At 37.0% G+C, this 72089-nt stretch overlaps 1 non-coding gene across 1 annotated transcript; it reads left to right on the top strand.

Moving 5' to 3' along the window:
* Positions 1–43234: 43234 nt before the first annotated feature.
* TRNAC-ACA (transfer RNA cysteine (anticodon ACA)) lies at positions 43235–43306 on the top strand. Its single transcript has one exon. It is a non-coding gene; the product is annotated as a tRNA-Cys (tRNA).
* Positions 43307–72089: the final 28783 nt, after the last annotated feature.

Here is a 72089-nt window from a genome sequence, read left to right as displayed (position 1 = left end):
ATTAATTTCAAAAAATTTAAAGTATGACATAGGATATCATGTTCCAAGTAGCACAATTATGTTACTTATGATGTTGGATGGCATCACCGACTCAATGGGCATGAATTTGAGTAAACTCTGGGAGTTGGTGATGGACAGGGAGGCCTGGCATTCTGCAGTCCATGGGGTCGCAAAGAGTCAGACACGAGAGAGTGACTGAATTGAACTGATAAAAATGATCAGAACCCAATTATAAGAACTCAAGATATCTAATATCCAATAAAAGTTCCCAGTGGTTAAAAAAGAAAAAAATTTAGCTCATCATGAGAAGAATGTCAGTCAGTCAAAATGGATTCAGAAATGGCATCAGTGATAAAACTAATGGTAATTGCAACTACATTCCATAAATTCAAGAAATGAAAAATATTTAAAATGATAAGGAAAAATATAGAATTTAATTTTTAAATGTAAAACATATTTCTAAGGAAAACCTTCAATGTCTAAAAAGAAACATGAACTTCGTGGGGTAAATGCTTGAAAAGACATAAGAAAAGATGTTTGAACATAAAAGCACAGCAATAGAAACTGTCCAAAATGGGCAGCATATAAGAAAAAAATGAAAAACAGAACAGAGCATATTAAGCTAAAGAAAATTTCGAGTGGTAAAATGTAATTTTGCAATTTATAGTCACAAAGGACACGCTATGCAGAAATGCAGAAGAATGCAGAAAGCGTTTTGAGGAAGTAATGGCCAACATTTCTTCCGTGTGTGTGTGTGTGTGTTCAGTCTCTAAGTCATTTCTGACTCTGCATCCCTATGGACTGAAGCACACCAGGTTCCTCTGTCCATGGGATTTTCCAGGCGAGAATACGAGAGTGGGTTGCCATTTTCTCCTCCAGGGGATCTTTCTGACCCAAGGATCAAACCCCTGAATTGCAGGCAGATTCTTTACCACTGAGCCACCAGGGAAGCTCATATTTTTTCCATGTCTAATAATAAACATCCAAGAAACAAAGATCATGGCATCTTGTCACATCACTTTATGACAAATAGATGGGGAAAGAACGGAAACAGTAGGGAGCTCCAAAATCACTGCAGATGGTGACTACAGCCACGAAATTAAAAGACACTTGCTCCATGGAAGAAAAGCTATGGCAAACTTAGACAGCATATTAAAAAGCAGAGACATGACTGTGCCAACAAAGGTCCATATAGTCAAAGTTACGGTTTTTCAGTTGTCATGCATGGATGTGAGAGCTGGACCATAAAGAAGGCTGAGCATCAAAGAATTGAACTTTTAAACTGTGATGTTGAGAAGACTCTTGAGAGTCCCTTGGACTGCAAGGAGATCCAAGCAGTCAATCCTAAAGGAGATCAGTCCTGAATATTCGCTGAAAGGACTGATGCTGAAGCAAAAGCTTCAGTATTTTGACCACCTGATGTGAAGAACTGACTTATTAGAAAAGATCCTGATGCTGGGAAAGTTTGAGGCAGAAGGAGAAGGGGACAACAGAGGGCCAAATGGTTGGATGGCATTATGACTCAGTGGACATGAGTTTGGGCATCCTTTGGGACATGGTGAAGGACATGGCAGCCTGGCGTGCTGCAGTCCATGGAGTCACAAACAGTTGGACACAAATGAATGACTGAACTACAACAATAGTAAATATAGACCTGCTTATGTAAGAATCTCCACAAACTCCACATGCAAGAATTATGAAAAAACTAAATTCATATTAATCAGCTTGCTTAAGACCAGTGATACAGAGAAAGACAAAGAAGCCAGAGGAATAAAGGCACATGTTATACACTGAAAAACAGGTAAACATGTTAACAGAATTGACATCAGAAACAATGCAAATCAGAATACTTGGGAATAATTTCTTTAAAGTATTGAAAGAAGCAAAACAGTCAACTTAGAAATTTTTACCAGCAAAAGTTGCTTTTCTATGAGAAAACTGAAAATTTTTTAAATGCTCATAAAAGCCAAAATATGTATCAAGGAAATCTTTCAAGTATAAATAGAATTATACCAGATGTAATGCTAGATATAAATTCATAAAGAGCATATATGAGTAATTAAAGAACTTTTCACTTTTTATTTAACTTCTTCAGAGAACAATCAACTAAGTTGCACTCATTTCACTTGCTAGCAAGATAATGCTCAAAATCCTTCAAGATAGGCACTATGTGAACCAAAAACTTCTACATGAACAAATAGGATTTAGAAAAGGCAGAGGAATCAGAGATCAAATTGCCAACATCCATTGGATCATAGAAAAAGCAAGACAATTAAAAAAAAAATATCCACTTCTGCTTCATTGACTACAGTAAAGTCTTTGATTGTGTGGATCACAACAAACTGTGGAAAATTCTTCAAGAGACGGGAATACCAGACCACCTGACCTGCCTCCTGAGAAACCTGTATGCAGGTCAGGAAGCAACAGAACTGGTTCAAAACTGGGAAAGGAATATGTCAAGGATGTATATTGTCACCTTGCTTATTTAACTTATATACAAAGTACATCATGTGAAATGCTGGTCAGGATGAAGCAGAAGTCAATGTTTTTCTGGAATCCCCTTGCTTTATCTATGACCCAATAGACACTGGCAATTTGATCTCTGGTTCCTCTGCCTTTTCTAAATCCAGCTTGTACATCTGGAAGTTCTCTGTTCACATTCTATTGAAGCCTAGCTTTAAGGATTTTGAGCATTACCTTGCTAGCATGTGAAAAGAGAGCAATTGTGCATTGGTTTGGACATTCTTTGGCATTGTCCTTCTTTGGGATGGGATGAAAACTGACCTTTTCCAATCCTGTGGTAACTGCTGAGTTTTCTAAATTTGCTGGCATATTGATTGATTGCAATACTTTAATAGTATTATCTCTTAGTATTTCACATACCTCAAATGAAATTCCATCACCTGTACTAGCTTTGCTCATACTAATGCTTCCTAAGGCCCACTTGACTTCATGCTCCAAGATGTCTGGCTATAGGTGAGTGACACACCATCAGGGTTATCCAGGTCATTAAGATCTTTTTTTGTATAGCTTTTCTGTGTCTTCTTGCCACCTCTACTTAATACTATCTGCTTCTGTTAGGTCCATACCATTTCTGTCCTGTATTGTGCTCATCTTCGCATGAACTGTTCCCTTGGTATCTCTAATTTTCTTGAAGAGACAAACCTAGAGAGCATATTAAAAAGCAGAGACATCACCTTCCATACAAAGGTTGGTGTAGTCAAAACTATGGTTTTTCCAGTAGTCATATGCAGATGTGAAAGTGGGACCATAAAGAAGGCTGAGCATCAAAGAACTGATGTTTTCAAATTTTGATGTTGGAGAAGACTCTTGAAATTCCCTTGAACAACAAGGAGATCAAACCAGCCAAAACAAGGAAATCAATCCTGAATATTATTGGACAGTCTGATGCTGAAGTTGAAGCTCTAATAGTTTGGCCACCTGATGCAATGAACTGACTGATTGGAAAAGACCCTGATGCTGCAAAAGATTGAGGGCAAAAGGAGAAGAGGGTAACAGAGGAAGAAATGGTTCCATGGCATCATCACCTCAATTCACAGGTGCCTGAACAAACTCCAGGAGATAGTGAAGGACAGGGAGCCTGGCTTGCTGCAGTCCATGGAGTTACAAATGGTCAGATACAACTTAGCAACTGAGCAACAAGAATGTATTTGGGAATTCATAATATTGATGAAATAAAACTTATAACAAAAATAGCACAAAGGCCTAGAAATAAATAATGTAATCATTCTCTATTTTCTGAAAGGTTGTATTAAGACCTGCATTAGTACAATAATATATATATATTTTTTTTTTGTAAAAGTGAAAACCCTCTTTGAATTTCTTTATATTAGTGAAAATAGGTACTAATGTAGGTCTCGACATTTAGAAAGCAGGGAGATATTCTATGTTACTTTGGTTTATGCCATTTTGCTTTATGTACATTTTTCATAGGATTGCTCTAATTTTCAATAATGAGGGAAACTCGTGTACTGCTCTAAGGTACTTTAATATGAGACAAATATGTGTGAAGTAATATATTACTTGTGAGTAGAATATGTTCAGTTAAATAATTTTATTATAACTGTAAAGCAACTATTTAAATAACACCACTACGGAGAACAATGTGGAGATTCCTTAAAAAACTGGAAATAGAACTGCCATATCACCCAGCAATTGCACTCCTGGGCATACACACCGAGGAAACCAGAACTGAAAGAGACACATGTTCTCCAATGTTCATCTCAACACTATTTATAATAGCCAGGACATGGAAGCAACCTAGACGTCCATCTGCAGATGAATGGATAAGAAAGCTGTGGTACTTATACACAATGGAATATTACTAAGCAATTAAAAAGAATATATTTGAATCAGTTCTAATGAGGTGGGTGAAACTGGAGCCTATTATACAGAGTGAAGTCAGCCAGAAAGAAAAACACCAATACAGTATACTAACACATATATAATGAATTTAGAAAGATGATAACGATAACCCTGTATCAGTTCTGTTCAGTTCAGTCACTCAGTCGTGTCCGACTCTTTGCGACCCCATGAATCACAGAACGCCAGGCCTCCCTGTCCATCACCAACAACCGGAGTTCACTCAAACTCAAGTCCATCAGGGCGGTGATGCCATCCAGCCATCTCATTTTCTGTCATCCCCTACTCCTCCTGCCCCCAACCCTTCCCAGCATCAGAGTCTTTTCCAGTGAGTCAACTCGTTGCATGAGGTGGCCAAAGTATTGGAGTTTCAGCTTTAGCATCAGTCCTTCCAATGAACACCCAGGATCGATCTCCTCTAGAATGGACTGGTTGGATCTCCTTGCAGTCCAAGGGACTCTCAAGAGTCTTCTCCAGTACCACAGTTCAAGAGCAACAATTTTTCACTGATCAGCATTCTTCACAGTTCAACTCTCACATCCATACATGACCACTGGAAAAACCATAGCCTTGACTAGACGGACCTTGGTTGGCAAAGTAATGTCTCTGCTTTTCAATATACTATCTAGGTTGGTCATAACTTTCCTTCCAAGGAGTAAGCGTCTTTTAATTTCATGGCTGCCATCAGCATCTGCAGTGATTTTGGAGCCCAAAAACATAAAGTCTGACACTGTTTCCACTGTTTTTCCATCTATTTCCCATGAAGTGATGGGACCAGATGCCATGATCTTTGTTTTCTGAATGTTGAGCTTCAAGCCAACCTTTTCACTCTCCTCTTTCACTTTCATCAAGAGGCTTTTGAGTTCCTCTTCACTTTCTGCCATAAGGGTAGTGTCATCTGCATATCTGAGGTTATTGATATTTCTACTGGCAATCTTGATTCCAGCTTGTGCTTCTTCCAGCCCAGCGTTCCTCATGATGTACTCTGCATATAAGTTAAATAAGCAGGGTGACAATATACAACCTTGACGTACTCCTTTTCCTATTTGGAACCAGTCTGTTGTTCCATGGCCAGTTCTAACTGTTGCTTCCTGACCTGCATAGAGGTTTCTCAAGAGGCAGGTCAGGTGGTCTGGGATTCCCATCTCTTTCAGAATTTTCCACAGTTTATTGTGATCCACACAGTCAAAGGCTTTGGCATAGTCAATGAAGCAGAAATAGATGTTTTTCTGGAACTCTCTTGCTTTCTCCATGATCCAGCGGATGTTGGCAATTTGATCTCTGGTGCCTCTGCCTTTTCTAAAACCTGCTTGAACATCTGGGAGTTCACGGTTCACATATTGCTGAAGGCTGGCTTGGAGAATTTTGACTATGAATTTACTAGCATGTGAGATGAGTGCAATTGTGCGGTAGTTTGAGCATTCTTTGGCATTGCCTTTCTTTGGGATTGGAATGAAGACTGATCTTTTCCAGTCCTGTGGCCACTGCTGAGTTTTCCAAATTTGCTGGCATACTGAGTGCAGCACTTTCACAGCATCATCTTTCAGGATTTGAAGTAGCTCCACTGGAATTCCATCACCTCCACTAGCTTTGTTCGTAGTGATGCTTTCTAAGGCCAACTTGACTTCACACTCCAAGATATCTGGCTCTAGGTTAGTGATCATGCCATCCTGATTATCTTGCTCATGAAGATAATTTTTGTACAGTTTTTCTGTGTATTCTTGCCACCTCTTCTTAATATTTTCTGCTTCTGTTAGGTCCACACCATTTCTGTCCTTTATTGAGCCCATCTTTGCATGAAATATTCCCTTGATATCTCTAATTTTCTTGCAGAAATCTCTTGTTTTTCCCATTCTGTTGTTTTCCTCTATTTCTTTGCATTGATCTCTGAGGAAGGCTTTCTTATCTCTCCTTGCTATTTTTTGCAACTCTGCATTCAGATGCTTATATCTTTTCTTTTCTCCTTTGCTTTTCGCTTCTTTAGTTTTCATGGCTATTTGTAAAGCCTCTTCAGACAGCCATTTTGCTTTTTTGTATTTCTTTTCCATGGGGATGATCTTGGACCCTGTCTCCTGTACAATGTCACAAACCTCCGTCCATATTTCATCAGGCACTCTATCAGACCTAGTTCCTTCAATCTATTTCTCACTTCCACTGTATTATTACAAGGGATTTGATTTAGGTCATATCTGATAGGTCTAGTGGTTTGGTCTTGCTTTTGCTAACTGCATAGAGCTTTTCCATCTTTGGCTGCAAAGAATATAATCAATCTGATTTTGGTGTTGACCATCTGGTGATGTTCATGTGTAGAGTCTTCTCTTGTGTTGTTGGAAGAGGGTGTTTGCTATGACCAGTGCGTTCTCTTGGCAAAACTCTATTAGCCTTTGCCCTGCTTCATTCCGTGCTCCAAGGCCAAATTTGCCTGTTACTCCAGGTGTTTCTTGACTTCCTACTTTTGCATTCCAGTCCCCCATGATGAAAAGGACATCTTTTTTGGGTGTTAGTTCTAAAAGGTCTTGTAGGTCTTCATAGAACCATTCAACTTCGGCTTCTTCAGCGTTACTGGTTGGGGCATAGGCTTGGAATACTGTAATATTGAATGGTTTGCCTTGGAAACGAACAGAAATCATTCTGTCATTTTTAAGATTGCATCCAAGTACTGCATTTCAGACTCTTTTGTTGACCATGATGGCTACTCCATTTCTTCTAAGGGATTCCTGCCCATAGAAGTAGATATAATGGTCATCTGAGTTAAATTCACCCATTCCAGTCCCTTTTAGTTCACTGATTCCTAATATGTCTATGTTCACTCTTGCCATCTCCTGTTTGACCACTTCCAATTTTCCTTGATTCATGGACCTAACATTCCAGGTTCCTATGCAATATTGCTCTTTACAGCATCGGACCTTGCTTCTATCACCAGTCACATCCACAGCTGGGTATTTGTTTTGCTTTGGCTCCATTCCTTCATTCTTTCTGGAGTTATTTCTCCACTGAGCTCCAGTAGCATTCTGGGCACCTATCAACCTGGGGAATTCCTCATTCAGTATGCTATCATTTTGCCCTTTGATACTGTTCATGGGGTTCTCAAGGCAAGTATACTGAAATGGTTTGCCATTCCCTTCTCCAGTGGACCACATTCTGTCAGACCTCTCCACCATGACCCACCCGTCTTGGGTGGCCCCACACGGCATGGCTTAGTTTCATTGAGTTAGACAGGGCTGTGGTCCGTGTGATCAGATCGACTAGTTTTCTGTGATTATGATTTCAGTGTGTCTGCCCTCTGATGCCCCCTTGCAATACCTACTGTCTTATTTGGGTTTCTCTTACCTTGGTTGTGGGGTATCTCTTCACGTCTGCTCCACAGGAGCCAGCGTCTCTCGCAACACAGATGTATAGAACAGTCTTTTGGACTCTGGGAGAGGGTGAGGGTGGGATGATTTGGGAGAATGGCATTGAAACATGTATATTATCATATGTGAAACGAATCCCCAGTCCAGGTTCGATGCATGATACAGGATGCTCGGGGCTGGTGAACTGGGATGAACCAGAAGGATGGGATGGGGAGGGAGGTGGAAGGGGGGTTCAAGATGGGGAACATATGTACACCCAGGGCAGATTCATGTCAGTGTATGGGAAAACCAATACAATAATGTAAAGTAATTAGCCTCCAATTAAAATAAATAAATTTAAAAATAAATAAATAAATAAATGGAGCAGTGTATATAGGCAATAAAATATAAAATAACAGAATGATTTTATCTAATAACCCCACAAGACAAATATGTGTAATAAAAAAAAATGCACCATCCAACGGGAATCAGAAAAAGAGGGAAAAGGAAACAAACAAACAAAAATAGATCAAAAAATATAAAACAAATTACAAGATTATATATTTAACTTAGCTTTTTTTTCATAATGCACATTAGCTGTAAATGGTGTGAGCAAATCAGTTAAAACAGCAAGATGACAAATTAGATAAAAAGTTTGGGCCTGTAGTCCTGAAGTCTGTGGTGATTTGGGGAACCAATGAGACTTTTACACATCTGACAGTGTCCTCAAATCTCCAGGTTTTGGCTGTTCTTTCATCTGGATCACATCTTAGGATTGCTTGTGTAGATGGCCATCCTGCAAAGGGAAATACTACAGTATGAGTCTTGTACTACACCTATCTTCCTCTAGATGTAAATCAAGTGTGCTGGCCTCATAGAATGAGTTTGGGAGGATTCCTTCCTCTGCCTTTTTTTTGGGGGGGTGAGGATAGTTTCAGAAAGATATATGTTCACTCTTCTCTAAATGTTTGATGGAATTCACCTGTGAAGACATTTGTTTATTGGGAGGTTTTTAATCACAATTTCAATTTCAGTACTTGCCATTAGTCTGTTCTTATTTTCTATTTCTCTGGATCAGTCTTGTGAGAGTGCTCATTTCTAAGAATTTGGTCATTTCTTCCAGGTGTGTTTTTGACATGCAATTGCTCATAGTAGTCTCTTATGATCCTCTGTATTTCTGTGGAGTCAGGCAGTCACCTTGACTTTAGCCTATGGACTACATCTTAGACTACTGACCTTTAAAACTCTTAAGATGGTAAATTTGCATTTTTCTATTCTAATGTATTTGTGGCAATTTGTTATGGCAGAATAGGAAACTAATACAGCTGTCATTCTGGCATTTTACCCAAACTCTCTTGAAATGTCTGCACTATCAACCTTTGCAGGAAAATTCAATCATGTCTCAACTTTTTCAATTCTTATGAGAAAGACTTACCGCAAATAGCAGTGCTAATCTCTCTAATGTCTCTCTTTAATTCTATGTAATTATCTTCCTCACTGCTTCTCTCTCTTTTTCTTTCTTATACACAAAAATAAAATTTACTTATTTTTGTCCATTGAGTCTTTTTAATTCAACCATCATAGCATATATATTACTTGCATTATTCATTTCTATAAACATATGCTAATGGATTTTCCATTGTTTCTACCTATGTGTTTGTCTCTTATATTTCAACATGTAGAGACATTAGAATTGTCTGTTATATAAGTACAATTCTGTTTGCCATTTATCTTTTCAATTTATTTTCCTGGATACATTTTGTTTTTGCAATTCCATTTTAATCTGAGATATTTTATTTTAAGATCTTTTAACAGCAACTATAAAAAGTATTATGCTATATCTTTTACCTGTAATGGAAAACTCGAATAAAAATAGGACATTTCATGCCCGTAGACAAGAAAGGCGAAAGGGTGACCGGGAAAACTATAAGCATAATTTAAGGTACCCAGTTGTAGTTTGGTCTTATAACTACAAACTGTTATAACCTGAATTTACCAGAGGCACAAAGCAAAGGGCACTTCTTTTTCAGGTACTTGGAGACTGCAAAGAGTTCTTATTAAGCCTTGTTGGACATAGCAAAAAACATAAGAATGTTAAAGCTTGATCTTCTAGCTATAGCTTAGAAGACTGAAGGATGGAACTTTGATAACTTTTGCAAAGACTTCAAAATTGTCAGTCTGCTAGTTTTATGTGAAAAGAGAAAACTGTATCAAACAGTTTCTTATGGATAATCTAGATTGATACATAGATCAATCACTCTATCTATCCACCTAAATCAAGTTGAGTTTACCTTGAGAAAGTTTATCACTATATATTAACTGCATTCATGAAAAGATAAGTTTTAAAATATAATTATTATTGTATTTTGGGAAAGGACCTCTGATAATAGAGAAACACAATTATGCCAGAGGAAACAGTTAAGTAAGGTCCTTATCAGGCTAAACACCAATTTCAGGACAGGTGAGTCTTTGTACATTCTTGGTTGTTTATTATCATTAAATAGGTATTGTTCAGGGATCCAGTTTCTTGGTTCATTTATCATCATCATCTCAAGTAGATTATGGCTAATGATGGGTAAATATGCAGTGGTGATTTGGATTTGTGAGGATGTTTATTTGTCTGTTGAACATGAAATTTTGTTAATACAGTCATTTTTCAACCTCCCCCAAGTTGCAGTGATTTATAATCATGTAGATTTTTTTAAGTGGAAATTAATTTCATGCCATCAATTTACTTTTCCACTGAGTAATTCAGGATAGAAAATATTACATTAAATTTTAAGAAGAAAATGAACTCCCAGCAAAATAATTTAGCCATTTACTTGGACTTAATTTTTCCATTAAAGACAACCTTTGAGTGTACCTCAATTCTCAATTTTGCATTAATAATAAGATAAACATTCAAATATTGCATTTCTTTCCATCCCACATACATCTTTAATTAAGAAATGTGTACAATTTTGCCTATTTTATAACTCATATCATTTGATATTCTTTTAGAGATGACTTTTGATATCAAATACATTTATAGAACCCTAAACCATTTATCAGAGATCTTTTTTTTTAGTTTTAAAAGTTATTGATTCAAAATAATAGAATTCTGCTTTTATTATGATGCTTACTTTTGCTATACAGAGATGCACAAATGAACTTTGAGATCCATTTCATTCACTGAATTAACAGCAGAAGTATATCATAAAACAGAATATCAACTGGCTATTTAGCCTTTCTCTATTCATAACATAGATTTTATCTAAAAACTTATTTAAATTAATATATTTCTCATTTAATTATGCACTATTTTATATACATGCATGTGTGTTCAATCCCTCAATGGTGTCTGACCCTTCGTGATCCCAAGGACTGTAACCCACCAGGCTAATCTGTCCATGGAATTTAACAGGTGAGAATACTGGAGTGGGTTGCCATTTCCTGTTCCAGGGGATCTTCCCAATCTAGGAACTGAATCTGCATCAGTCCCTTTTTATCCGACTTACCCAATTATAGAAGAAACTTAGTAGAACATATCTATTAAAGCAAAAATTATGTATCATACCCATGGAGAAGACAGAAGCATAATTATATATCCTCCTCTGTAAAGATGCTGTATATTATCATTTTTAGTTTTCCAGTGAATCATCTGACGTCCATGGAAAGTGAGAAAATTATCAAGGATTAATTAAACGGATGTCAAAACAAATGCAGTGCTTCTCAGATCATGCTAGAGCCTCTACAAGTGTTTATTGCCATAATTGCTTATCTCAAACACATAAACTACCATTAGTCCTTAATGTTTTATGCTTATATTAGAGGCTTAACATGCATCTCTCTTAGAAAAACCATGTATATACTGCCCACAAAAATGGAGGTTTCAAAAAAGAAAATGGTTTCAGAAAAAAGAAACTGCTTTCCTGTTATAGATAACAGACTCAAGACTTTGAAGAAATCTGGGAGTTAATCTTTCACAGTCTTAACATGAATTTGAGCAAGTCACAACTCTATGCCCTTTCAGCCACTTGATGAGGATTTTTAGTGATGGGGAGACCCACTTTCACATGAGGTATCCTCAATACCGTTAGGTTGCACATTAATGCTTATTTCTAGTAGTCTCAAGTCCATTACCATTCTGGTTTCTATTCTCAGGTTGAATTCTAAATAGTTATAAGATATTGCTTAGAAAGTAGTTATGTGCAATACATATCTCTATTATCTTAGTTCTGGACACTAAGAATTTATTAATATAACCAGAAAGTTTATCACCTCTTTTTTCTAAAATCATATTATAATCTGTTAATAATTATATATCTTCTTGAACCATCAATCTGTCATCAACTATATTCTCTATTCCTGTTACATTGTTGCTATTAAACTGCTCATTCATGTCTGATTCTTTGTGACCCCATGGTGCAGCACTCCAGTTTTCCCTGTCCTTTACTATCTCCCAGAGTTTGTTCAGACTTATGACCTTTGAGTTGACGATTCCTATTATATAATTTCATACAATTTTCATATTACATTTCCCTACATTCAACATATATAGAATGTTACCCTTCATTGCAAGTCTATAAGTTTATAAAAAAGTAAATGGCATTCTATACACTCATCCCTGTCAGAAGCACCTCCGACCATTGGAAGAAATTCTAAGATGTGGTGAATGAAAGAACTGACTATTGCCATGTTCAGAGGAAGGAACTTGGCAAAGCATAAGATAGAAGGTGAATCTCAGGAAGTCTTGTTTTGGAGTTGAGCAGATTAATCTGGGGAGATGAGATATCCCTTGGAAATTTAGTGAAGATGGAAAAATAGAAAATATCTCAAAAAGAAGCTATCAAAAATAAATTAATAACAGTAAATCAGAAGACTGACTCTTCCCTCAACATAGGGTATGATTTATGAAAACTGAGCTTTAATGTGGCAAACAATGAAAAGAATCTTGAACCAAGAAATGAAATAATTCTCTCTTACTTTTTCTCCCCAAGTGATTGCTTTATATTGTGGATCTGTGAAAATCATGAAATATACTTGAATATATTTTTAAAAAAGAAAATAGAAAAAGTAAAACCCAAAAACAAAACCAAATTTCATAGCTATTAAAAATTACTGAAATAAACTAGAACATAAGAATTAAAATTTTTCAGTTGATAAAATACTTTGAAACAGTTTCAACATAGAAGAAAACTCTAATACAACAATTCAGCATGAATAAAGTAAAATGGTACAGTCTACTGAGAATGTGGGTAGGGGTGACCAAAAATTCAAAAAACTAAGAATAAAAGAGACAAACTACAACAAGTGTGTAAAGGAGATATGGACGACCATATTATTATATGCAGAGACTTGGGTGGGTATGAGGGACAGAGGCTGCTGCTGCTGCTGCTGCTAAGTCACTTCAGTCGTGTCCGACTCTGTGTGACCCCATAGACGGAAGCCCACCAGGCTCTCCCGTCCCTGGGATTCTCCAGGCAAGAATACTGGAGTGGGTTACCATTTCCTTCTCCAGGGACAGAGGCTATAGTTCCCAAATTCAAAGACATCAGGCTTGGACTTATGATTTGGTCTGCAAAATAATTATGAGCAAAATCTATATCACCATCTTAAAGAAGTATTAAGAGCTAAAATCTAGGCCTCTGTTCTCTATTTTCCCCTATGCCATAATAATGAATAGTGTCAACTCAAGATTGTCCAGACATTTTCAGCTTTTAGTGGAAGCGAAATACACAGGGTCAAAGACAAATGGGTCTATATAGGCACAAAGAAACTGCTCAGTATGCTTTTTAATTGTTTTGCTATCTCTTTCTCCATGCATATCTATGAACTCTTGTGGCATTGTTTCCTCAACCAGTTAAGGGAGAGAAAAGGACAAGCCCATTTTACCAAAGGATCTGACTGTGAGTGCAAATTTGCTTCACTTAGATGAGGCTGTGAAAGATAATGATGGTGAAAACTTTCCCCATTGGGAAGGACTCCATATGATAAAACTACACACACATGCACACACACACTCACACATAGATGCAGTTTCCCCTTTCCAGAGATACATGAAAGTCAGATGATAAGATGCTGCTCCATGAACACCACCACTCTCAAGGAACTGGTTCTGGGTGAAAAGTGAAGGTGAAAAGTGAAAGTGAAAATTGTTAGATGCTCAGTTGTGTCTGAATCTTTGCCACTGCATGGATTGTAGCCCACCAGGCTCCTCTGTCCATGGAATTCCCCAGACAAGAATACTGGAGTGGGTTTTCATTCCTTTCTCCAGGAGATCTCAACCCAGGGATCAAACCCAGGTCTCCTGTATTGCAAGCAGATTCTTTACCACATGAGTCACCAGCGAATCCCCAAAAAATGAATGCACATTGCATTTTTGTCACTCATTTTTCTCTTCACACCATGTTCATTTTTTTCTTTAGGGCTTTATCATTACCCTCACATTTTTATAACCATTTGTTCTCATTTTCCTATGAGTGCAAGTATCATGCATGGTGGTGGCGGTGGTTCAGTTGTTAAGTTGTTTCTGACTCTTGTGACCCCATGGACTATAGCCCTCCAGGTTCCTCTGTCCATGGGATTCCACAGGCAAGAATACTGGAGTGGGTTGCCATTTACTTCTCCAGTGATCATGCATATCTTCCTTGAATTCTTATTTGCTTTGAGGAAATTTGACTGAATATTTCTTAACCCTCCATAATTTTATCCAGCTTCAGTTACCTGTTTCATTTTAAATTTAAATTTTATTTGGAGGATGGATCAGTCCATTAGGGCTGCCATACAAATACCACAGACTGGGTGGCATAAGGAACAGAAATGTATTTTCTCATGGTCCAGTAGGCTAGAAGTCCCAGACCAAGGTGCTGGCTGTTTCAGTTTCTGGAAAAGTCTCTCTTCCTGGTTTACCTTTTCACTCTGTCCTCATATGACCTTTTCTCTGAATTCACTGAGAGAAGGTGGAATGTCTGGAATCTTCTTATAAGGATGCTAATCCTATCAGTTCAGGAATTCACCTTTATGTACTCATTTAATCTTTATTTCTTCCCCAGCTCCAAACACATTTGGGAGGCCATAACAGAAAACAAAAGACTCAGCAGTGGTTCAGGCAACAAGTCTCTATTCTAATATTCTGTGGTGCAATATATTGTTTTAGCTGCTAAGTCTTATTTAACTCCTTTGTGACCCCATGAACTGCAGTGCACCAGGCTCCTCTGTCCATGGAATTTCCCAGGTAAGAATACAAGAGTGGGTTGCCATTTCCTTCTCAAGGGATCAAACTCTTGTCTCCTGTCTTGCACACAATTCTTTACCACTGAGCCACCTGGGTCGCCCTCTGAGATGCAGTAGGATCTGATTGTTTAGGACATTGGGTAACATAAGATCAGAATCCTAGACTTTGCTTGCTTTCTTTAATCCTGTATTGAGGTCTATTCCAAAAAATCTATGAGATTATTTCACTCTTACAAGTTTCATCTTATATACTTATCTTCGTATTATGCTATTCAAAGTAAATTTTCCATAAATATTTGTAAACATTTCCTGCTAAAGAATTATTAAAAGTGCAAAACATGTATCTCAGTTATAAGAAAGTTTATTTTTAAAATAATTGTTAATATAGCAATAGAAGATACTGTGTCAAATATTTGATTAAAATATAACATTTGGAGACTCTTCTGCATGTTTTAAAATGCAACATATTTTATAACTGTGGTAATTGTTGAAATTAAACAATCAAAATTTTGCATAAACATCTAAAATTTAAAAACAAAATAATAAGAAAATAAAAATTACTACACTATACCATCTGCTTTCTGCTTAATGTGCCAAATCATAATTTGCAGACAGAAATTGTTTTCCAAGCTACATAATTAAACTTTAAAACAAAAGAACTTCATTTATAAAATACTAATGCTGACTTGAATGTTATTGGCATTAAAACTGTAGATGTTGTCAGGAGGAATAGAGCAGTGTAGAAGAGACTAGATCACAAATAGTTCTCAAAGCAAGTGCTACCTAATTTTTTAAACCTAAAGTCACTGTACAGAAATAATTAGATTATATGTATTTTACTAGTAGTAGTATAAAGGACTAATGTTACCAAATCCAAGCTCATGCTGCTCACTGTACAGCAGGCCAGTAAATTGATGGCTGAATTGCTAGAGCAAGGAAGAGAAACTTTACTCAGGAAGCCAGCAGACCAAGAGAATTGACTGAAGTCCTAAAGAACCACCTTTCCCAGGTTAGAAGCTTGTTTCTTTACAGAGCAAAGAGGGAGGCCATGAATAGGTAAAGTAATAAAGGCCAGTTGTTTCAGTCGTGTCTGACTTTTTGCTACCCCATGGACTAGGAGGCCAACCTAGCTGCTCTGTCCATGGGATTCTTCAGGCAAGAATACTGGAGTGGGTTGTTATTTTGCCATTTCCTCCTCCAGGGAATTTTCCTTACCCAGGGATTGAACCTGCATCTCTTGTGTCTCCTGTACTGGCAGGTAGGTTCTTTACCACTAGCACCACCCCTCAACCCTCCCCCCCCTGCCAAAAAAAAGCCCATAAAATTTTGCAAGTATTTCCTGGCTTCAGCCAGATTCCGGAAAGGGATATGTTAATTTCATCTCCCCTGCAAGCCATTCATAGGTGGGCTGGGTCAGGATGTTTCCTGTGAGCTGAGCAAAAGTATTTTAGCTTAACCTTCAGGCATGGGAGGCAGAGTTCCTGGAAATGGTCCATTTTTTATACATTAAGCCAGGGGTCCCCAACCCCAGGGTCACAGACTGATACCAGACCACGGTGTGTTAGGAACTGGGCTGAACAATAGGAGGTGTGTGACAGGCAAGTGATTGATCAAAGCATCTTCTATATTTAACAGCTAGTCCCCATCTCTCACATTACTGCCTGAACTCCACCTCCTGTCAAATCAGCAATAGCAACAGATTCTCACAGAAGCCCCTACCTTGAACGCTGCATGTGAGGGATCTAGGTTGCTGGCTCCTTATGAGAATCTAATGCCTGATGATCTGATTCTGCATTACGGTGAGTTATAGAATTTCAATATACTTGTTTAGTCACTAAGTCGTGTCTGACTCTTTTGGGACTCCATGAACTATAACTTGTCAGTCTCCTCTGTCCATGGGGTTTTCCAGGCAAGAATACTGGAGTGGTTTGCCATTTCCTTCTCCAGAGGATTTTTTCGACCTAGATATTCAATCCAACTCTCCTCCATTGGCAGGTAGATGCTTAACCACTGAGCCACCAGGGAAGCCATTATTTCATTAAACGTCACAATGGAATAATAATAGAAATAAAGTGCATGATAAATGTAATGCACTTAAAGTCATCTCCCCCTCAGTCCATGGAAAAATGTCTCTCATTAAACTGGTCCCTGCTGCCTAGAAGGTGGGGGACACTGCTTTAAACTACAGGTATCACCTGTTGAGTGATTAACTTGTTACAAGAGCAAAGGTTAAAGTAAAAGAAACAGATCCAGTATGAAGTCAGATTTGTTCTTCCCTGTTACACTCATCTAAATTTTAAATTTACATATTTTCAAACAAAAGAAGTGAACCCATGGAAATGCATATAAAAATGCATTAAGTCAAAGAAGGCAAGTAGATGTTTCTGACAGACCTCTGTGTTACTTCTTAATGTTTTAAGAACAGTTATCTTGTGCTTTGCCTCTAAATTTTGTTTTAGTAAGCTCCTCTCCTATGTTACATTTATATAGTTATTAAATTTTTTCAGCCTAATTCTGGATTGCTTTCAGAGAAAATGTGTGATGTTCAGGGAGGAAGAAATCTTAATGCATGGAGGTCAATAACTATGTTGAAGTCAGCTAGAACATCCTGGCTCACAGTAATATAGCTCTATTTCACGGAACATTTATTATTACAACAACTAAATATGGAATTGCTTCAGCCTGGTGAAATTGATAGAAGGCCTCCTGTAAATATTAATAACTTCACAGTCTTCATCTTGCACATACACTTCCCTTGATACCCTTGAATTTGTTAAAATTATTTTTAGAATTGGTACCCCATGGTGGAAAGCATACACTTAGTGTGGATTCTAAGTGAAATTACTACAAAAGCTTTTTCAAATCCCTAAGTATTTTATAAGAGATTTCTCAAGACGCCAGGGATCATTCTGGGTTTCCCTTCAAAGAATTTCCCTTGCTTGTCATCTGAAATTGAGTGTGCTTTCTCTCAAGTGCATTGTCATTGATGAGTATATGATAAACACTTTATTTACGTTTATTTTCATAATTTTATCTCTCTCTATTGGAGAACTCACACAACAAGGAGTACTTATTTAAAAAAACCCATGGGAATATATATACACCCAGAGCATATGTTACTATAGTTATAAATAATGAAGGAACCCTTGGCGGATCATTTTCCAATACATCCTCATGTCTATTTTGATGCTAGGAATTATATATAAATTTCTTCAATGAGATTTATTACATCTGAACTTACTGTATATTTGTAGATATATAGGGCTTCCCTGGTGGCTCAGTGGTAAAAAAAAAAAAAAAAAAAATCCTTCTGCAATGCAGGAGATGCAGTTTTGATCCCTGAATCAGGATGATCCGCTGGAGAGGGAAAAGGCAACCTGCTCCAATACAGTTACTGGGAAAAATCCCATGGAGAGAAGAGGGTGGCAGGCTACAGGGCACAAGGTCTCAAAGAGTTGGACATGACTGAGCCACTGAGCAGACGCTGCAGATGTCTATGTACACCTGCAAGCACATACACACACTATCTGGCTTACATAAAGTGATAGAGAAGCTAGATATAGACACAATATAGACTATAGGAAGCAGCTATTTATCTTATTTTACACTTCAAAGCTAAGAAGACAGAAAGAACATGTATTTATTACTGTTTTATACATTATTACACATAACATTTTTACTTAAAAGTTATATGCCATTATAAGCAGAAAAAACATTTCTGTTATTTTTAAAGTAAATTAAGATTATTTTGACACATGTATCCAAAACATATGACTTGAGTTGGGACTGGAATGAAAACAGACATTTTTCAGTCCTGTTGCCACTGCTCAGTTTTACAAATTGCTGGCATATTGAGTGCAGCACTTTCACAGCATCATCTTTGAGGATTTGAAATAGCTCAACTGGAATTCCATCACCTCCACTAGCTTTGTTTGTAGCGATGCTTCCTAAGGCCCACTTGACTTCACATTCCAGGATGTCTGGCTCTAGGTGAGTAATCATACCATCGTGGTTATCTGGGTCATGAAAATTGTTTGTATAGCTCTTCTGTGTATTCTTGCCACCTCTTCTCAATGTCTTCTGCTTCTGTTAGGTTCATACCATTTCTGTCCTTTATTGTGTCCATCTTTGCATGAAATGTTCCCTAGGTATCTCTAATTTTCTTGAAGAGACCTCTAGTTATTCGCATTTTTTGTTTTCCTCTATTTCTTTGCATTGATCACTGAGGAAGACTTTCTTATCCTTGCTATTCATTGGAAGTCTACATTCAAATGGGTATAGATTTCCTTTCTCCTTTGCCTTTAGCTTTTCTTTTTTTCTCAGCTATTTGTAAGGCCTCGTCAGACAACCATTTTGCCTTTTTACATTTCTTTTTCTTGGGGATGATCTTGATCACTGCCTCCTGTACAATGTCATGAACCTCCATCCATAATTCTTCAGGCACTCTGTCTATCAGATCTAATCCCTTGAGTCTATTTGTAAATATGCCAGTAGATCTGGAAAACTCAGCAGTGGACAAAGGACTGGAAAACATCAGTTTTCATTCCAATCCCAAACAAAGGCTATGCTAAAGAATGTTCAAACTACCACACAATTTTACTCATCTCACACACTAACAAAGTAATGCTCAAAATCCTCCAAGCCAGGCTTCAACTGTATGTGAACCATGGACTTTCAGATGTTCAAGCAAGATTAAGAAAAGGAAGAGGAGCCAGAGATCAAATTGCCAACATCTGCTGGATCATGGAAAAAGCAAGAGAGTTCCAGAACAACATCTACTTCTGCTTTATTGAATACATCAAAGCTTTTGACTGTGTGGATCACAATAAACTGTGGAAATTCTTCAAGAGATGGGAATACCAGACCACCTGACCTGCCTCTGAGAAATCTGTATGCAGGTCAAGAAGCAACAGTTAGAACTGAACATGGAACAACAGACTGGTTCCAAATCGGGAAAGGAGTGCGTCAAGGCTGTATATTGTCACTCTGCTTAGTTAACTTATATGCAGAGCACATTATGCAAAATGCTGGGCTGGAGGAAGCATAAGCTGGAATCAAGATTGCTGGGAGAAATATCAATAACCTCAGATATGCAGATGACACCACCCTTATGGCAGAAAGTGAAGAAGAACTAAAGAGCCTCTTGATGAAAGTGAAAGAGGAGAGTGAAAAAGTTGACTTAAAACTCAGCATTCAGAAAACTAAGATCATGGCATCCAGTCCCATCCCATCATGGCAAATAGATGGGGAAACAAAGGAAATAGTGAGAGACTTTTTTGTCAGGGGACTTCAAAATCACTGAAGATGGTGACTGCAGCCATGAAATTAAGACGCTTGTTCCTTGGATGAAAAGCTATGACCGAAGTATACAGCATATTAAAAAGCAGAGACATTACTTTGTCAACATTCTGTCTAGTCAAAGCTATGGCTGTTCCAGTAGTCATGTATGGATTTGAGAGTTGGACTATAAAGAAACCTGAGCAGCAAAGAATTGATGCTTTTGAACTGTGGTGTTGGAGAAGACTCTTGAGAGTCTCTTAGGCTGCAAGATCAAATTAGTCAATCTTTAAAGAAATCAGTCCTGAATATTCATTGGAAAGACTGATGCTGAAGCTGAAACACCAATATTTTGGCCATCCTGATGCGCAGAACTTACTCATTGGAAAAGACATTGATGCTGGGAAAGATTGAAGGTTGGAGGAGAAGGGGACAACAGAGGATGAGATGGTTGGATGACATCACTGACTCAATGGAGTAGGCTCCGGGATTTGGTGATGGACAGGGAAGCCTGGCATGCTGCAGTCCATGGGGTCTCAAAGAATCAGAAACGACTGAGCTACTGAACTGAACTGATGACATGAGTTTGAAATGACTGTATACTTTATTATATCAAAGATGTTCATTTGATAATTCATTATTATATTTGCTCCAAGTCTTATATAATCATGAAAATTTATACATCTTTTGATATCTTTGTAAAGTAGTTGCTTTATGATTATTGCTTTCGTTGTAAGGTAGAGACTAGTCTAGTGAAGTTTCATTAAATATTTTTCAAGAAAATTTTTCTGATTTTCTGTACGTCTGAAAATATTTCTCTTCTCTCATATTTGACCATAACTTTGGCAAAATTGAAAATTCTGTCTTTAAAAATGTTGTTGTTTTACTTTGGAACGTCTTATGCATTGACTTCTAGTATTTTGTGCTATTAATATGTTTATTATTCATTTATTATTAATAACTTGTTGAATCATTTATTTTACTTTCAGCAAGCTATTTGGGTCATCTTTTCATTGTTAGTGCAAAATTGATGTTTCTTTAACTTATTTTCAACATTGGTCATGTTATTTCTTAGTTTACTGCATTAGGTACTCAAGGTTTTAAGCACTATTTTACATTGTAATGCATATATATATGTAGTATGCTATATATTTTGTATTATTGGTATTTAATAAGTATTTATAAAAGTTTCAAGATTATATTAGTTATATAACATATTAAATGTATGAGACTTTTAATAATTTAAAAGTATAGTGCTGGCATAAAAAATAAGCAGAAAGCTCAGAAACTATATAATATAAATATTAGTAAATTATGAAATATTAGCATATAATAAAAGTGTTTTTTTTTAAAGTACATTGACAACTTGATAGCCATTTAGATGAAGAATAACCTGAGTGTAGACAGATGTCAACAAAAATGTTAGAGTAGGACCTACAAAAGATTATTTTCCATGAAACCAATGAGAACACTGGCGAAAGTTGTCAAAATCAACTGTTTTTGGTACTCTGGAAATTAACCAAACAGAGCATTTATTCAAGAAAAGGATGAATCTTGGTAACAATAACAACAAGTAAATGTTCAGTTTAGTCGCTCAGTCGTGTCTGACTCTTTGCGACCCCATGAACCACAGCACGCCAGGCCTCCCTGTCCATCACCAAGTAAATGTTGTGTCCTTTTAATTTGTCTTGTTGTTCTCCTGTAGTTCAGTCCCTAAGTCGGGTCCAGCTCTTGAAATCTCATAGATTGCAGCATGCCAGGCTTTCCTGTCTTTACTGTCTTCCAGAGTTTGCTCATATTCTTGTCCACTGAGTTAGCGATGCTGTGTAACCATCTCATCCTCTGCTGCTATCTTCTCTTGTTTCAATCTTTCCAACATCAGCGTCTTTTCCAATGAGTCTGTTCTTCACATCAGTACTGGAGTTCAGCTTCAGCATCAGTCCTTCCAATTAATATTCAGGGTTGATTTCTTTTAGGACTGACTGGTTTGATCTGCTTGCAGGCTAAGGGATTCTCGAGAGTCTTCTCCAGCTCTTTTTGTTCATAACTTTTCTTGCAAAGAGCAAGTGTTGCAGTTACCATCTGCAGTGATTTTGGAGCCCCCCAAAATAAAGTCTCTCACTGTTTCCATTGTTTCCCTATTTATTTGCCATGAAGTGATGGGACCAGATGCCATGATATTAGTCTTTTGAATGTTGATTTTAAACCAGTTTTTCATTCTCTTCTTTCACTTTCATCAAGAGGCTCTCTAGTTCCTTTTCACTTTCTGCCATAATGGTTGTGTCATCTGCATATATGAGGTTATTGATATTTCTCCCAGCAATCTTGATTCCAGCTTATGTTTCATCCAATCTGGCATCTGTCATGATATGTTCTGTATATAAGTCAAATAAGTAGGGTGACAATATACAGCCTTGAACCACTTCTTTCCCAATTTTGAACCTGTCCTTTGTTCCATGTCTGGCTCTAACTGTCGCTTCTTGACCTACATACAGATTTCTCAGGAGGCAGGTCAGGTGGTCTGGTATTCCCACCTCTTTAAGAATTTTCCTACAGTTTGCTGTAATTCACACAGCTAAAGGCTTTAGTATAGTCAGTGAAGCAGAAGTAGATGTTTTTCTGGAATTCTTTTGCTTTTTCTCTAATCCAATGGATGTTGGCAATTTGATATTTGGTTCTCTTCCTTTTCTAAATCCAGCTTGAGCGTCTGGAAGTTCTTGGTTCATGTACTGTTGAAACTTAGCTTATAAATATAAATTCATAGGATCCAGAGTACAATTTTAAATAGTGGTCTGTGGATTATTATATTCTGAGAATTATATAAAAATAAGGTTTCAGAAAAGAATCATGTGCATATATTTTTAGTTCCAAGTATCTGCTACATAATTATCAAGTACAGATGTGCAGTCAATCAGTCAGTTGAGTTGCTCAGTCATGTCCAACTCTCTGAGACCCCATGGACTGCAGTACGCCAGGCCTCCCTGTTCTTCGCCAACTCCCAGAGCTTACTGGAACTGATGTCTTTTGAGTCGGTGATGCCATCCAACCATCTCATCCTCTGTCGTCCCCTTCTCCTCCTGCCTCCAATCCCTCCCAGCATCAGAGTCTTTTCCAGTGAGTCAACTCTTCGCATGAGGTGGCCAAAGTATTGCAGTTTCAGCTTCAGCATCAGTCCTTCCAATGAATATTCAGGACTGATTTCCTTTAGGGTGGACTGGTTGGATCTCCTCGCTGTCCAAGCACTGCTTCTGAATAGTCTTAGGGAAAGATTCTGCCTCCATATCTTGAGCATTTACCTTCATTTACAGAAACAAAGAAAAAATGGGTGAAACTGAAGGAAATCTAAAGAAATAAATTCACAACCTAATTATTGGAATATTAAGATTTTTTTTTCACTACAGATTTTGACTCATCAAAATTTGTAAAATTAATCGGATGTAACCAACTTTTTGGAATTTTCAAAAACCAATTTTATTATGAAAATTTTCAAGCTTAAAAAATGTAGGGAAAAACAATACTGTATACTAAAATTATCCACATTTAATAATTAGTATTTTGGCACCCATTTCACATATTTTGTTCTCTTTCTCTGGACTGATGCAGTAATTTAATGTTAAATCCTAAAAAATTTTTTTCATAAATATTTCCTTAGGCTTTTCTAAAAATCAACGATCATTTCTTGTCTAAATACAATTTAATTATTTCACCCAGAGTTACAAATAATCACTTAGGCACTTCCCTGACAGTCCAGTGGTTAAGACACCTCACTCTCAATGCCAGGGTACCAGGTTAGATCCTTGATCAGGGAGCCAGATCCCACATACTGCAACTAAAGATACCATATACCACAACTAAGACGCAATACAGCCAAATAAAGGAAAGTTATGACCAACCTAGATAGTATATTAAAAAGCAGAGACATTGCTTTGCCAACAAAGGTCCATCTAGTCAAGGCTATGGTTTTTCCAGTGGTCATGTATGGATGTGAGAGTTGGACTGTGAAGAAAGCTGATCACTGAAGAATTGACGCTTATAAAAGTGTGGTGCTGGAGAAGACTCTTGCGAGTCCCTTGGAGTGCAAGGAGATCCAACCAGTCCATTCTAAAGGAAATCAATCCTGGGTGTTCATTGGAAAGACTGATGTTAAAGCTGAAACTCCAATACTTTGGCCATCTCATGTGACAAGTTGACTCCCTGGAAAAGACTCTGATGCTGAGAAGGATTGGGGGCGTGAGGAGAAGGGGACCACAGAGAATGAGATGGCAGGATGGCATCACCGACTCGATGGACATGAGTTTCAGTGAACTTCAGGAATTCGTGATGGACAGGGAAGCCTGGCGTGTTGTGATTCATGGGGTCGCAAAGAGTCGGACACGACTGAGCGACTGAACTGAACTGAACTGAATATCATTAGGGATCATGATATTATATGATCATATGATCATAATTATGATAGTATCATAGCATCATGCTTAGTCTATATTCATATTTTTGATTTTTGGAAAATTATCTTTTATAGATAGGTAATTTGAATGAGGAGTACAAAATGGTCTTAAAATCACAATTCTCCCATTGTGGTTATTATAATTATTAACTCTTCTTTGTTAGGTTTCCTTATTTGTTTGTTTCTATGCTATTACTTTTTAGAAAAATTGTGTCCAAGTTTATTAAATATCCCAACAGTCTATATTTATCTGGGTGATTCATACTCACATCACTGAACATTTTGCTCTAGAGACTGTACGTCATATAAACTAGAAATCAGAAAAAAATATTGATTAAACCCAGGTTCCAATCATGCTGTTTAGACTAATCAATTGCATGAATTGCAATACAATTCATGCTGTTTTTTATGAAGGGAAGCCCATCTTTGTGAATATCATCAATTTTAGTCAGGTTGAGACTGATCAGTGGTGATGTCATCTTCTAATTATAAATTTCCCAAATAATATTTTTCTATATATTTAATGTTTGGCTTACCTCAAAATACAATCCAAATAGGATGAGTGGGGTACTTGGTTATTTTCAACAGAAATATGGAGATCCTAAGGAAGAGTCAAAAGAAAATACTACTGATTAAAACCACTGTAACTAAAATGAATAACAGCTTTCATGGGTTAATTAGCAGACTGCACACAAAACACATTATCCAATTGCATGTTGTCTACAAAAAACCCGTTTTAAATGCAAAGACACATATAGAATAAGAAAATGGAGAAAATAGATCATGCTAATACTGACTGAATGAAAATGGGAGTAAATATATTATTTCCATACAGGGCAGATTTCAAAGTAGAACAAGTTTTAAGGAACAAGAAAGGACATCATTAATAACAATGTCAATTATGCAAGGAGCCATAAAAATTCTCAATGTGTTCATACCCCAAATAAGAGCATGTAACGACATAAGGCAAAGACTGATAGAATTGCAACAGAAACAGATCAATTCATTATCAAATCTGGAGACCTTAACATCCTATGCTGAAAATGGAACTATCAAGCAGGTAGAAAATCAGTAAAGACATAGTTGAACTCAATAATTCCATCCATCACTTGGATATAATTGACATCTATAAATTACTCTATGCAATAACAACAAAATACATCCTCTTCTAAAACCCACAGGGAACATTCACTGGATAGAACACATTCTGGTCCATAAAACAAAGTGTAACAAACTTAAAAGAGTAGAAATCATACAATATCTGCTTTCAGAGCACAGTGGAATTAATCTAGAAATTAATAAGAAAAGAATAGCTGAAAAGCTCTAACCCAAAGAATCACACCTCTAAATAGCTCGTGGTTCAAAGGTTTCTTTGAACCATGAGTTATTTAAGATCACGTAAACATATTTTATTCAAATTAAAAGTAAAACCCACTTATCAAATATTTGGTATGCAATTGAAGGGCCAACTTCCATTGGATCATAGAAGAAGCAAGGGAATTCCAGTAAAACGTGTATTTCTGCTTCATTGACTACATTTAAAGCTTTGACTGTGTGGATCACAACAAAGAGGAAAATTCTTAAAGAGATGGGAATACCAAACCACCTCACCTATTTTGTAAGAAACCTGTATGCAAGCCAGGAAGCAACAGTTGGAACCAGACATGAAACAACAGGCTGGTTCAAAATTTGAAAAGGAATACAACAAGGCTGTATATTGTCACCCTGCTTATTTAGCTTATATGTAGAATACATCATGCCAAATGCCAAGCTGGATAAATCATAAGCTGTAATCAAGATTATCAGGAGATACATCGGCAACCTCAGATATTCAAATGGTTATTGGCATAATTGCTCAGTCGTGCCCGACTCTTTGCCACCCCGTGGATTTAGCCCCCCAGGTTCCTCTGTCCATGGGGATTCTCCAGGTAAGCATACTAAAGTGGGTTGCCATGCCATCCTCCAGGGGATTGTCCCGATCTAGGGATTGAACCCAGGTCTCCCATGTTGTAGGCAGATTCTTACCAACTGAGCCTTCAGGGAAGCCCAGCTATTCAAATGATACCACTCAAATGGCAGAATGTGAAGAGGAACTAAAGAGCTTCTTGATGCAGGTGAAATAGGAGTGAAAAAGCTGGCTTAAAACTCAACATTCAAAAAATTAAGATTGTGGCATCCAGTCCCACCACTTCATAGCAAATAAATGAAAAAGAAGTGAAAATAGGGACAGATTTTATATTCCTGCGCTCCAAAATCACTGTGGATTGTTACTACAGCCATGGAATTAAAAGACGCTTGCTCCTTGGAAGAAAAGCTATGACAAACCCAGACAACATATTAAAAAGTAGAGACATTACTTTGCCGACAAAGATCTGTATAGTCAAAGCTATGGTTTTTCCAGTAGTCGTGTCCGGATATGAGAGTTGGACCACAAAGTAAGCTGAGTACAGAAAAATTGATACTTTCAAATTATGATGCTGGAGAAGACTCTTGAGAGTCCCTTGGATAGCAAGGAGATCATTCCAGGCAATTCTAAAAGAAATCAACTCTATATATTCATTAGAAAGACTGATGCTGAAGCTAAAGCTTTAATACTTTGGCCATCTGATGAGAAGAGCCGACTCATTGAAAAAGACCCTGAACTGGGAAAGATTCAGGGTAGGAGGAAAACAGGTTTGACAGAGGATGAGATGGTTGGATGGCATCATCAACTCAATAAACATGAGTTTGAGCAAACTCTGAGAGATAGTGAAGGACAAGGAAGGAAGCCTGGTTCACAGAGTTGGACAATTTAGTGACAAAATAGCAAAAGAAAGTGATGCTTAGAGGAAAATTTATAGCTTTGGATGAATATACTAGAAAAGAAGAAGGTCTAAAATTGATAATCTAAGTTGCTGCAATTTCAGAAAGCAGAAAAAAAAAAAGTATATTACAACCAAGCTAAGCAGAAGAAAGGAAATAACAAAAATCAGAGTAGAAATAATGAATTTTTGAGAACAGGATGTCGAGAGAAAATCAACAAAATAAAAAGCTAGTTCTTTGAAAAAAATCAATAAATTGACTAAGCAAAAACAGAAAGGATACAAATTACTAATATCAGGTGTGAAAGAGGGTATAACAGTGAACATTCCATGGAAAGTAGTGAAGTTGCTCAGTCGTGTCCAACTCTTTGCGACCCCATGAACTGTAGCCTACCAGGCTCCTCTGTCCATGGGATTTTCCAGGCAAGGGTTCAGTTCAGTTCAGTTCAGTTCAGTCGCTCAGTCGTGTCCGACTCTCCGCGACCCCATGAATCACAGCACGCCAGGCCTCCCTGTCCATCACCAACTCCCGGAGTTCACTCAAACTCATGTCCACAGAGTCGGTGATGCCATCCAGCCATCTCATTCTCCGTCGTCCCCTTCTCCTCCCGCCCCCAACCTTTCCCAGCATCAGAGTCTTTTCCAGTGAGTCAACTCGTCGCATGAGGTGGCCAAAGTATTGCAGTTTCAGCTTTAGCATCAGTCCCTCCAATGAACACCCAGGATTGATCTCCTTTAGAATGGACTGGTTGAATCTCCTTGCAGTATAAGGGACTCTCAAGAGTCTTCTCCAACACCACAGTTCAAAAGCATCGATTCTTCGGCGATCAGCCTTCTTCACAGTCCAACTCTCACATCCATACATGACCACGGGAAAAACCATTGCCTTGACTAGACGGACCTTGGTTGGCAAAGTAATGTCTCTGCTTTTTAATATACTATCAAGGTTGGTCATAACTTTCCTTCCAAGGAGTAAGCGTCTTTTAATTTCATGGCTGCAATCAGCAAGGGTAGTAAGAGACAAACAAAAGGATACTATGAATGTCTTTATGTTCACATATGATAACTTAGGTGAAATGGACCAGTTTTTTTGAAAGATTGTTTGCCAAAACTAAAAGATGAAGAACTAGATACCCTGAATAGTTCTAAATCCACTAAAAATTGAAAAAACTAGGGGTTTCCAGGTGGTGCCAGTGATAAAGAACCCGCCTGCCAATGCAGAAGACATAAGAGACATGGGTTTGATCCCTTGTTTGGGAAGATCCCCTGGAGGAGGGCACGGCAACCCACTTCAGTATTCTTGCGTGGAGAATCCCAGACAGGGTAGCCTGGCAGGCTGCAATCCTTAGAGTTGCACACAGTCAGATATAACTGAAGCAACTTAGCACACACGTAGTAAATAACCTCCCAAAACAGAAATTACCAGGCTCATATGGCTTCACTGGTGCCTGGCCTACCAAACATTTAAGGAAGAAATGAAACCAACTTTCTGTAAGCTCTTTTAAGAGAGAATACTTCATAACTTATTTTAACAGGTCAGCATTATCCTAATACCAAAACCAGACAGAGATTATTCAGGAAAAGCAAACTACAGACCAGTATCTCTCAAGAATACAGGTTAAAAAATACTCAAAAAATTTCTTAAACAGAAGTGTCCCATTTGAATTTTACATTTTAAAAAGAACATTCAGAGCTGCATAAAGAATGCAAGTGGATGTTTGTAAAGACAGAAGTTACACTGTTCAACTGAGAGATGCTTATGTCTTGGATAAGCACAATGCCAGCGAAGATGAACATACGTGGACAAATCAGTGCTAAAGTACAAAGTCATGATTGGCAAAATCGATTATAATAAATTGGGTATAGTTTAAATGAAATAAAGGAATCGAGTTAAGTATTATTTCTACCTTAAGCATCTAAACAAAATGACTATAATTTTCCTGAAGCAGAGATAAGGGAGATGCAGGCTTAGGGAATAAAACAAGTCTTGTTTGTTTTTTTTTTCAAATGTGACTTCAAGGAAATGGTGGCCCTTCAGAAAAGGGTTATCTTTTCATGTGACAAGAGGGGTTAAATTCTTAAATTTAATACATTCAAATACTTTTTTTACATTTACAATATCAAACTATGATTATTCCAATTCCCAAGATTGAATAATCTTGACAGTATTATTTTGCAACCAGTTCAAGATAGAATGACTTGTGTGCCAGAAAGCTAATTAAGGGAGTTTTAATAAGAACTACCATCACCAATGGGACCAACACACAGTTCCTCTGGTCAGCATGTTTTTTTCTAGAGAGAACACAAAATGAGACCCCAATTTATAATACATAGATTTCATAGGAAACTGGGAATTGGAAGGGGGACAATTAAAATGTAATCAGACCAAAATAGGAATATAAATGCCTCTTCTCCTTGATAGATCCAATCCTTGAATTACATTTTTAAAAAGTATTAAATAGCTAGATAGAAGAAAGGTCATGAAGCAAGGATGACAGCTACTAGTTTGTTGTTGTTTTTAGTAGAAAACTAATTTAAATATTGCTATAGATATTTTATTCTTGTCATATCAAAATGAATATTGTTCTATCAATTGTTCATCATTTTGTGGAGCAAAAATTAAAAGAAAAACTGTTGCCAGTGGCTTTGATTCATATAATAAGCATCAGAGCCCACTATACATTTGTCAAATCTGAAAGACAAGCATGGGTTCCTTTCCAGAATCACATTACAATTCTATCTGCTCTAGTAATATGTGAATAATGAAGGCTTCTCTCTTTGAGCAGAAACTGATTAATTGGTTGAAAATGCAGGGAAAAAGTTGAACAGTCTTTATTTGAGAACCTAATGATTACATGGCTTCTTTTCAGTAATGAAACCTTTCTTTTCTCAGACAGAGTAAAATTTATATAAACAGAAGCCTGAAAACCCATATGAACAATCAGAACAAGATGGTACAGAGAAGAAAAATAGCAATTACTGCGACTCCAGTCCCTAATGGAAGAGACTCAGATTCATAAAAACAGCAAAAAGAAGTAACAAGAAGTTATTTTACTTAATATTTTAAGAATTACATATGCAGTCTCCCTTTTGGTTACTTGTTGAGATTTTTGTTTTGTTTTCTTCAAAGACAATGTATATCAGTGATTGAGATAAAGAAAAAGTGGATCTGCATATTAGAACTAAAAGATGGTTCTACATTTATCACATAAATTCATACTATTTTTCATTACTTGCTAATTATCTCCTGTGCATTAATCATCTCTCTTTAATTAAATTGTAACATTATTGAGAATAGGAACTAAAGCTGATACTTCTTTTTCAGGCTCTTCAATAGCCAGGATGTGTAAAAATCTTCACAACAACTTGTGAATTTTTAGTTTAAATATATTTATGAATATATGTTCCAAGGAGATAGAATATTGCTTACTAGGACTACCTGGTATTTTGCTTCTGTGATATTTCATCTCCAATCTACTTCATGAATTTATTTTTCTGAAAGATAGCTGGCTTATACTTTAGTGTGCAGTCTTTCCTGGTTATATTTCCATTTTAACAATTCTAATTGAAACATAAAAGTTTTATGCACTGCAAAGTAATTGCAGATGTCAGGTCAGTGATATATTTTAATCTGTATAAGATCCTTCCCTCATTTTTTAAAAGTTTGAAATATATGTGTGTGTTTACATAAACAATTTTTACTTACATTTATCTGTATCAAAACAGAAGACTCATATGGGTAATTCAAAATCTAATTAAGCTTACATTTTAAAACATCAGACCAGAAGACAAACACTCCTTCTTCATCCATTCTAAATTTTAAGATAATTGCTTTCAGGATTACTCATTATGCACACTGCTTTATTTGTTATGTGTTCCTTTGCTTAGTTACAGTCTATGAAAGGTGGACTCAGAACAAATTTTAATAGCCATTTCTTAAACAAGCTTGTAGAAAAGTAAGTTTAATTTGCAAGTGAAAACTAAAAGTAGAGCTTAAATAGTTTTTCTAAAGAAGGAAAGTGAGTTGGTGAAGAGGTGCAACATGCTAAGTTGGTAAAAGCAAAAGACTCATTTTTATTGCATCCAGAATATTCTTCTTCACCTTTATCTGTAATGATAGGCATTGCTACCTCCTGGAAGGAAAAGGAATTTGATTTTATGTGCTTCTGCTCCTCCTGCTGCTAAAGCCTTGCACTGCCAGCCTTAGTAAACTCCAGGGATATACTCTCGGAATTTTTTCCCCCACTTCTCTAAAACACTTTCAAAGTCGTTGTTCTAAATCTTATTTCTCTCTATTCACTGTATTAGTTTTTTTGTTTGTTTTGTTTTGTTTTGCTTTTACTATTGCAACAGATTACTCTACTTTCCATGGTTTAGAACTTTTATTTGGTGTCCGATAGTGCTGTGGGTCAGGAATCTGGTGGCAATCAATGTGGGCTATTATCTAAACATCTTAGGGAGGAGCCACTTCTAATTTCATTGAGGTGTTGGCAAAATTCAGTTTCACGAGGCTGGCGGACTGAGAGCCCTGTTTCCTTGCTAGCCATTGGAAAGGTAGCATTGTTAACTTCTAGAAGCCAACTGCATCCCTTGCTAGTTCATGTTCAAGATCTGCAATGACCAACCAACTCCTTCTTATGATTTTTAGTTCTCTGATGCTTCTGCTTTCCTATTCTGCTTTTACATGTCCCTGTGTTATCTTGGGGCCAATCTAGATAATCCAGAAGATAATCTTTTTAAATGTCATCTAATCTTGTCATGCTCAAATCCTTTCACAGCAGTGTCTAGAGTTGTGTTTGATTAAATAGTCAGGAGCTGGAATCTTGGAAAGTCTTTAGAATTATGTCTATGAGCTGCACAAATCCTATTTTAAAAAAACTAAGTCTTCCTACATACCTTTCTGTTTGCTCTTGCAGTCCCTGAAGAACTATGGACAGAGGTTTGTGACATTGTAAAGGGGGCAGTGATCAACACCATCCTCAAGTAAAAGAAATACAAAAAGGCAAAATGGTTGTCTGAGGAGGACATTAGAAATAGCTGAGAAAAGAAGAGAAGCTGAAGGCAAAGGAGAAAAGGAAAAATATACCCATTTGAATGCAGAGTTCCCAAGTATAGAAAGGAGATCTAAGAAAGCATTCCTTGGTGATCAGTGCAAAGAAATAGAGGAAAACAATAGAATGCAAATGACTAGAGATCTCTTGAAGAAAATTAGATATACCAAAGGAACATTCCAAGCAAAGACGGGCACAATAAAGGAAAGAAATTGTATGGACCTAACAGAAGCAGAATATATCAAGAAGTGGCAAGGGTACACAGAAGAGCTATACAAAAAGATCTTCATGACTCAGATAGCCACAGCCACAATGGCATCATCACTCACCTAGAGCCAGACATCCTGGAATGTGAAGCCCAGTGGGCCTTAGGAAGCATCACTATGAACAAAGCTGGAGGAGGTGATTGAATTCTAGTTGAGCTATTTCAAATCCTAAAAGATGATTCTGTGAAAGTGCTGCACTCAGTATGCCAGCAAATTTGGAAAACTCAGCAGTGGCCTCAGGACCGGAAAAGTTCAATTTTCATTCCAATCCCAAAGAAAGGCAATGCCAAAGAATGTTCAAACTACCACACAATTGCACTCATCTCACACGCTAGCAAAGTAATGCTCAAAATTCTCAATGCCAGGCTTCAACAGTATGTGAACTGTGGACTTCCAGATGTTCAAACTGGATTTAGAAAAGGCAGAGGATCCAGAGATCAAATTGCAAACATCCGCTGAATCATAGAAAAAGCAAGAGAGCTCCAGAAAAACATCTACTTCTGGTTTATTGATTATGCCTAAGCATTTGACTGTGTGGTTCACAACAAACTGTGGAAAATTCTTCAAGGGATGGGAATACCAGACCACCTTATCTGCCTCCTGAGAAATCTGTTTGCAGGTCAAGAAGCAACAGCTAGAACTGGACATGGAACAACAAAACGGTTCCAAGTTGGGTAGGACTATGTCAAGACTGTATATTGTCACCCTGCTTATTTAACTTATATGCAGAGTACATCACATGAAATGCTGGGCTGGAAGAAGCACTAGCTGGTATCAAGATTGCTGGGAGAAATATCACTAACCTCAGATATGCAGATGACACCACACTTATGGCAGAAAGTAAAGAACTAAAGAGCCTCTTGATGAAAATGAAAGAGGAGAGTGAAAAAGTTGACTTAAAACTCAACATTCAGAAAACTAAGATCATGACATCCAGTCCAATCCCTTCATGGCAAATAGATGGGAAACAATGGAAACAATGACTGACTTTATTTTCTTGGGCTCCAAAATCACTGCAGATGGTGACTGCAGCTATGATATTAGAAGACCCTTCCTCCTTGGAAGAAAATCTATGACAACCTAGACAGCATATTGAAAAGTAGAGACATTACTTTGCCAACAAAGTTCTGTCTAGTCAAATTATAGTTTTTCCGGTAGTCATGTATGTATGTGAGAGTTGGACTATAAAGAAAGCTGAACTCAGAAGAACTGATGCTTTTGAATTGTGGTGTTGGAGAAGACTCTTGAGAGTCCCTTGTACTGCAAGGAGATCCAACCAGTCAATACTAAAGGAAATCAGTTTTGAATATTCATTGGCAGGATTGATGCTGAAGCTGAAACTCCAATATTTTGGCCACCTGATGCAAAGAGGTGACTCCCTAGAAAAGATCCCAATGCTGCAAAAGATAGAGAGTGGAAAGAGAAGGGGACAACAGAGGATGAGATGATTGGATGACATCACTGACTCGATGGACATGAATTTGAGCAAGCTCCGGGAGTCAGTGATGGACAGGGAAGCCTGTAGTCCATGGGGTTGCAAAGACCCGGACACGACTGAGTGACTGAACTGAACTGGAAATCTATTTGTCCTTGCTTAAAATCTCAGAAACATGTATCATGTATCACAGTTTACTGTTTAAAACTCTTGTCCAAATTAAGATCCATCCACTGTGGACAAAATGAAGCATTCCATTATTGTTGAAACTAAAGACACACACATTTATATGGTGGCGCCAGCTACTAGCAGCTGGTGTGAACCAGTCATGTTCGACTTTTTGAGCTTTGTATCCTATGACATCATTTTGGCAGCTACAAGATGGCTTCTGTGAGAGTGTTTGGACCCTGGGGTCCTAAACATTTGCAGAGATTTGCTGCTGGCACATCACTGCAAATTGTAATATGTAACATTAATTGTTGTGATGAAGGTTTGCAGAGGTAAAGGGAGCAGCAGCTAACTCAGGCAGTCAAAGAGTTAGAGGCCAGAGAATATTTCATTGTGGAAGCAACATAGTAGACAAGTTGATGCTCCAAGTTTGTCTTTTGGTAGTTTGTAACTTTAAATATTCCCACTTAGAAATGCTATCAGACAGACAAGAGGTTTATTTCTCACTTGACACTTCCTGGCTGAGTACTCTTGAGCAATCAAGTTGATCTCTTTATGCTACAGCCTCCAAATAAGTTCCCAGAATTTTCTTATTTGTTCAAGCATTCAGAAAATAGTTATTAAGCATTCTCATGCATCATGTAATATATCTGATCTGGGAATAATATGGTGAATATTAAATGTGTGTATTAATCTGAAATGTGTTTACTATATATTATAGAGACATTGGGACTGAATAGAATAAAGTTAGTGATAATAATTTTGTGTATTTGAAACTCTTTAACAACGTAAGGAATCCTAAGAAAATTTTCTGGAGAAAAACAAATGCATATAGTCAAAAATTTACATTTATAGTTTTAGGACATTCATGGGACACCTCATGCTCATTCGTGGGCTGCATCCACGCAAATCATATTAAACTTTTGGAACTTGGGATAAGCGTGGAAAAAAGTTAGCTCTTCATTTTCAGAAGCAGAGTAGAGAAACGTAATACGGAATATACTGAGAATAAAATGTGTTTTGGTATGACTGAGTCATAGGATGTAGTTGTGGGGGAAAGTGCAATGTAAAACACGATGATTATTAGCTAAATTAAGACCACATATAGCTTTGTGTGGATGTGAGAGGTTGACAACAAAGGAGGTTGAGTGCCGAAGAACTGATACTTTTGAACTGTGTTGTTGGAGAAGACTCTTGAGAGTCCCTTGGACTGCAAGGAGATCCAACCAGTCAATCCTAAAGGAAATCAGTCCTGATTATTCATTGGGAGGGCTGATGCTGAAGCTGAAGCTTCAATACTTTGCCTGTCTGATGTGAAAAGCCAACTCATTGGAAAAGACCCTGATTCTGGGAAAGGCTGAAGGCAGGAGGAGAAGGGGACAACAGAGAATGAGGTAGTTGTGTGCCATCACTGACTCAATGAACATGAGTTTGAGCAAGTTCTGGGAGATGGTGATGGACAGGGAAGTCTGGCTTGCTGCAGTGCATGGGGTGGCAAAGAGCTGGACATGACTGAGTGACTGAACAACATCATCGTTTTGTGTATTAAAATGGAAAATTTATTGTATTGCATTCACATTGGGTTTCAGATATTTTAGACTGCTATTTTATTTTCTGTGTAGTACGAGAATAAACTTCCTTTCATTTTGGAAAAAAATGCCTCTAAGAAAGTCAAGAGAGGTGTACAAGCCTCTTTAAAAATTAGGGAGGAGAGTCTCTTTTTTCCATTAAAGCTTTTCCTTTGATTTGATATTTCCCTACTTCTTTCCAAACAACAGATAAGTTCTAAAGAGAACTTTATATATAAATAGTATTTGAGCTATTTTAACTTAAATTTAATTAAATAAATTAACATTTAAATGTTTTATTAATTGGAGCTTCTTAAATCTCCAGTTAACCTGTCTGTACATTCTTAAATCTGAAATCTTTTCTTTATAAAAGAGTAGAGCTTTAATTGTTTTTCACAAGTCAGGAGCAGAAAAACATAAGCTTAATTTTGAAACTGTTTTTGAAACTCCAAAAATAAATCCAGAATAAATTTTTCATACTAAAGGCAAGATCAAAATTTTATCCTTAGGCAAACTAATAGTCAAATAAATTTATTTTCAGTTTCTTTGTATTGAGGGCTTCCCTGATAGCCCAGTTGGTAAAGAATCTGCCTGCATTTCAGGAGACCCCGGTTTGATTCTTGGGTCAGGAAGATCCGCTGGAGAATGGATAGGCTACCTACTCCAGTATTCTTGGGCTTCACTTGTGACTCAGCTGGTAAAGAATCCGCCTGCCATGTGGGAGACCTGGGTCTGACCCCTGAGTTGGGAAGATCCCCTGGAGAAGGGAAAGGCTACCATCCTGGCCTGGAGAGTTCCATGGACTGTATTTTCAGTTTGTTGGGTAGTTAGAATAGGAAAAAGGATTCCAAAATGGTGGTGGCTAAAAGACAAAGAAAGGGAAAAGCTCAGGAAAATGGAAAAACAACAACAACAAAAAATCCCATGGACTGGAGTGAGAACTTCAGGTGAAAAATACATACCCCCTTCTTGGCTAGCCCAGTTTGCATAGGGCAGGCTCAGCAGGGAAGAGACAAATGAATAAAAGGAGGAAGCCAAGATGGATTGAAGCCTCTCCTTTGGAGTCAGCCAGCCCTCATGCCTTGAGGGTGTACTTTCCTTTGGTTGCCAAATAAAACTGAGCTGTAACACTGGTCTACCACTTCATTTTACTGCGGAGAGATAGAACCAAGGAAATCATACACTCCCCTGACAAATTTCTTTGTAATGAATATTTGAAAACCCAGTATTGTTCTATTAAAATAAACAAGATCAGTTTTCTCAATGTAAATTTAATAGTAAAAGAAAAAAATTCTCAATATCAAAGGCATATTTTAATTTGCATTTTAAGAACCAGTGTGTATTAGTCACTCCATCAGTACTCTTTCCATGGAATTCTCCAGGCAAGAAAACTGGAGTGGTCCCTTCTCCAGGGGATCTTCCTGATCATGGGATCGAACCTAGGTCTCCAGCATTCCAGGCAGATTCTTTACCATCTGAGCCACCAGGGGAACTCTAAGAATCAGTGCTTATCTTAAAATAAAAAGTTATTCCAATATATTAATATATCTTTACATTTTTCATTTGTTAATAAGTTTTCTCTCCAACTTCATTTCATAATTGCACTGTTAAGCTATACTATGTTTCTATAAATACGTAGAAATTGTTATTTCTATTTATGTATTTGCTTATAGTTTTAATTATTATTTAATTGCAATAAACATTACAAATTATATTTTTGCATTACATTAAATTAAACAGAGAGGGAATTCCCTGGTGATCCAATGGTTAGGGCTTTGTGCTTCTACTGCAGGAGGCACAGGTTCCATTCCTCATCAGGGAGCTAAGATCTCACCTGCCATGTGGCTGCAGCCAAAATAAGTAAATAAATAAAATAGAGAAAAACTTTCTTTGATAATTTGGGAATAACAGCAATTAATAATTATGAGTTCTTCACTTTGGTCTCATAGTAAATGCATAAAAATAATTTTAATGGTATTCATTTAAGCTATTTATTGTCACTCTTATTCACATCAGTAAGGAAATGTCATTTAGATATTTGAATGACAGAATATAGGACAAAATCTTCATAAAAATATCTACAACATAGGTGAATATTGCAAAATACAAAATATACACAGAGAGTATTCATTTAATAAGGAAAAAAAATTCTGTCAATAAGTATCTTCAAATCTGAGATGAGTGTGCAATTATACAATCAATTTTTAGAGACTGACTTAAACAAGGTAAAATCAAGCCTTCTACTGATCATGTAATCTAAATATATCTTTCTGAAGAGTTAAAACTGTTTATTCAACAACATTTTTAAGCAGAAATTATCTCTAATTTTAAAATTGAATTCCTTTGACAAAGTTCAAAGAGACTGAAAAAAAAAAAAAAAGAGAGACTGAGCTGACAGCGTAATTGGGCAAGATTCTTGAGGCTCTCGGGAGGCAGTGAGCATATTTTATAAATGAGAGGGACAAGAATCCTCGAAAGTCACACTGGATGAGGATGTTCTAGTAAAATTTCTTGAATATATTCTTTTTCAATTTTAAATCTGTGAGATTAAGTGAACAAATTATCTGCCCCATTCACATTCAACCTGCAATGAGTACATAGGAAATACACACATATGAAATAGTGTACCTAGAAAATGTGTGTGAATCACTCAGTCATGTTCAATTCTGCAGATTCCATGGACTATAGCCTGCCCGGATCCTCTGTCCATGGAATTCTCCAGACAAGAATCCTAGAGTGGGTTGCCATTCCCTTCTCCAGCGGATCTTCCCAATCCAGGGATTGAACCTAGGTCTCTGCACTGCAGGCTGATTCTTTAACATTTGAGCCACCAGGGAAGCTGAAGAATACTGGAGTGGTTAGCCTATCTCATTCCTACTATAGTGTACCCACTCATACCTCCTGCTATACTGTACCTCACTATACCTTCCTTCCACTCAAGATCAGAACCTAAAGATGCTGATCCTTAAAGATGAGGGAATAGAAATCTATTGCAGTGAAACATTCGATTGTCTTTGATTTGAATTGTATAAAATCATAGCACTAAAGTGGTATAATAGATATTCACAAAAAGAAACTAAATGCATACCTAAGTGCTTATTTGCATTCTAGTTTAAAAAGGGTAAAATGGGAGACTTTGAAAGAATTCTGATATAAAAAATTCTTATATCCACCTCAGTATACATTGAACATTTCTCGATTAACTTGTAGCCTGGGAATATATACATATACATTTTTAAGTTCCCTGAATCGGTCTGTAGATAGTGCAGTTTCAATCATAACTCCAGCAGACTTTTTTCTTGTATAAATTTACAAACTAATTCTAAAATGTAAATAGAAATATGAGACTGAAAATAGTGAAACAATTTTTTAAAGGAAATACACATATAAAAAGCTTACAATATATATTTTAAGACATTATAAAGACAATGTGAAATTTGAGTAAGAATTGATAAATACATCAATGGAACAAATTAGAGGGTGTAGGAATAGAACTACGATTACATGATTAGCATATATACACACACACTTCCACACACATGCACTCCAGCAAAAGTCTCCTTTACTGAGTGAACACTTTAAAGAAAGCTCCTGAATCAAGCCAATATCTAGTTGACAGCTTTAGGTGTAAAATGTTTTTCTTATCTGAGTCTTTTCTGATGAAGTTACTGGAAAACAGAATCATCAAAGGGGAGGAGACATGATAAGTTGTTGCAAGTTCTTGGTGTCAGAATCCTTTGTCGTTGCAGCTGTCCATGGAAGTTGGTCATGAAGTTCCTGTAAACCTCCAACAAGACAAATATTATTCTCTGTTCTGCAACCTTTTATCTCAAATGAATGAAAAGTGTTATACCTTTAAATGTCAGAGCCTTGGAAGTGGGTCATCCTGTACGTTTAATATAAAAGAAACCTGAATTGTAAATTGGTTACAATAGTTCTTTAGGACACTGCTCTACCTCTCCTCTGTCAGCTGCCTTTTGGAATGGTCACTATTCTTTGCCTCAATAGCTCACCTATCAATTGACTGGTCTATCCTGCAGCAAATAGTAAGGGCTTGGACTCCGTGACATTTTATCCTAACTAGTTTTGACCTTTTCACCTTCCTGAAATGAAGTTGTACCACAATCATGATTATATACAAAATCAGTCATAACTTACTCTGTCTCTCAGAGGCATTAAATATGACATCTAAATAACTCTTTGTAAATTATCTCTTCTTTTGCCTTTTGCAACTGACAAATAATTATTTTGAAAGAGTAGATAAAGTGAGAGAACACCATATTTACTGTGTGTTTTAAGAAGACTGATTTCTTAAAAAGGTTCTTTTTTAAAAAAAGTACTGTTGAGAAGTGTGAGAAATATAAATAAAATAAGTGATAATTTAAATACTTTAATATTATCACGTGTGCTATACATTTCCCAATTCCATTATATTTGGTCAATTTTATTCTTTCTTTTGACAGTGTTTCAAATTGAAATTTAGGAAAAAGATATTTCTCACCTGATCTATGTCCTTTATACAACCTCATGCTCTCAGTCATATGCTCAATTCTTGTGTATACTAAGAACAGTAAATGCCAAGTGCAAAATCTTTTGTTAAGGCTGATTCAGTTCAGATTGCAAATTATAAAATGCCCTAATAGTGCCAATAAATTAGAGCCTTCTTTCTCAGAAGAAAGTGACTAACAATATTTTGTTGCTGAGTTAAACAGAATGAATGTCTTAGAACTTGGCCAGAAGGCTGAGATTTTAATTAGTTATTAAGGTGCTCAGGTTAATGTAAATCAGATTTGCTTTTTCTAGCTAAAGAATCTGAACTGACAGTGGCATTAAATCTTGAATAAACATTAATTTGCCAGAACTTGCAAGAGCCTGACCTGAAAAAAAATTTTTTTAATTAAAAAAAAACAAACATCTGTTAATAGAGTGTTTGCTAATTATCAAACTTTTTCTTCGTATTATGTTCATGAGAGACGTACTCTTTCAAAATAAGTATTTAAATGCTGACAGTAAAATAAAATCATGTGAAACTGCTTGTTGGTGTTAAATGATTATTGTCTTATTTCTTTGTTTTAAATTTTTCTTACAATGACAAAAAAGTTTCATGACAGTATTCCTAAAATAAGGCCATATCTGCTCACAAATTAAAATAGAATGCTATACTTAAAATTGCAATTATCTGATTAAAGAACACAATCTATCCTTTAAAAAAATTCTATTTAGAGGCATTTGATTTACAGTTTACCCATTTACACATCTTATAAATATATGCATGTATAAGTTAAATTTTAATGATGCCTTATTTTAATGAACCTATAAGATCTTTTACTTTTTTCCTTCCTTTGCCTTAACATTTACATCTGTTTTACTTTGCCAATCCATAAATACTAAGATATTCCATCTGTTAACTTATCTAATCCTCATGCAGTGATGTGATGGCTATACACCAATGTCAGATAGGTAACCAAGGGGAATAGTTCTTTAGTGAATTAGTGAATAAAGTCAGCCTGTTATTGAAATCGACAGCTTTTAAGAATGATGCATAGTGGTTAAGATCATTGTTGCATAATCAGCACAGCTGAGTCCAGCTACTAGTTCTAATAATTCTTGTGGAGGTTAAATTAGATAATATGTATAAATATGAATGAAAAACGTCATTCACATATCAGCTATTTAATATGCATACGCTAGTACATACATCCTTTACTAGGCTTTACTGTTAGAGTTGTTTTAATTACACCCACACACTGTAATCACTTTTTTGTATGCCCAAATGAAATTTTTGGAAATATATGTATTTTAAAATGAATTAAGTATTCTTGGTATTTGTATATGAATTTTAAAAGTTAGTATAGAAAAAAAAATTCCTAATAACTTACCAGTAGTATCTGCAAAAGTGTTCCTTCATTTCCTGAATTATTTATGAAACATAAGTTTATGAAAACATCCTTGCTTTTGCTTGCTGATGTTAAAAAATAAAAAAAGGGAATGCAGAATGTCAAGGCTTCATATATTGCACTACTTATTTCTTCCCTGAAGGGAGTTTTTCTAGGAGGAAAAGAGATGGATAAGGGTGACTACTTGAAGAAAAAATGAAGAGGTTTCCATACTGTAAGAATAAGAGTCCAGATAGATTTTCTAAAAATAGCAGAACTTATCAGAAGCCTTTTCTTATTTCAAAGTGAAACATATTATAAGATTTAATTTTTTCTTATTACTGAAGATTCTGTAGTGATCTAAGGTTCATGCTGACTAGTTATAAATATTTAAAGTGAAGCTATATTGATATGCATGAAATAATTGCATATATGAAATAAAACATAAACTTTTAAAGATTGTGTTATTGATCCACAAATAATGAGGCGTGTGTTTTCTGAGTGGTTTAAAAAAGTACCGAGTGGAAGAGTTATATATTCTCACTTATATTTGAAAAGGATGGTAAGGCTCCTAGATTGAACATGAAGATGGCAAACTGAGAAACAAGAAACTGATAACAGAGATGATTGGCAGGTGAGAAATAGTGGTGGTGACAAGAACCAGTTATGTTGTGGATGCATTTTGTAGGTAAACCTGATAGAATTTTTTGTCAGTTTCAACACAAGAGGATTGGTGGCACAATGGTAAAGAATCTGCTTGCTCATGCAGGAGATGCAAGAGACTCAGGTTCAATCCCTGGGTCAGAAAGATCCCCTGGACTAGGAAATGGCAACCGACTTCAGTATTCTTGCCTGGAAAATTCCATGGACAGCAGAGCTTGGTGGGCTACAGAGTCAGATGTGACTGAGCATGAGCACCAAAGAAACAAAAGGTGAGGCAAATTCAAGTATTTTCACTTTTATCAAGAGAAGGATGGAACTTCTTTGTACATATCTCTATATGATCATCTCTACAAAGTATGGAAGACTACAATAAAAGCAGAACTTGAATGCGTGATTCCAGTGTGGAAAAGTCAGCAGTGCAAATAGGGTGTATTACTAGGAAGGAGATTTTCAGTTGGATGTGCAAGTAACAGTGGTGAACAGTTAAATATTTTAGTCTGGAATTTAAGATAAAGGTCTGGACTGGAGGTATAATTTTGGGATCCTCAGCATTTTAGTGATATTTACACGTACAGGACAAGACTTCGTAACCAAGTGACTATGGATAAAGAACAAAAGTGATTCCAAACTAAACTGTGACCATTTCAAAATTAAATGGTTAGAGATATGATGATGAACTTATAAATAATGTAAGAAGAAGCTATAAGTAAGCTAGATAAGGACGTGTTGTCCCTGAAATGAATTAAAGGATAGCTTCCCTGCTGGCTCAGATGGTAAAGCGTCTGCCTACAAAGCGGGAGACCCAGGTTCTATCCCTGGGTAGGGAAGATCTCCTGGAGAAGGAAATGGCAACCCACTCCAGTATTCTTGCCTGGAAAATCCCATGGATGGAGGAACCTGGTAGGCTACAGACCATGGGGTCGCAAAGAGTCGGACACAACTGAGCGACTTCACTTTCACTTTCCAGAAGTACTATATTATCAGTGCTGCAGAGAGAACAACTAGGAAGTGAACTTCAAGTTCATACTGGATTTTCCAAGGGAAGGTTTTTTGTGGCATTGGCAAAAATGGTTTTCTCGTTTTAGTTTTAAGTGATAGCTTGATTGGAATTGGTTTAAATGAAAATGGAAGGTAATAAGTCAGAGACAAAATCTTATCTGTAAAATGAAACAGTAATAGTAAGCACATTATGGAATTTTGTTAGCATTAAATTAATTTCCATAAATTGTTAAGCACATTGCCAGATTCATAGTATATACTTATTTAAGGATATATTTAAATGTTTATTATGATTATTGTCAGACTTTATTTTTTGGTGCTCCAAAATCACTGCAGATGCTGATTGCAGCCATAAAATTAAAAGATGCTTACTCCTTGGAAGGAAAGTTATGACCAACCTAGACAGCATATTAAAAAGCAGAGACATTACTTTGCCAACAAAGGTCCGTCTAGTCAAGGCTATGGTTTTTCCAGTGGTCATGTATGGATGTGAGAGTTGGACTGTGAAGAAAGCTGAGTGCCGAAGAATTGATGCTTTTGAACTGTGGTGCTGGAGAAGACTCTTGAGAGTCCCTTGGACTGCAAGGAGATCCAACCAGTCCATCCTAAAGGAGATCAGTCCTGGGTGTTCATTGGAAGGACTGATGCTAAAGCTGAAATTCCAATACTTTGGCCACCCCATGCAACGAGTTGACTCACTGGAAAAGACTCTGATGCTGGGAGGGATTGGGGGTGGGAGGAGATGGGGACGACAGAGAATGAGATGGCTGGATGGCACCACCGACTCTGTGGACATGAGTTTGAGTGTACTCCGGGAGTTGGTGATGGACAGGGAGGCCTGGCGTGCTGTGATTCATGGGGTCACAAAGAGTCAGACACGATTGAGCGACTGAACTGAACTGAACTGAACTGAAGGACTGTGTAAAAAATATCTGAATTTTTAAAAATTTAAAATATTTTTATTATTGAAGCTGTCAAATAGTTTGATATAGCCTCTGGGAATTTTATATGATATGCTAAACCTTGGGTTGAAGTCCATTTCTTGCTTTTTTCATAATTGCATATACTTTCAAATGAAGTATTAATATAACAGTTAACTTGTAGTGTACTTGAAATGCTATAGTACTATATTGAGAGGAATATAAAATTGGAAATGTTTTATAATGTAGATGTAGTTAGTGTAAGCCTGTTTATCTGAGTGATGTTTGTCTCTGAGAGTGGTCAGATTCACAAGTGTGGCAGAGGCCATTGGCAAACTGTTTTTTATTCATATTTATCTAGATTCCTAAGGGCTAAATGGAGAGTAAAATGAAGTTTTCTATATGCTCTAAAACACAAAGTTTATATTTCTCCACTTCTGAGTTCTTTATATCTCTGTTAGGAATCATTCTATACTTGTTTTTAACTTCTGTCTCAATAAATCTTGTAGAGGAAAGGAAGGAAAATATTTGAATTAATGTTTTGCCCCCTTAACATCTTTGACTGAAAATGAAAAAGACATCTTTGATGTAAAGAGTCTGAATTGTCAGAAGTGGTTGTACCTTGGTAATAATAAGACTTTTTGTATCCATGAAAGAAACATGTTTCTAAATTTGAACTAAATCATGAAATGTTTGTAATTATAGAGTAATTGAAAATACATAGCTTCAAGGCCTCCTGCTGTTGGAAAATAGATACAAGATGAGCATTTTGGCAATTTCTATGGCATTGTTAGAAATGTAAGAATTAGTCTGAATCCTAAAAGGAAAGAAAAAAAAAATGAGCAGAATGAAAATCAGAATTCTAATATGACTATCTTAATATTCATAGTGCATTCATCTGCATATTTATGAGATAGATCTTATATTGATGTACTGATTCAACAAACTACTGTTCCCAGTCACTCTGCTACTTATGTGCTGAGTCCACAAAGATGAAAAATCATAGTCCTATCTCAGAAGAAGCTCTCAAGCATCACGGGAGAGACATGCTTATGGCAAAGTTTCCAATGAAATGTGCACAATGAAATATGAAATTAATGAAGCAACAGCTTTGGCAGAACAGGGAAAAGTCTTTAAGTCTACTTAATATTTTAAAAATTTAATATGTCCTCACACACATATCCTATTGGGGAGATTTTTATTATGATTGAGATTTGGTTACTTGTTGATTATTTATGGTGAGTCAAATAGTGAGTTTCCAATAACCCCTAGTGTTACACACTGGATAACTTCATGTATTAACCTTTATATTTTTACAAAGAGGGTATGCAAGAATACTATGAATGTGAATAGCTACATTCTCCCCTCATCTTCACTAAATTCAACTGACTTTACAGATAAAATTAAAGTGATGTAGCAAAGAGTTAATTAAACACTATCACACAACAATGTTTTAAAGATCCTGTGCTTTTTTATTTCCCTCTGCTGGCCAAACAAAATACTGTGAGAACAATAGTGTTTTAGGCATTTACTTTGTCTCATAATTAGTAAATAATATTTAAGCTATATAATTTACATCAGAATTTTTTAAAACTATACTCATTGGACTGAATTTCCCAAGATTTAATTTTATCCAGTTTTTTAGTAGCTAAAACATAAATATATATGTGTCTATATTTATATATATATATAAATTTATATGGGCTTCCTTGGTGGCTCAGTGGATTTTTTAATCTGCCTGCAATGGGAGCTGCTGCTGCGAAGTCTCTTCAGTCATGTCCGACTCTGTGCGACCCCATAGATGGCAGCCCACTAGTCTCCTCTGTCTCTGGCATTTTCCAGGCAAGAACACTGGAGTGGGTTGCCATTTCCTTTTCTAATGCTTCAAACTGAAAGATGAAAGTGGAGTCGCTCAGTCGTACCCAACTCTTAGTGACCCCATGAACTATAGCCTAACAGGCTCCTCCGTCCATGGATTTTCCAGGCAAGAGTACTGGAGTGGGGTGCCATTGCCTTCTCTAATGGGAGAGGCAGGTTTGATTCCAGGGTCTGAAAGATCCCCTGGAAAAGAAAATGGCAACCCACTCTAGTATTCTTGCCTGGGAAATCCATGGACAGAAGAGTCTAGTAGGCTACAGACCATGGAATATATACATATGTGTGTGTGTATATATATATATACGCACACACAAATAGATAGATAAGGCCTGTGACAAATATGTTTGCTTATTTAGTGAAAATTCTCCTTGGGTCCACTCAGTCTAGTCATTACCTCCCACAATTATTCTTTTATTAGTTTCTTGCTTTTGTTTCCAATTATTGTATGTGTATAGAAGGAAATGATTTTGTAAATATTTTGCTTCTGTTACAAAACTAGTATGTGCATGCTCAGTCGTTAAGTCCTGTCCAACTGTTTGCAACCCACCAGGGTCCTCAGTCCATGGGATTTCCCAGGCAAGAGTACTAGATTGGGTTGCTATTTCTTTCTGCAGAGGATCTTCCCATCCCAGGGATTGAACCTATGTCTCCTGCATTGGCAGGCAGATTCTATACCACTGAGTCACCAAAGAAGCCCCTTTACAAAACTAGTAGCAGATCCTGTATATTTCTGAATTTTTCTTTATTAGCATTAAATGCATATTGAAGATATTTCCATGTAAAAATTTTGTTCACTTTTTAACTAAATGATACTCCATTTTGCAGATGTGCCACAATTTATTTAGGCAGTCCTGAACTGATAGACATTTAAGGTATATATAGTATTTTACTGTGAACTCTTCTATGCTAGTTCATTAAATCCCTTAACATACTTAATTGTATCAGTGTCTCATATACCTGAATTTTTAGGAATAAAATTATTGGTCACAGAATTTTTATATTGCAAATTTGTTTCTTAATACTAGATTGTTCTCTCTAAGTTCTGTTAAAAAAAATTACATTCCCAATAGGAAGTGATATTGAATTCCCAAGAAACCCAGTTATAAAAATTTTGCATCATTGTTGATCAAATGGTCAAATATTTAATTCCTCAGTTTTTTCTAAGGAAGTTTGAATGTCATGCATGTTTAAAAGCTATCAGTATTTTATTTCCTGTAAAATTTATGCTTAAATATTCACTCATTTTACATTGATTGAAGTTATGTTTGTATGAATTTGCATGGGCATTTTATAAAATGGAGAAATTTGCACTTTTATTCTGTTATGTAAGTTTGCAAATAGTTTCCTGATTTGTTGTGGCTTTTTTGATATACATAACTTTTGTCTTTTGTTATTTTTTTACAACACATTTATATTTCTAGCTATTTCTGTTAAAGATACTTTTAAAACAGTTAAATATCCTTAACCTACTTTGACTTTATAAACTAAAAATCCATACATTTTTCAAGTAATTTATGGATTCATTTTAACCTCTTTTACACATTTATGATTTATTATTGTATAAATTGGAATCACTTTTCCCCTAAATATTTACCCAGTTTTGCTATTTATTGAGCAGCTCTAATTTTCTTCTCATTTGAAATATTAGAATTTATATAATTCTCCCAAATTATGTCTATTTTGAATTTTCTATATCTATTTGCACAGTTAATATTCTTTAGTTAATTTTATTAAGATTATTGTATTATGTTTACCTAACATTGAGACATTTTGTTATTACTAGAATGAAAGTAATGAGTCATAGGAATTATTCTATTCTGCGTCATGCATAAAATAGATTTATTTAGTATTTAATTTTATTTAACACCTCATTTTTGGATTTTTGTTAAAACCATTAAGTATGATACATTTTTGACCCAATATTTTTGAATTGAGATACCAACATCAGGCTCATTTTATGAATATAATACTGAAGCTTTCCTTTTTTCCAACAAAGTTAAATAGCATTTTTAAAACTTGATAAAAATATTCTGTGAAATCTCATTCAAATGTTTAAAGCTTTCTATGTATTTTTTCAGAAACTGATCCACATATATATATACACACATATATTCTTTTCTCCTATCTTTTTCTCTTAGCACTTGGTAAGCCTTTTCAAAATTGACACTTTCCCTCTATTTTTTTCTGTTAAGTTTCCTTCAAATTACCATTTTTGAAGACTTGCTATTTTAGATCGGTTTAACTCTTTTTTTTTTCAAAAATTTTTATCAGAAAACTGAAATTTACAATGTGTTTATATCACTCACTGAGTACATGGCATTTAAAAACAACATCATTAGAGAAAGATAACAAACATATAAAATTTTAAAACCTACGGGATATGGAAAACATTATCCACTGAGGCCTTAAATAGACTTTACATAAAAAAGTAGACTTTACATAAAAAGGAAAAGCTGGAGAGGGAAACATTATTTCTCATATATCACCTTCTCCCACACATACATAGCCTCTCTCATTAAAAATCACTCACCAGAATAGGATGTTTGTTACAATGTATGAATGAACCTACACTGACATATCATAATCAAAGTCACTAGTACTGCATGCTTAGTATTGCACATTAAATGGGTTTAGACAAATGTATAAAGACATATACTCATCACGATAATATCATACAGAGTATTTTTACTGCCTTATGCAGAGTACATCATGAGAAACGCTGGGCTGGAGGAGGCACAAGCTGGAATTAACATTGCCGGAAGAAATAAAAATAACCTCAGGTATGCAGATGACACCACCCTTATGGCAGAAAGTGAAGAAGAACCAAAGAGCTTCTTGATGAAAATGAAAGAGGAGAGTGACAAAGTTGGCTTAAAGCTCAGCATTCAGAAAACTAAGATCATGGCATCCGGTCCCATCACTTCATGGCAAATAGATGGGGAAACAGTGGACACAGTGGCTGACTTTATTTTTTTGGGCTCCAAAATCACTGGAGATGCTGATTGCAGCCATGAAATTAAAAGACGTTTACTCCTTGGAAGGAAAGTTATGACCAACTTAGAAAGCATATTAAAAAGCAGAGACATTACTTTGCTAACCAAGGTCCATCTAGTCAAGGCTATGGTTTTTCCAGTGGTCTTGTATGGATGTGAGAGATGGACTGTAAAGAAAGCTGAGCGCAGAAGAATTGATGCTTTTGAACTGTGGTGTTGGAGAAGACTCTGGAGAGTCCCTTGGACTGCAAGGAGATCCAACCAGTCTATCCTAAAGGAGATCAGTCCTGGGTGTTCATTGGAAGGAATAATGTTGAAGCTGAAACCCCAATACTTTGGCCACCTGATGTGAATAGCTTACTCATTTGAAAAGACCCTGATAAAGAGTGAGGGCAGGAGGAGAAGGGGACGACAGAGGATGAGGTGGTTGGATGGCATCACCGACTCGATGGACATGGGTTTGGATTGACTCTGGGAGTTGGTGATGGAAAGGGAGGCCTGGCATGCTGTGATTCATGGTGTCGCAAAGAGCTGGATATGACTGAACGACTGAACTGAACTGAAAAATTCTCTGTCCTCCACCTATTCACCTGTCTCTTTTTCCTCTAACAACCCTTTATCTTTCTCTTGTCTCCACAGTTTTTTCTTTTCCACAATGTCGTTTAGTTGGAATCCTGCAGTATGTTGATTTTTAGGTTGGCTTCTTTCCAAGAGAGGCAATGTCCTCTCTCATATCTTTTGTCTGGCAACTTAATGACATCAGGCAGATTTACCAGGAGAAAATTAAATTCATTCTGTGTGCACAGGGAATTCATATAAGTATGAAGAATTCCAAAGACAACAAGGCAAGGTAAGACTAAAGAGAAGACTTTGAAAGGAAAAAGGGTAATTCACAGGAAGATTAAAATAGTTAATGTTTAAACAAATGTTATCAAATGGACTTGGAGACCTGGTCTTCTACTGTGATAACTCAGTTTTCCCAGACAGGTACGCATATATGTCTCCATGATCCCAAGTGTTGGCAGTCACTCTTAGCAAAGTGGTTGTGCACCACAAATGGCTCCATACTCAAGGCAATGTATCTCTTTATTCAGCTCTAAATTACCCATTATTTCCACCTTAAAGATACACTGGTTTTTATCTTAGCCTTTAAAGTTTGTAGGTTCTCCTCCCCTTACATAAAACATCCAACAAATTCTTGTCTTCCAAGCGAGAAAAAAAAGAAAAGATAAAATTTATTTTTTGTGTTCTGCCAAACAACATATTCTGTATAAAACTTTAGCTAACTTCTCCAGAAATGGATCCCTTAATCAACTCTGTTTACTTGTGCTTGCATGTATCCATTACTACCAGAATGTTAATTTCTTAAGTCCCAGGTTTTATCTTATTTCTTAATTCTTATTTTCTGTTTGCTTTTCAAAATCATATTTCATTATTCATTTTAATGAAAGAAATAGAATATTTAAATATATGCCCTAAGTTACCTAAGAGTGGAATAATTACCACAAAATTTATTTGAAGAGACTTCAAAGTAAATGTTTAAAAAAAAAAAATGGTACTTTTGCATACACCTTTTTATACAAGGTTGTATACCAATGACAATGGGAAGTGTGATGTGATAAATATATGGGGTCTTGCTTGAAGCATTAACAATAGTTTTTAGTTAACTTTCTTTGCTGTGAATTTGCTGATCTTGGTGATTATTGTTTGTTGTTCAGAACAGAAAGTAGTTTTGAATAAATGAGAACAGAAAACATTCTCAAGTTGGTTTTCACCTTGCCAACACAATTGTGGGAGACCTAATAGCCTTCAAGAGCAAAGTTATTTCATTCATGCAATGTTGAAGGTAAAAAGTTTAAGGAAGCAGTGTTTTTAGACTGTTATATCCAAATTCTTTTCTTTATTCTCTTGAAAAGCAGATGCAACTTGCCAAGTTGACATAGCTGAAAGTTGTTTCCCCTGGGATGCCATAATTTCTTATCTCCTGGGTTATACATTAAGAGATGAAAATGTTTTTTATCTGAAATGTCTTTGTGGTTTAAATTCAAGTGACATCAACTGCAAATAGCCTGCAGCAAAGCTACTTTGATTGTTCCCTTTGCTTTGGTGCTCTAGTCACTTTAGAAAAGACAACTCACATCAAGGGGAAAATGTTTCAAAAATGAAATATTGAATGTAAAGGAATGTTTTAGACAACATGAGTTTAGTTGCTAACATCATGATCAATCTACTCACTTATCTGGAATTAATATTTTATTTTGGCTTCTGTATTATATATTATGTTTAAACATATTCCTCTTATTATTGTTGTATAAAGTCTAAGGTTACAGAGCATGAAGCCATCTTCTATAGTCACAACATTCTTACAGATGACAAAACTAAGAATTAGAAAACCTAAGTAATTTTCTCCAGCATGCACTTTATAAGTCATGCATCGGTTTTAAGTGAAGTCGCTCAGTTTTGTCCAACTGTTTGTGACCCCATGGACTGTAGCTTACCACGCTCCTCTGTCCATGGGATTTTCCAGGCAAGAGTACTGGAGTGGATTGCCATTTCCTTCTCCAGAGGATCTTTCCAACCCAGGGATTGAACCTGGGTCTCCCGTATTGTAGGCAGACGCTTTACCATCTGAGCCACCAGGGAAGTCTGATTCTACCATACCATCAATTCCCAAAGAAGGTCTTTAGCATCTGAATCACAGTAACGTTTCAAGAACTGAAAATATAACAGTTTTTCAAACTTCAGTCCCTCTTGAGTTAGTATAAAGAGCTACTCTTGGATCAAAGGCAGTGCGAACTAGAGGAAGGAGGAAAATGTTGAATTAGTTTATCTCATGATATCTCAAACTTAATTGACCACTTATCACATGCCCCCATCTATTAAAATCTAATGTGGCTAGTTTCTTTCAAATTAGTTTGGTAAACTTTTGAATTGTTGCTGTTGTTCAGTCTCCCAGTTGTGTCCAGCTCTTTGCTACCCCATGGACTGCAGCACACCAGGCTTCCCTGTTCCTCACCATCTCCTGGAGTTTGCCCAAGTTCATGTTCATTGTATCAGGGATGCTGTTCAGTCATCTCATCCTCTGATGCCCTCTTCTTCTTTTGCCCTCAATCTTTTCCAGCATCAGGGACTTTTCCAATGAGTCTTTCGTTTGCATCAGATGATCAAAATACTGGAGTTTCAGCATCAGTCTTTCCAGTGAATATTTCCAGGGTTGATCTCCCTGAAGACTGACTGATTTGAACTCCTTGCTATCCTGGGGCCTTTCAGAAGCCTTCTTCAGCACCACGGTTTGAAGGTGTCAATTTTTTGTCATTCTGCCTTCTTTACGGTCCAGCTCTCACAATCATACATGAGCACTGGGAAGACTATACAGATGTTTGTCAGCAGAGTAATGTCTGTTTTTCAACACACTGTCTAGGTTTGTAATCACTTTCCTGCCAAGAAGCAATCGTCTTCTGATTTCACGGCTACAGTCATCATCCGCAGTGATTTTGGAGTCCAAGAAGAGGAAATCTGTCACTACTTTCACCTTTCCCCCTTCTATTTGCTGTGCAGCAATGAGAGCAGATGCCATGATCTTAGTTTTACCACATGAAAAGAAAATGAGTCGTGGAAGGACTATATCAAAAACCTGTTGCTCAGGTTGTTGTTTTTGTTTGTGTAGTTTCTGCAAATATGATATGCCAATAAAACCTTGGCAGTTTGATAGTATGAAAATTATTATGAGTCTAAAAAACTTCAAGATGTGTGTTAACATGAAAATTTAAATATATTGATATAAGCACTCCATAAGTTATAGAAATATAATAGTAAAATTTACATTTTATTGTCCTTGATAATTCAATATGGTAACTTTTACTGGGTCCTTTGCTTTGAAAATGTGTAGAATATTTAGTTCACTACAAGTTTGCACTTACCAAAAGAAAGCCAATGAAATATGTTTGAGTACATCAATTTGCAATAGTCTTATGATAGAAATACTGACACAGGTTTAATACATTAGGACTAAATCCTAAAACATATGTCCCTTCATCCTTCATGTGGACAGTCTCAAATAAAATACTTGATAACCTATATGCTACTGATGAATGTGTCTCCACCATATTCTTTAAGGCAAAATATAAAACATTGAAATAGTATGTGTCCATAGAACATCATCATAGGCTTCTGGAGATTGTCAGAAACCTCAGAGCAGGCACCTCTACATGAAGTTTATGACAATATTTATGAATTAAGACTGAATCCCTTTCAGAAAAACCCCAGCCTGGGAAAGTGGAACTAGAACTTAATGTTCCCAAGAAATATTCTTGAGGTTCTTTGTAAGTTCTAGGTTTGAGATCCTTAGATCCAGGTATCACTTTTGGTAGCTCCCCTTATCTCTGTGACACCCAGATTAAACAAGCATAGATTTTCTCCAAAACCAGATGGCTCCTGTACCCTTTCAGTGAAAGATTCAAGGCAACCGCTAGTATGAAACTAAGACAGATTGAATGACTGTCTCAGGTATTTATTCTGAGTTGTCAGGGAAGGTAAAGATGTGACGAGAGCACAGAGTGTAAACAAGCCATTCTAACAATGTGCCTCGGAGATGGTTCTGTTCCTCTCATTGACTTTTTCATGACTTTTACTTTGCTGCTTGAAATAATATTTTGTCTTAGAAGTCAATTAAAATCAATCAATTAAGGGTTCCCACTGGTGACACATAAAGGTCAAGTACTTTACAATAACACAAAAATCACTGCCTTGGCCAAACTTCTGTATCTCTAAGGCCTCATTTACATGCCAGCCAATTACATAGACATATCCTGATGGAATGGTAAGAATGGGAATGCTTGAATACTAGAATTCTCTGCTTTGGAAAAATCTCTCTGTTAATTTGCTGACTGTAAAGCAGTAAAATCTGAAAAAAATTAAAATACGTAAAACCAAAATTTAATATAGTGCATGGTATGTGATAATCAGTAAACATAAATTCAATTATTCTAGATAATTCTTTTACCTGCACTATATTTTAACAGTTTCCAGGCCAGGATATTAACATGGTATAGTAATTGTTTATAAGTCAACTTGATATATTTTATTTGTCTTTAAGGTATGAAAGATAAGGGCATTCTTGATAATATCTTTGAATCTTGGCCCAATATGAACACAACTTTGCATACAAGGTGGGGCTTGATGAATATTTTATTTCCTCTTATCTTTTTTACTAACTTGCTTTGTTTCCTTAGAAACAGTTTTTCTTCTACCTGGAAATCAGAACTTGAATCTCTACAATTAGGAGAGATATTCACTTCATTCCAAGATCACTTCTCTCTCCAACATTTTAAAATATCTACCTAGATAATTTTTATTGATAATTAAGAATCTTGGTGCTGAAGCCAAAACTCCAGGACTTTGGCCACCTGATGTGAAGAACTGACTCATTGGAAAAGACCCTGATCCTGGACAAGATTGAGGGCAAGAGGAGGAGGCAACAGAGGATGAGATGGTTGGATGGCCTTACTGACTCAATTGACATGACTTTGATCAAACTCAGGGAGATAGTGGAGGACAGGGAAGCCTGGTGTGCTGCAGTAGATGGGGTCTCAGATTTGGACATGACTTAGGGACTGAACAACAAACAAATTGATTAGGTAGGAATAACCTTGGATTGGGTAGTAAACAGCTTTATTTCTCCCAGAGAAAACAAGGCAGGGTTTTGGTGGAGTTGGTTGGTATCTTTGATAAAATATAACCATATCTGAATAAATATTTGTGTTTCCTTACCAGACATTTATTTATAATTGAGAAGCTTCATGTTAAAATTTCACAATGCCTGCTCGATGGAGATAGGAAGTTTTTTCTATTCAATGCTAAAATTAAAATTTGTATTTTGCCTATGCTTTGTGAGAATATAACTTTTTAGGCTTCTCATTAATGTTGATGTTTTATAGTGTCTGCCTACACAGATGCACGGAGAACACAGATTTGATCAATTCATTCATGCATTCTTTATTAAGTACTAGCCTGGGGACAGTGCTCCACTGGCTTGTCTGGTGATTGCTGTGTGACAAACAGCTGAATCCTCTTACTCTGTCTTAGCCAAGCCATATTCACTTTCCTAATCTGCCTCATTTTCCTTTGTCAAGTCATCTGTGCTCCTTCTTGGGAGTTCTAACACCTCATAAATACTAATTTTATATTATTTAAAGCTCTATCTCCCACAATATTGAAATAATGATACATTATTAATATGACTTTAATTCAAATCAAATCTATTTTTATGCTTAGCATTTCTTAATGTGAACCAAAATAGATATTATGCAATGTATTATTTAAAAATGTGGGTTCATTATTTATATCTCTTTGACCAGGAAATCACAAACTTTAATGTACTGTACTATCATCTTAAATTCACAATTTAAGTTACTGAATGCTAAAGCTGGAGTTTGTTCTGAGAGATTAATGGCTTGATTAAATCATTCAAATCTAACTGCCTAATGGAAGAGACACATGAAAAGTTGCAACATACTGTGAAATGCTTGAAAAAAACGTATAAAGCATAAAATATTAGAAAAACACAAAAGAAACACACACAAACAGGACAGAAGGAAATACGGAAGTGTTCATCAAGTGGTGAAGGTGAGGGAAGGGAGGAGACACACTTAAACCAAATCCTGAAAGGCGATTCAAGATTAACCTGGTAAGAGTCTTTTCTCATCGGTAGAGTCTATTCCAAGTTCAGCAACGAACAAGCTTGCCAAGGCTGCTCAGGAAACTGTAAGAAACTAAACGAGGACGGAGGGAAAGCATAAACTTCCAGTTATAAGATAAATAAGTAATAGGAAGATAATGTATGAGATAAATGTAATTACCACTGCTGCATGTTATGTATGGACATTATTAAGAGAGTAAATCTTGAATTCTCATCACAAGGAAAAATACTTCTTCTATGTTTTCAAGTTTTGTATTGTGAAATAAAAATTTATATTTTATGGAAAGACAAGAAAAACTTAAACATGAAACAATTTCCCTAACTTTTGGGATCGTCTACTTGCCACACACTGTGCATTGTGTATGGGCTACAATCGCATGCTGATACCATCTACTAGGTATCTGGAGGGCATGGCAGCCCATTCCAGTATTCCTGCATGGAGACTCCCCCATGCATGCGTCCCCCACAGACACAGGAGCCTGCCAGGCTCCAGTCCATGGGGACGCAAAGAGTTGGACCCAACTGAAGCCACTGAGCACATTGCTATTTCTCCAGATTCTACTATTTTTCAAGTATTATCGAAAAAGCTTTCTGTTTCAATGGTGCTATTTCAGTCCTTTCCATACAATACGGAACATGATTTTACTAAAACAGAAATAGGTTTAGGTTGTTTCTCTATGTAAAATCTTTTCTAAATCCTTCTCCATATAAAAATTCTGTATACTTATATATATGTGTGTGTGTGTGTGTGTGTGTGTGGTGAGTGTGTGTGAGTGTGTGTGTGTGTGAGTGTGTGTATGCATGCGTGCTCAGCCGTTTCAGTCATGTACAACTCTTTGTGACCCTATGGATTGTAGCCTGCCAGGGTATCTTCCAGACCCAGGAACTGAACCCATGATTCCTGCATCTCCTGCATTGCAGGCAGATTCTTTTAGGCGCTGAGCCACCCAGAAGCCCCATATTGGGTCCAGGAGATCCCCTGAATGAGGGGATGGCAACCAACTCCAGTACTCTTGCCTAGAGAATCCCATGGACAGAAGAACCTGGCAGGCTGCAGTCCGTAGGATCTCACCGAGTCGGACACGACTGAGGCGACTAAGCAGTAACAGCAGCAGCACATGTATTTGTTGTTTTTTCTCAGCCACTCAGTCATATCCGACTCTGTGTGACTCTATGAACTGTAGCCCTCTAGGCAAGAATACCAGAATAAGTTGCCACCCCTCGTCCAGGGGATCTTCTCAAACCAGGGTTTGAGCCTGGGTCTCCTGCACTGCAGGCAGATTCTTTACCACCAAGTCACCAGGGAAGCCCAACATACACATATATATACATATATATTACAAAGTTCACTTAAGTTTTCCTAACTATCCATCTTATCACAAAGAACCCAGTTGTTCTTGATCAATTTCATATAAAATTTGGATTCAAATTTAATACAACTTCAAATGTATACTTATTTCTATTTTATTGTAATATTGTTAGATTTCTGTATTAATTTTGAGAAAACTGTCATTATACTGTTGAATTTCTCTCCAAGACATTGCATGATGTTTGTTAAAAGCTTACTTTATGTCTCTTAATGTATCTAGTTTTCTCTTCCAAATTCATTCACATTGACTGGGAAATCTTTTAGTCTGTCATTTTGTTTTGGAAAATGAGGTAGTTTTAAGGTATATATATGTGAATATGGCTCATGTACTTCATATTTTCATTTTGTATTCAACATTCTTAAAAGTTTATCCTCATGTTAGTAATAGTTTACCAAACTGGACTCTTGGAAATGTAAAATATTAAACATTTCCATTCATAAATAATGATAATTTTATCTCGTATTTCTCACACCTTGTCAAATTTTATTGACTGAGCTTAGCTGTGAAAAGAAGAGAATTGAAAAGCAAAGGAGAAAAGAAAAGATATAAGCATCTGAATACAGAATTCCAAAGAATATAAGGAGAGATAAGAAAGCCTTCCTCAGCGATCAATGCAATGAAATAGAGGAAAACAACAGGATGGGAAAGACTAGAGATATCTTCAAGAAAATTAGAGATACCAAGGGAACATTTCATGAAAATATGGGCTCGATAAAGGACAGAAATGTTGTGGACCTAACAGAAGCAGAAGATATTAAGAAGAGGTGGCAAGAATACACAGAACTGTACAAAAAAGATCTTCACGACCCAGATAATCACTATGGTGTGATCACTCACCGAGAGCCAGACACCCTGAAATGTAAAGCAAACTGGGACTTAGAAAGCATCACTACGAACAAAGCTAGTGGAGGTGATGGAATTCCAGTTGAGCTATTTCAAATCCTGAAAGATGATGTTGTGAAAGTGCTGCACTCAATATGCCAACAAATTTGGAAAAATCAGCAGTGGCCACAGGACTGGAAAAGGCCAGTTTTCATTCCAATCCCCAAGAAAGGTAATGCCAAAGAATGCTCAAATTACTGTACAACTGCACTCATCTCATATGCTAGTAAAGTCATGCTCAAAATTCTCCAAGCCAGGCTTCAGCAATACATGAACTGTGAACTTCCAGATGTTCAAGCTGATTTTAGAAAAGGCAGAGGCACCAGAGATCAAATTGCCAACATCCGCTGGATCATGGAAAAAGCAAGAGAGTTCCAGAAAAACATCTATTTCTGCTTTATTGACTATGCCAAAGCCTTTGACCATGTGGATCACAACAAACAGTGGAACATTCTTAAAAGAGATGGGAATCCCAGACCACCTGACCTGCCTCTTGAGAAACCTGTATGCAAGTCAGGAAGCAACAGTTAGAACTGGACATGGAAAAACAGACTGGTTCCAAATAGGAAAAGGAGTACGCCAAGGCTGTATATTGTCACCCTGCTTATTTAACTTACATGCAAAGTTCATCATGAGGAACGCTGTGCTGGAAGAAGCACAAGCTGGAATCAAGATTGCCGGGAGAAATATCAATAACCTCAGATATGCAGATGAGGCATGTCTTATGGCAGAAAGTGAAGAGGAACTAACAGTGTCAAACTTTATTTTTGGGCTCCAAAATCACTGCAGATGTTGATTGCAGCCATGAAATTAAAAGATGCTTACTCCTTGGAAGGAAAGTTATGACCAACCTAGTTCAGTTCAGTTCAGTTCAGTAGCTCAGTCGTGTCCGACTCTCCGCAACCCCATGAATCACAGCACGCCAGGCCTCCCTGTCCATCACCAACCCCTGGAGCTCACTCAAACTCATGTCCACAGAGTCAGTGATGCCATCTAGCCATCTAATTGTTGGTCGTCCCCTTCTCCTCCTGCCCCCAACCCTTCCCAGCATCAGAGTCTTTTCCAGTGAGTCAACTCGTCGCATGAGGTGGCCAAAGTATTGCAGTTTCAGCTTTAGCGTCAGTCCTTCCAATGAACACCCAGGGTTGATCTCCTTTAGAATGGACTGGTTGGATCTCCTTGCAGTATAAGGGACTCTCAAGAGTCTTCTCCAACACCACAGTTCAAAAGCACCGATTCTTCGGCAATCAGCTTTCTTCACAGTCCAACTCTCACATCCATACATGACCACGGGAAAAACCATTGCCTTGACTAGACGGACCTTGGTTAGCAAAGTAATGTCTCTGCTTTTTAATATACTATCAAGATTGGTCATAACTTTCCTTCCAAGGAGCAAGCGTCTTTTAATTTCATGGTTGCAATCAGCATCTGCAGTGATTTTGGAGCCCCAAAAAATAAAGTCTGACACTGTTTCCACTGTTTTTCCATCTATTTCCCATGAAGTGATGGGACCAGATGCCATGATCTTTGTTTTCTGAATGTTGAGCTTCAAGCCAACCTTTGCACTCTCCTCTTTCACTTTCCTCAAGAGGCTTTTGAGTTCCTCTTCACTTTCTGCCATAAAGGTAGTGTCATCTGCATATCTGAGGTTATTGATATTTCTCCCAGCAATCTTGATTCCAGCTTGTGCTTCTTTCAGCCCAGCGTTCCTCATGATGTACTCTGCATAGAAGTTAAATAAGCAAGGTGACAATATACAACCTTGACATAACTCCTTTTCCTATTTGGAACCAGTCTGTTGTTCCATGTAAAGTTCTGACTGTTGCTTCCTGACCTGCATACAGGTTTCTCAAGAGGCAGGTCAGGTGGTCTGGGATTCCCATCTCTTTCAGAATTTTCCACAGTTTATTGTGATCGACACAGTCAAAGGCTTTGGCATAGTCAATGAAGCAGAAATAGATTTTTTTTTTGAAACTCTCTTGCTTTCTCCATTATCCAGCGGATGTTAGCAATTTGATCTCTGTTTCCTCTGCCTTTTCTAAAACCTGCTTGAACATCTGGGAGTTCACGGTTCACATACTGCTGAAGCCTGGCTTGGAGAATTTTGAGCATGACTTTACTAGCGTGTGAGATGAGTGCAATTGTGCGGTAGTTTGAGCATTCTTTGGCATTGCTTTTCTTTGGGATTGGAATGAAGACTGACCTCCTCCAGTCCTGTGGTCACTGCTGAGTTTTCCAAATCTGCTGGCATATTGAGTGCAGCACTTTCACAGCATCATCTTTCAAGATTTGAAATAGCTCAACTGGAATTCCATCACCTCCACTAGCTTTGTTAGTAGTGATGCTTTCTAAGGCCCACTTGACCAACCTAGACAGCATATTAAAAACAGAGACATTACTTTGCCAACAAAGGTCCATCCAGTCAAGGCTACGGTTTTTCTAGTGGTCATGTATGGACGTGAGAGTAGGACTGTGAAGAAAGCTGATCACCAAAGAATTGATGCTTTTGAACTGTGGTGTTGGAGAAGACTCTGGAGAGTCCCTTGGACTGCAAGAAGATCCAACCAGTCCATCCTAAAGGAGATCACTTCTTAATATTCATTGGAAGGACTGATGCTGAAGCTGAAACTCCAATACTTTGGCCACCTGATGCAGAGGAAAAGACCCTGATGCTGGGAAAGATTGAGGGCAGGAGGAGAAGGGGACAACAGAGGATGTGATGGCTGAATGGCATCACCAACTCAATGGCATGAGTCTGGGTAAATTCTGGTGGTTGGTGATGGACAGGGAGGCCTGTCGTGCTGCGATTCATGGGGTCGCAAAGAGTAGGACATGGCTGAGCTACTGAACTGAACTGAATGATATTCTGCTTCCAGAATTTTTCAATATAGCAATTTTATATTTGGAGAATACATTCAGTTATCCTCCTTGAAGACTGAATTTTTACCTATTGTGAAGGGAAGAAACTATACTGGTTTTTTGTTGAAGAGAGATTGAAAATTGAAACTTCTTAGTTTAATGTTGTCTTACACATCTAATTTTACTTTTGTTGGAGAACATTACACTAAATGAAATAAGCTAGACTCTTAAGAGATAAATATTACATGATGTCATTTGTGCAGTATCACAATAGTGAAACTCAGAAACAGTGAAGAATGGTGTTGCCAGGAGCTGTGGGGTGGGGGTAATGGGGAAATGTTGGCTCAAGGTACACCTGTTCAGTTATGGCAAATTAATACCTTCTAGAGACCTAGGGTAAAATAATGAGATTATAGTTTAAAATAGCAAATTTTATATTTGAAATTTGCTAAGAGGTAGATCCTAAATATTCTCACTCTCAACTTTACTCAAAAATGAAAATAGTAACTATGTGAGGTGTTGGTTATGTTAATCAGTTTTTCTTTATTAATTATTGCACATTGTACATGTATTTCAAATATAAACATACACTAAAAATAAAATTAATATTTTTAATAAAAAAATAATAAAAATAAAAAATATCAACTTATACACATTAAGTGTAAGTGTTAGTCACTCAGTAGTGTCTGACTCTTTGCAACCCCATGGACTGTAGCCCACCAAGCTCCTCTATCCATGGAATTCTCTAGGCACGAATGCTGGAGTGGGTTGCCATTCCCTTTTCCAGATATATGCATTATATAGACATAATTTTTATTTTCAATTATATCTCAGTAAAGATGAAGGTGAATATATAACATGCCATTTGAGAGAGTAATTTGGTACAGAAGACACCACACATTACTCAGGTCAAAAGAACTGAGCTTTCTTCTTGATCTTATGTAGAGTCAGAATGTTGCATTAGTAACTCAAACTCTTTGAGGTGTAAATGTTGTCACGTGAAATATGAATAAATTATCCAAGACAATTGACATAAACTTTAGAAATGTCACTAAATAATTTTATGAACCCTTGTGTTTTGAATTAAATAGCTTACTAGGGTCACAAAGAGTCAGACGCGACTTATCAACTCAACAACAGCAACGGAAGCTGCTACACTAAACACTGATAAAGAAAATAATCCCTTGCATTCTGGAACTGGTCTGATGCTTACAGGTGGGGCTCAATGTTATTATAGACTGGCTTGATGCTCACAACTGGACCATCTTATTATCCTGGTAAACATAAACAATCTCACACAACATACCAACCTCAGGTCACTTTCAGTGGAGGATGTATGGGACAAAGCAGGGTCACTGTGAAACCCATGAAATATCAAACTTCCTTCTATCTTAGTCAAAATAAGTGACAGCTGCTCCTTTACCCAGTTTGTCTTTCCTCAAGAATATAAAATATTTCACTGTTTCCACTTTTTCCCCATCTCCTCATGAGCCAAGTCTGACTTCCTTGGACCCTCCCAAGAATTACCCAAAGTTCATTTCTACACTAGATCTTTCTAAAGCCATCTTACTGATAAGTCTCTTGGTCCCTATGTGTTTTCCTTTTAGGCAAAGTGTGGTAAGTCCATCTTGTTCAACTGTAGGTGTGTTTGTCTTGAGATCTTTCATGACTGATTTTTGTCTAACTTTGACAGTCCTGGTGCTTGGCAATAAGTACTATTTGAAATCAGAATTGATGATTATATAATTTCTTCTCTAGCATACTTTTTATTCAGAAGATTTGTGATATTCTGAAATGTTTACAAGATTCTGCACCTGTAGTTCTCCTTAAAGATTTGATTTATGATACTTCATGAAAATAGATATTTTGGCAGTATATTTACATGAGAGTTTTTACATGTTTTAAATCATATTACAATCAGCTCTTCATCCATAGGCCCCAATGATTGTTTTAGTAAAGCACCTAAGATACATTAGCTTATTTCAGGAAATAATTTGACAATGGTTTACTTAGCTTGCAATTACAAATCTAATTTTATTGATATTGAAAGACAACACATGGCATGTTTTGTCTTCTCAGCAATGTTATTATAAGTGGAAAATTGCATTGTTTTAATTCTGAAATAAATATTTGAAAACTACTTCAATTTCTAGACACTGAAAAGTATTATTTTTGTGGTTGCATTATTTTATTACAGAGAATTAACTGACTGTACCAGATAGATCATTTCTATCTATATGCTCCAGTGTGTCTTTTTATGTTAATTATTTAGTTTGACTTATATAAGATGTTTTTAGTTTATATTTATTAAATTAAATTTGACTGGCTTTTTCTTTGCTCATGATTGACTGAAGATAGCAAAAGCTAATCTGGTGCATATTCAATAAATGTCATTTGTTGTATCTTGAAATTTTCATCTTCAATCCATATTAGAATATTTTAGCATTGAATTTCTTTAAAAAATCAGTTTCACAATTTTTTGTCACATAAGTAATAAATATGTTCTTGGAATAATGGAGTAGAGATTAGAGGATTATAACTTCTATAAGCAAGCACATATATGATATATATATTACCATATTAAGTCAGCAGATTTGCTTTGACATGAAAACATCATTTTTTCCTAGAGTTCATATTTAAAGTTATAATGATGCAAAGCAAAGCAATAATAAACAAAAGTCGTTCTAAAAAAACCTTAAAAGTAACACAAGGGGGAGCCTGGTGGGCTTCCGTCTATGGGGTCACACAGAGTCGGACACGACTGAAGTGACTTAGCAGCAGCAGCAGCAGCTGCTATGTTTGAAACTAGAGATGAAATTTTATTTATTTATTTTTTTAACCATAATTATTTAGCAGTAACAGGTGTAACTGTGGAAGAGGACAGTCATGGCTAAGTTTAGATGAATGTTCAGAGTTGATTTCCTTTACCATTCTCTGGTTTGATCTCCTTGCTGACCAAAGGACTCTCAAAAGTCTTCTTCAGCACCACAGTTTGAAAGCATTGATTCTTCAGCACTCAGCTCTCTTCATGGTGCAACTCTCACGTCCGTACATGACTACTGGGGAAACTATAGCTATGACTACATAGACGTTGGCAAAGTGATGTATCTGCTTTTTAATATGCTGTCTAGGTTTATCATAGCTTTTCTTCCAAGGAGGTATCTTTTAATTTCCTGGCTGCAGTCACAGTCTGCAGTGATTTTGGAGCTCAAGAATATAAAATATTTCACTGTTTCCACTTTTTCCCCATCTCCTCATCCAGAGGCTTTTTAATTCCTGTTCACTTTCTGCCATTAAAGTGTTATATTAAGTATCAGTTCAGTTCAGTCGCTCAGTCATTTCCAACTCTATGTGACCCCATGAACTGCAGCATGCCAGTCCTCCCTGTCCATCATCAACTCCCAGAGTTTACCCAAACTCATGTCTGTTGAGTCAGTCATGCCATCTAACCATCTCACCCTCTGTCGTCCCCTTCTCCTCCTGCCTTCAATCTTTCCCAACATCAGAGTCTTTTCAAATGAGACATCTCTTCACATCAGGTGGCCAAAATATTGGAGCTTCAGCTTCAACATCAGTCTTTCCAGTGAACAACCAGGACTGATTTCCTTTAGGATGGACTGGATTTCTTTGCAGTCCAAGGGACTCTCAAGAGTGTTCTCCAACAACACAGTTCAGAAGCATCAATTCTTCTGTGCTCAGCTTTCCTTATAGTCCAACTCGCACATCCATGCATGACTACTGGAAAAATCATAGCCTTGACTGGTCGGACCTTTGTTGACAAAGTAATGTCTCTGCTTTTCAATATGTTGTGTAGGTTGGTCATAACTTTCCTTCAAAGGAGTAAGTGTCTTTAAATTTCATGGCTGCATTCACAATCTCCAGCCATTTTCAAGCCCCCCAAAATAAAGTCAGCCACTATTTCCACTGTTTCCCTATTTATTTGCCATGAAGTGATGGGACAGGATGCCATGATCTCAGTTTTCTAAATGTTGAGCTTTAAGCCAGCTTTTTCATTCTCCTCTTTCACTTTCATCAAGAGACTCTTTAGTTCTTCTTCACTTTCTGCCATAAGGGTGGTGTCATCTGCATATCTGAGATTTTTGATATTTCTCCCGGCAATCATGATTCCAGCTTGTGCTTAATCCAGCCTAGCATTTCTCATGATGGACCCTTCATATAAGTTATATAAGCAGAGTGACAATATACAGGCTTGACCATACTCCTTTCCTTATTTGGAACCAGTCTATTGTTCCTTGTCCAGTTCTAACTGTTGCTTCCTGACCTGCATACAGGTTTTTGAAGAGGCAGGTCAAGTGGTCTAATATTCACATCTCTTGAAGAATGTTCCACAATTTATTGTGAACCACACAGTCAAAGGCTTTGGCATAGTGAATAAAACAGAAATAGATATTTTTTCTGGAGCTCTTGGTTTTGTGAAGATCCAGCGAATGTTGGCAACTTGATCTCTGGTTCCTTTGCCTTTTCTAAAACCAGCTTGAACATCAGCAAGTTCACAGTTCACGTATTGCTGAAGCCTGGCTTGGAGAATTTTTATATGTATTGAAATAATTAGGAAATGAATAATGATTTTAGAACATTCTAAAATTATTCTAAAAATAATATTCATTTCCTGTTTATTTCAATACATATCAAAATTTTCATTTAGAGAAACAATTAATTGTCTATTACTACCTCATGAGAATAGTTGACTCACTGGAAAAGACCCTGATGCTGGGAGGGATGAGGAGAAGGGGATGACAGAGAATGAGATGGCTGGATGGCGTCACCGACTCTATGGACATGAGTTTGAGTGGACTCCGGGAGTTGGTGATGGACAGGGAGGCCTGGCGTGCTGTGATTCATGGGGTCTCAAAGAGTTGGACACGACTGAGCGACTGAACTGAACATAATATATTACCACACATGGTCATTTAAACCATAAGTATTTATTTTATCTCTATTAGTCAAAAATTTAGATATGGATTAGGATCTCTGCTGCATTAGTGACTCTCATAAGGCTGAAATGATGGTGTCAGCCTAGACGGACTTCTCATCTGAAGTCATGAGTGAAGATATCTGAGTGCACGTGATAGTTTCAAGAATTCATCAAAAGTTGTTGAACAAAAATTTGCTTTCATTCTTGACAAACTGGTGTCTCCAAAATGGCAGCTTGTTTTATCAAAGCATACAATCTGAAAGGACAATAGTGTTTAACGGCAATGTGAAGGTTACAAACTTTTGTAACCCGAACACAACAGAAACTTCTCATCATATTTCCTATATTCTACTGGTTAAAAGCAAGTCACTAAGCCATCTTACATTCAAAGAGAGGGTTAGAGACAAGGACATGCAGGAGACCCTCTTATTAATAAAATACTGCCTATGACAGGCTTTTAAATAAAATGCTAATTTATACATGATGTTGTACATATTGAAAGCTGAGATAAGAATATTCTCTTCATTTTACTGCTTTGTTAGTAGCATTTTAAATGTTATCAGAGTAAAAAAAGTATACTTTTTAGATTGTGTTGAACATTAAAACCTCTTATACAAAAATGGGCAAAAGACTTCAAAAGCCATTTCTCCAAAGAAGATAAAATAACCAACAAAATGACAATATTGTGAAAAAAATAATTTTATTTTTTTCAGCTTTATTGAGGAAAATTGACAAAACTTGTAAGTATTTAAGGTGGGATTTAATGATTCAATATTCAAAAATATTATAAAATAATATCCACAATCAAGTTAAAGTAATATATTTGTCCCCTCGCATAGTTATCACTTTGCCAGATTTTCAAGGGAAATTTTATACATTTAGAGAATCCATAGATATGGCAATTTCAATGGCAAGCCACTCCAGTACTATTGCCTAGAAAATCCCATGGATGGAGGAGCCTGGTAGGCTGCAGTCCATGGGGTCGCTAAGGGTCGGACACGACTGAGCGACTTCACTTTCACACATTGGAGAAGGAAATGGCAACCCACTCCAGTGTTCTTGCCTGGAGAATCCCAGGAACGGGGAAGCCTGGTGGGCTTCCGTCTATGGGGTCACACAGAGTCGGACACGACTGAAGTGACTTAGCAGCAGCAGCAGCAGCCACAAAAATGCCTATTTATGAAGTCATAAAAATTTCCCTGGAAAATTTTGCATAAGACATTTTTGCATACATTTTAACAATATTTCAGATGTTTAAGAGAATGATAATTTGAAGATATTAAGTTGTGAGAGATTTGATATTATCTTGTTCAAACATTCTAGTTAAAAGAATGGCAAGAGTAGCTAGAATATTATAAATTTTGCCATACTCATTTTTTGAGTATACTTGTCTTGACCATTAAAGAGAATTTAGTTCAGTGACGTGTTGTATTCATCACCTTAGCCCCACTCCCAAGCAAAGACTCTGCCATTCATTAGGTAATCAAAGTGAAGTTAAGTGAAAGTCACTCAGTCATGTCCAACTCTTTGTGATCCCATGGGCTGTAGCTCGCCAGGCTCCTCTGCCCATGGGATTCTCCAGGCAAGAATACTAGAGTGAATTGCCATTTCCTTCTCCAGGGGATCTTCCCAACCCAGGGATTGAACCTGGGTCTCCTGAACTGCAGGCAGACTGATTACCATCTGAATCACCAAGGAAGCCAGGTAATCAAAGACTGTATGTAGATAAATCAGGTTTGTTCTGCCCCCTGGAACTTCTGGTTATTACTCTTTCTCTCTTGAAAATATCAGAAAAGTATATTCTATTTCCTTCTTTATTTATTTAGGATTCCAGAAATAGCTATTAGATGCCTTCTACATATTGTATACAGGATAAGGACTGGATATACAGCAAAGACCAAGAAAAACATGATGATCCATGATCCTTTACATGGAACTTCTTTATAAGTGTTAGTCACTCTGTAATTCCACTCAGTTAAATATATCATAATTTCTTTTTTTATTCTAAAGCACTACATATTGGATTTGATGCTAATAAACTTAACTATACAGTTTTGAAACAACCACTTACATGCACAGTTTGCCAAATGCATTATTTGAAAACACTAAGATTTAAGGGTTTATTATATACCATATTTATATAAATCATATGAAAATAATCTCCACATGATAATGGATTTAGAAAAAGAAGCTATGTGGTCAATTCCATATAAATAATTTCACATGTAACCCGAAAAATAAATGTTCAGTTCAGTTCAGTTCAGTCGCTCAGTCGTGTCCGACTCTCCGCGACCCCATGAATCACAGCACGCCAGGCCTCCCTGTCCATCACCAATTCCCGGAGTACACTCAAACTCATGTCCACAGAGTCGATGATGCCATCCAGCCATCTCATTCTCCGTCGTCCCCTTCTCCTCCCTCCCCCAACCTTTCCCAGCATCAGAGTCTTTTCCAGTGAGTCAACTCGTCGCATGAGGTGGCCAAAGTATTGCAGTTTCAGCTTTAGCATCAGTCCCTCCAATGAACATCCAGGATTGATCTCCTTTAGAATGGACTGGTTGGATCTCCTTGCAGTATAAGGGACTCTCAAGAGTCTTCTCCAACACCACAGTTCAAAAGCATCGATTCTTCGGCGATCAGCCTTCTTCACAGTCCAACTCTCACATCCATACATGACCACGGGAAAAATCATTGCCTTGACTAGACGGACCTTGGTTGGCAAAGTAATGTCTCTGCTTTTTAATATATTATCAAGGTTGGTCATAACTTTCCTTCCAAGGAGCAAGCGTCTTTTAATTTCCTGGCTGCAATCAGCATCTGCAGTGATTTTGGAGCCCAAGAAAACAAAGTCTGACACTGTTTCCACTGTTTTTCCATCTATTTCCCATGAAGTGATGGGACCAGATGCCATGATCTTTGTTTTCTGAATGTTGAGCTTCAAACCAACCTTTTCACTCTCCTCTTTCACTTTCATCAAGAGGCTTTTGAGTTCCTCTTCACTTTCTGCCATAAGGGTAGTGTCATCTGCATATCTGAGGTTATTGATATTTCTCCCAGCAATCTTGATTCCAGCTTGTGCTTCTTCCAGCCCAGCATTCCTCATGATGTACTCTGCATATAAGTTAAATAAGCAAGGTTACTAAAGATAAATTGTAGTTCATTTAACTTCTACTTATTAAATTACTCAAGTAGAAATTCACACAGTTTTATTAGGTTTGTGTGTGCCTGCTAAGTCGTTTCAGTCGTGTCCAACTCTTTGCAACCCTCTGGACTGTAACCTGCTCTGTCCACGGGATTCTCCAGGCAAGAATACTGGAGTGGAATGCCATGCTCTCCTCCAGGGGTTCTCCCAATCCAGGGATCAAACTTGGGTCTCTTATGTCTCCTGCATCAGCAAGAGGGTTCTTTACCACTACCACCACCTGGGAAGCCCCTAGTTGTATTAAATATATAAACTAAGCAATTATATGCAAAAACAAAGCTACACAAGAAAGGATTCTTGCTGCTTCCACATTTATTCTTGTAAGTCAGCTAATATTAGAATAACAAACATATGGCAATGACAATTTGAATCTAAACATGAAGTTGTGAAATGGAAGAGGTTATTATTATACTAGGCTATAATTAGTATTGTAATTGTTTTTGCTAGAATAATTTTTTTTCCTATTATCATGGCATTTTTGACAAAGTCCAGCAACAATGGTTCAGTTAACTACACAAAATGTGACCCGGAGTATTTATTTTGTACAAACATGTTAAATGTAAAGTACAGCAATAGTTCAGGAAGATATTAACTGAATTTTGGGATGTAATTGCCTGGTGCTTAAATTGTTCTGTAAAGTTGTCTTACATGCTCTGGATCAAAGCCATTGTAGAACATTCCAACTATTATTTTCAATTTAGACCGTCAGCTCTGGTCCATTTACCAAGTGGTGAAATCAGAGCAATTGATTCTTCTGAATCTCTGCCAGTTACACCCCATCTAATTTCTCCAGTCCATATGCACACATCTGAGTGTTATTTTTGGACTTCAACAAGAATTGCTCTATCATCAATTGAATAGGCATAGGTTTAGGATGATGTTCATAATTGGAAGGGCTGAAATTGCTCACTCAGGTAGGAAGTGACCCTTCAGTAAACTGCAGATCAAATTCAACTCTGATAAATCCCGTTATGGTATGTAACCCCCTGAAGGAGAAAATGGCAACCTACTCTATTATTCTGGCTGGGATAATCCTGTGAACAGAAGAACCTGGCAGTCTATAGTCCATAGAATTGTAAAGAGTAGTACCCTACTGAGTGACTGAGCACACATGCAAGGTAAACAAGGTAATGTTTCAGTTTTGTGTTACAATTCAGAGAAGGATTATTTGTGATTATAAATGATTTATTTTCAGTAACAAAGATTTTTCACAAGTTTCCATCAATTTACTATCTGTAGGGAAAGAGCAAATTAGCCAAGATCCTGTGGTCAGGCTCTCTCGACCCACGGCCTCTAGCTCTTGCCCCACATTTTGTAAATAATGAGTATGTAACAGCCGAGATCACTTATAGCACTGTGCCTGCGGCCTCATGAGGTACTTGCTTGGTCAAGTGCTGCTTTGTGCAGTAAGCATATATAAGCTCCATCTGAGAAGGCATTGAGGCTGCATAGAGGTTCTGTTATGTCAGCAACATTATGGTTATGTTACTACTGATGTGTCATGGCTGTGTCCATGGAGTAGCCACAAGAGGAGAAGTATAGTGTGTCTGCTGCTACAATTGCTGTGCCAACAAGGAGAGAATAAACACGTCTGCAGTTCCTACAGCTCCTTGAGCTTTCTTCCAGCTTTCCTGCTTGTACTTTGTCTACCCTGGGTTCAGCGAACTGTGCAAACAGCGTGAAAGAGACAACTGGCGTCATGAACAGAATCAGAGATACAATCAGTGTAGTCGACAGGATACCCAGCAGCTAGAGGAGCCTGAGGCTACACTGGATGGAGGAAGCCAGTGGCCACCATAGAGCTTGTGGTACCATGTGGCCACTATACTCTTGGCATGGGCTCCAGTGGAACACTGGGAAGCAGTGGGTGGTTCACTGTATAGAACTGAAAATGTGTTAGAAGATATGGATCGTGTCCTATGTGATGCCACACTGGTGCCCAATGTGCAACAATATGGACTGTGGGTCCATCTTTGCCAACAAGTCCCATTGTACATCAGAAAGTGAAGAGTGAGCAACCTATGGACCAGGGGGGCATCCTCAAGGGCCCCAATTGTGACTGAGTTCACTATGTTTCAACCATATACTCAGGAAGAGGTGGTCTACTTGGGTAAGCAGTTTCGATAAAAGCAAAGGGAAACCTTGGCAACTTGGCTTCTGCAACTATGGGGCACAAGTGTGGGCCCAGTGACTGTTGGGGTTTTGTGGATCCTTACTGACAGAAGTAGAGTCAGCAATACAGAATGCATCTATTTAAAACCTATGTTGCATTCTCAACATAGCACAAATACACATGAAGTTTATTATAGTCTTTGTATCTTATGTAATTAGGATAATGCATGACATAATCTACAAATAGATTGTTGTTCAGCCATTCAGTCATGTTTGACTTCTTGCAACCCCATCGACTGCAACACACCAGGCTTCTCTGTCCTTCACTGTCTCCCAGAGCTTGCTCAAACTCATGTCCCTTGAGTCGGTAATGCCATTCAAATATCTAATCTTCTGACGTCCTGCCTTCAATCTTTCCCAGCATCAGGGTCTTTTCTAATGAGTTGGCACTTCACATCAAGTGGCCAAAGTATCAAAGTTTCAGCTTCAGCATCAGTCCTTCAAATGAATATTCAAGAGTGATTTCCTTTCAGTTCAGTTCAGTTGCTCAGTCATGTCCGACTCTTTGCGACCCCATGAATCAAAGCACACCAGGCCTCCCTGTCCATCACCAACTCCCGGAGTTCACTCAAACCCACCTCCATCAAGTCGGTGATACCATCCAGCCATCTCATTCTCTGTCATACCCTTCTCCTCCTGCCCCCAATCCCTCCCAGCATCAGAGTCTTTTCCAGTGAGTCAACTCGTCGCATGAGGTGGACA

This window comes from Moschus berezovskii, chromosome 18 (genome assembly GCF_049115385.1).
Source record: "Moschus berezovskii isolate FMDL1 chromosome 18, NW_MosBer_1.0, whole genome shotgun sequence".
Classification (NCBI taxonomy): Eukaryota; Metazoa; Chordata; class Mammalia; order Artiodactyla; family Moschidae; genus Moschus; species Moschus berezovskii.
The sequence above is the reverse complement of the archived record's forward strand: the minus strand, read 5'-3'. Positions and strand labels throughout refer to the sequence as shown.